The sequence below is a fragment of the Nipponia nippon genome, unplaced genomic scaffold, assembly GCF_047370975.1.
Source record: "Nipponia nippon isolate SJK-2023a ecotype South Korea unplaced genomic scaffold, ASM4737097v1 scaffold_11, whole genome shotgun sequence".
Taxonomy (NCBI): Eukaryota; Metazoa; Chordata; class Aves; order Pelecaniformes; family Threskiornithidae; genus Nipponia; species Nipponia nippon.
The window spans coordinates 22,250,353-22,312,421 of record NW_028262302.1 but is presented as its reverse complement, the minus strand read 5'-3'; the positions used below and the strand labels follow the sequence as shown (position 1 = coordinate 22,312,421).

At 47.1% G+C, this 62,069-nt stretch overlaps 1 protein-coding gene across 1 annotated transcript; it reads left to right on the top strand.

Annotated features, from left to right (window-relative positions):
- The first annotated feature begins 3,992 nt into the window (after nucleotides 1-3,992).
- AHNAK2 (AHNAK nucleoprotein 2) lies at nucleotides 3,993-59,440 on the top strand. Its single transcript, XM_009468627.2, has 7 exons — nucleotides 3,993-4,190; nucleotides 31,030-31,106; nucleotides 31,906-31,995; nucleotides 32,773-32,829; nucleotides 33,433-33,574; nucleotides 34,356-34,537; nucleotides 35,329-59,440. Exons 5-7 carry the CDS (start codon nucleotides 33,439-33,441, stop codon nucleotides 58,462-58,464), a joined length of 23,454 nt encoding a protein of 7,817 aa, XP_009466902.2. The 5' UTR covers nucleotides 3,993-4,190; nucleotides 31,030-31,106; nucleotides 31,906-31,995; nucleotides 32,773-32,829; nucleotides 33,433-33,438; the 3' UTR covers nucleotides 58,465-59,440.
- The last annotated feature ends 2,629 nt before the right edge of the window (nucleotides 59,441-62,069 follow it).

The following is a 62,069-nucleotide window of genomic DNA, read 5'->3' as shown; positions in this document are numbered from 1 at the left end:
AAAGAAACTGTCCAGAGTGAATTAGTTTCCTTTTTCTTCTCCTCCTGTTAGTGAAAGGATTGATCTTGGAAATGTCTCATTTTGTTTAATTTCTAAATAATGCTTTCTCTGTGGTTGGTGGGTTTTTTTATTTATGCTGGTTACAGATCAGCATTTTTAGCTTCCTTTTTCTTTTTTCCCCCCATCAGCAAGAATATTAACCACTAAAGTGAAAAAATATGTATTTAGGAATCCCGGAAGAGAATATTTGACTTTCTGAAAACACAAAACTCTTCCCTGGGTTTGTTTGGGCTATTTTCCTTTGAGTTTGGCTTTTTCTACTCCATCCTTGGATACTGTGGAGTTGACATTTGTTTATCTTCACAAGGGAGAAACCTATTACTACATGAAATACTAGCACTTGCAGCTTGCTGTCGGTGCAGCATGCAGGTAGTGTTGGTAGAACCTACTAAGAGCAGGTAGACACTGGAGCCTCTTTTGAGTAAATTCTCAGATGAAAAGATTATAAAGAACACAAGACTAATCTATTTGGAGGACAGATTTCAGAGGTTACAAGATACGTGAATGACACCCATTCACTTTTTTGGGGGGGTGAATTAATCTGAATTGACTAACTTCAAAATGAGGTCTTTGAGTCCAACACCAAGGCTTCTTAAAAGAGGCAGTGATGAAACCTCATTTCCATACCTGGCTCTCTCTCTGTTTATGAGGTTATATGCCTACCTGCAGCTGGAAGAGTTTTATGCAAAAAAATGTTGAAGAAAATCAATCAAATTAATGGCTTATGTATTGCAAAAGAGAAGAAATTCAGAGGAAGTTTGTGCGGCTGGCTGACATACCTTTTTAGTTCAAACTAAAATATTGTAAAATATATAAATATATACATTTCTGTGTCTTAACAATATGTGAGTCATGGAAGACAAAGCATAGGAGATGTCTGTAAATTGGTGATTAATGTTATATTTATCTTCCTCTGGGCCTGATCTGAGAGTTGGTGGCCAGATCCCTCCACAGCCTTCTATTCATTCCTCTCGTTGCTAGTCTGACATTCAGATCCATGTACTCCTCTACATCTTCTGTTCACACTGATCTTGGCTTTCCCTGCCTTTTTCTTTCTTCTGCGGTTCCTTCTCTTGGCAGCTCATTTCTCTTTAAGCTGGAGGTCCTCAGTTTTTTAACTCCTTTCTGAATTGTGCTGACAAGTTCGCTTTCGGTAGCTGGTTGTCTCTGCTACCCAGTCTTGACTACATGTGGAAGTTTGTGGCCTCATATTTTTCCCCCAAATGTCTAAAGATTCATAATTGCTAAAAAGGAAAAAGAATAGAAAGGATCACCCTTGCATCCTCCACAATAAACTACAGGAATTTCTGTTTCAGAGCATGCTTTACTATAAGCTCAGTGAACATTTTGTCTCATTCTCTTTGGACCAAAGAAAACACAAGAAAATTCCAATTTTTTTAATCTCATTTGTCAATTACTAGTAAAGCAGCACACCCTTGCCTGCAGGCCTGACATTAGTCCATTCACACACAGGTCAGGGTGGGAATAACACTAATAAAAAAAAGCTGGTGTCATTCAATTGTCTGTTCTCAGCCTTACCTGTGACCTGAAAAAAGAAAACAAAGTTGTAATATAAGGAGCTGGGAAACGGGGTTAGAGGTGGAATAGAAAGATGTGAAATACAATCGTACTACCTGGCAAGGCAACAGAGCAGAGAGGAACTTTCAATATTGCCTCAGTATAATTCAAAGAGTCTCTTTTAATATTTAGACGTCCATCAAGAAGAGTAACCAAGAAGGGCTTTTTGGAGTATGCCCACTGAATAAGTCATCTCTGTTGTGCTGGAATCATTTGCAGAATTGGAAATTATGAGCTTGGTAGCATTTTTTTTAATAGTTCAATAGACAAGCAGCTGATTTGATAAATATTTAAAAATAAACCAAATGAGTATTATGCATTCATGTCAGTCAAATAATGTTACAATAATTTGATAGTCACAGAACTCCACCATATTGGCTGGCAAGAGGGAAGATTTTAGGCTGGAAGCTAAGTGGGGATAAATCTCCGACACAGGAGTTGCTTTCGCTGGAGTTACAGCAGCAGGTCACTGCTCAGATGTTAGGGCTTACGCATTCAGTTCCGAGATGAAACTGGAAAAAAGCCAGCGACAATGAATGAAGATTTCCCAATACCTTGAAAAAGAATATAGTCATTTCTTCCAGGTTTATGGAAAAACAGTTGGCTTCTCCCAACTTAGCCAGGGTTTTGTCTCATGTGGGCTTTAAAAATTCTTAAAAGATCGAAACAACGCCCATCAATGTATTCAGCAAAGACAGTTGAAATAAAGCATTGAATGGGGATCGAGCACACAGTTGCTGTTACACCAGGGACTGTGCCCTGCTGAAGTGCTGCTGCTTGCACTGCTGGCTCTGGAGGTAGGAGCCAGATTTCTGCATCCAAATGAGCTGTCTCTGCATCAACCCACGGTGTCAGGTTGGGCTTCTTGTTTTGCATGTCTGTTTCTAAAAATATATGTTGTTTGTCAGGATGATGTTGAAAGATGGTTCAGAAAGGCTGGACCTTGGTATAGTCCCAAGGACTGAGCATAGAAATAGGGATGGCAGCAGAGAAGGCCAAAAACTAGCTATTAGAGAGGTCTTGCTCCCTTTCCCAGCCATCACAGTTTACTTTCTGCTGCTGACGACACCTCAGGAGGCCTTTATTTCTTCTGGTCGCCTCCATCCTTGAGGCAGCTGCGGCAGATCTCACTTGAAACGTGCCACCTTGAAGAGTCTCACATCCCCTGTGCTGATGCAGTCCCATCACCTCATCTCCCTCTTTTGCTGCCATACCTCCCTGCAGTGCTACAGCCAACATATTTTTTCTTTCTTGATGTGGATGCCACGTGGACTCACAAGGAGATAGAGGTTGTGTATGAACTGCATAGTGCTTCACATAATATTTATATTAATTATATCTGTTTATATATATAGTATCTAATCACACAGGACACTCCCAGGGCTGCTTATGCGTTGTTTGCATTTTGCACCCTCTCTCACCTCACACCTATTTCACAGAATGCAAACAAGCAGCCAAATACTTCTGTGAAACAAGGGAGCCTGGACTGAAATCTGATGCTGCGATTTTTTAAAGCTTCAGGGAGGAAGAATCAGAGGATCAGTGGAATTCCTCAGAGAGAAGGTTATCAGCTGTATTACAAGTTTCTTTCCTTTGCAGGGGGTGAAGAAATAGAAACAGGTGAGAGAAGGGGCTGGGAATTTTAATAAATCCATTTCTGCTGGTGCTAAGTGACTTTCTTCATGTCTTACTATCAGGACACGCTGCAAAGGCAGCAGTAAGCACACCAGCACTCCCACGCTGTGAGCCATGATAACGCTTCATTTGGTGTAAAGTTTGTCAGCTCAGCATTCAGTTTTTTTTTTGGAAAGAATTAAACAGCTGACTAAAAATGACAAGGAAAAATGAACTTAAAGAGGACACTAGAACAGCCTTGAAACCCGTTTGAACCACGCTGCTGTGACAGACTGTATCCTGTGTGTGTGCACGCTTGCATGAGAATTTACTAATACATATAATGTTAATTACCCACTTATGTCCTGAAGCAAGGCTGGGAATGAATTTCAGGAAGAGAGATGTTTGTTTTGCACGGGCGCCCACATCCCATATACTTTCAGTCCCGAGGAAATTGCCCCGTATCTCCACCCTGTGTATGCTCGTGCCTGTAGCTGTAGGCAGTAAGCGGGGAGAAGACACGGAGCTTACGGAAACCCATCTACCCCTGTTCCTCTGCGTCCCCCCGGCATGGAGATCCTGACCAGCAACAAGCCCAGGGTCTCTCTGCTGCTCCCGCCTCAGCTGAAGCCGTACAGCTGTTGCCTTGGTAGAGAAAGGGATTGGATTTCGCAGGCTGTGTAATCTGCGACAGCGCTCTTTGGCTTGGGGATAGCAACAAGCCTCACCCTGGCTTAGCCATCCCCTTTCTGCCCGTAGAGGAACGCCCCGGTCGACATAGAAGGGAAATTGTTTGCTGAATTTCTGCACAGCCCTCCTTCCAATTGCTGGAGAGAAAGGGGGGAGTGAGAAAGAAAGAGAGTTTAAGGCAGGCTCTGCACTGGTGTTCTGGGCTATTTCAACTTCAGGGCAACTTTAGAGAACTTCAGTTATTTTTGGTAAGTTTTTTTTTTTTTTTTAAACAAATCCCTCTCTCTCTCTCTTTCTTTCTTTTTAATCTCTGGTGCAGATTGCACAAGTTTGCAGTAGATGATGGGCTTTTAAAATTGCAAAGCGATGTGGGCGTGTGTATTTTGCGTCCTTTGATACAGAAACTGGATATTCTGATTATAAAGACATAATGTTCCCAGCTGCTGTACTTGATAAGCAAAACCTGAAGATGCTGTGTGCTAAGTAATACCGCTGGGGAAAAGTACGGCCAGAACTTCAGCCAAGGTGCATCCCACCTGGCATAAAGCTTTGTCTCTTTCTTGTGTATGGGTAGAAGTGAGATCAGGGATGAACGAAGGTGTTCAGCCTGCTAAAAAGTTTCTGATCCATATTTTTAACGCAGGGGTTTCAAGCTTGTGCACTAAGCCTCCCAAAGCTTTCAGAGGGATGTCGGTTCTCAGTCCTATACACACCCCTCCATTCAGTAATCTCTATTCCAGATCACGCACGTTGTTTTTCTTACTTCCTCTGTCTGTATGCTTAACCCATCGTACGATCTCAAAGATAGCAAAACTCTCTTTTGGAGTACAAAGAGCCAGTCCCAGTTGCAATGAATTGCAAGGTGCAAATTGCAATTTACTTACAGTAAGGTTGGTTTCTGATGAATATGAGTTTTCTGGTATTTGTTTTCCCCACAGATATGTTTGGATTTTTATAGTATCTGTGCTTCTACAAGAGGAATTCTATTTGTGTGGATATTATATCTCAATAGATACCATTTGCAGTGTATATATATCATAATATACTGACTTGGCACTAGGATCTCTGTCTGTTAGTGGTATTTGAGACTAAGATTAACCTTGAAGCATTTAAAAAACAGTTCCATAACCTCGTCAGTAGAAGTGGGATCCTGTATGTGTTCGCTGAGAGGCTGCTGAGGCTAGTTCACAGAGTGCTAGGAGATATGCTGGGTAAAATTATTCTGTCCACCTGTCTAGGTTCTTTGCCCCATCAGTGAACCTTCATATATTTCTGAACACATGAATACAGATGATCAGAAGTAGGATTTGTATCTGTAGCCACCTGTAGAGAGAATGAAAAGTACATGTTCTTAAAGCTTTGATAGAAAAGAGAAAAAACATTACACATGAGAGAAAACATCAAAAGTCTACCCCTCTACAACAAAAATAACCATTCTTCTTTATAATTTATGAAACAAGAAACACAGAAAGCTGGAAGGTGACTCTTAAGAGATATAGTACTTAGCTTATGATCACCTGTTGCGTGCACAAAGGAAAACAACTAAGTATTGCCTTGCTATATCTCTTACTATAACAAAGAAAAACTATACGGAATTTTGCAGATCCAAGCAAATTAAAGGAAAAGCAGCTTACGACAGCCAATTTACTTCCAAAATCTATCCTAACATAGGTCAAAAATCCAGCATGAAAAAGTTTCAGATGTTTAACAGCACAGGAAAACATATAACGTCTCAGAATTTATTGGGTTTTATTAGCTATGTTTAAAAATGATAAGTGTGACTGGAACTTTTAATTGCAGTAACTGTATAACAATGGAGTCAACAATAACTCTTCAGCAATAAACTGAAAACTACAAATCTGCGCCAGGCACTCTGCAGTGCTGACATGTTCTGTGATGGCTGTAGCTTTTCTGTGGAAGCATGTAGATTTGTTAGCTAAAATTGCATTTTACTATCTTTGGTGTGGCACTCATAAAGTAAACTCTACTATTAGATTACGAGGCTTGTGTAAATCTCCGACTGAAGTTGGTTTGACTCTAGTCAGTGCTCATAAGCAATCCATCGAGGATGGCTGCCTTCCAACCTCTTCTACAGCGGGTGTTAACATCTTTTCAGTCAGACGGGGCAGCGGTAACTTCTAGCACTGATTTGCCAGGGGTTTGGAGATGGCACGTATTTTCTGCTTTTAATTGTCTTGGACGCTCAATCTGTATTCACAACTATGAGGTCAACGTGCCTCTATTCACTTTTGGCTGTACTTGAAGCTCATCACTGAAACAAAATCCAACAGTCTGTAATACATGGTCAGGGGAATAGCTATGATCTGAGTTAACCTCCTCTTGACTTCAGTGGGTTCAGCACCCTGTGCTCGGAGGCACCCTTCTCCGGGAAGCCGCGCCAGGAACTTCACAGGCACTTTGCTTAACGTTGTCACTTTCAGTGGAGGGAGTAGGACGTACAGCATCAGGGTCTTGCTGAAGTGTCATGTCTTGTATGAAGCCACAGGAATGCATATTGCCTTGGCTTGAACCTCTAAAGATGCACAGAGCTTTGGGTTGTTTTTTTTTCCTCAAGTTTTCTACTAGGGCAAAGAAGTCAGTTCATCCAATGCAAGTGTAAAACACTGAGGGATTTAAGTAAGATTTTTTCCAGGATTCCTCACATCAGGACACCTAAATAATCAGACTATAAGGCAGTGTATTTGAAAGGGGTGAAAGTTACTGGCTTATATTCTGAGTAAATATTGGAGTAAATAGATTCAATCTATTTTTTACATCTAGCTATTTTTGCATTCCATAATGTCCCTCACATCAGGGAGCAGCAAAATATGCACTGGAAAAATCAGGGTTTCCACCTCTGGAAAAACATCTCTGTTTCTGGGTTCCATGTTGCAGGTTCAATCCAAACCAGTAAGGTTGCGAAAGGCCTCAACATTAGCCCTGCTCTGAGCAAGGAGGGGACCTGGCCCTCTGCACCGGCACAGGCAGACTGAGTGAGGGTGAGCTTTTGCTTTCAGGCAGTTTGCCACGTCCCTGAGCCCTAGTGCACTAAAAAACTCTTTTCCTGACAACATCATCTAACAACTACCTTTCCTGCTTCCCTTAGCTGTAACTTCCAACCTGCCTAGGAGGTTTTTCCCTCCAAATCCACATGGTGGAGCAGTGCCGAGAGATGTAGGGGATTCAGCTCCTGACGGCGCTAAGATTAAACCCTACCAAGACTAGGTTGCCAGCTCTCCACATGCGACAGAAATGGAGACAACACTCTTGTGGCAAGAAAGATCCTTTGGATGACCTGCAGCTGTGCCTAGCCCTGGTGCGGGAGGATTACGGCTGCACCTAGGGAAACTTGCTAAATCCACACATTTGCTCATTCCACCCCGGATTTTAAAGTAAAGGCTGGAATTCATTATTTTTTAATGGAAAACAAAACTTGAGGCTAGAAGAGGACCTTTCACATACTAAATACTTTCTACCAACATGTTTACTTCCTGAAAGGAGGCTATAGGTGGCCAAATATCTGGAAGTAACCGCTGACTTATTCCAGAGAATGGGTCTACATTTTTCTATCAGAGAAGGGGAACCCATGGATTCACCATCCAAATCTCACCAAACGTGTAGTCCAGAGTGGCTGGAACAAGTCAAAATATTTTAAGGTTATTATGGCATATAAGTAATAAATAAGGCAAGGTAACTGATAGGGGACCCATCTGCTCCCATGGCATAGGGACAGCAGCTCTGCAGGGTGCTAGTCCCAGGACACGGTAACAGCCCAAATCCCAGCAAAATTCCATGGAGCAGGAATGCGAGCGCCTGAAGAAGAGCAGGCACTGAGCCAACTTTATCTGCCCAATAAAGATAGCAGTGCCTTCAGAGGGCAAAGTTATCTGTTTTTCAAAAACACAAACAAGGAGATAAGGTTTATATGATTTCCAAGCCTGCTGATAAATGCTCGAAACTCCAAAGACATAGTAACTGTTCTTCACTGTTGGGCAAATGTTATTTCTTCTCTGTAGTTAAGAGAACAAGCATCACTTGATTTTGATAGCGGTGGGCTGTGCCTGACGTTTGCAGAGTCAGGGGAGCAGCTGTTATCCATGCAGCCATCTGATTTTAAATACCTCTCTACCTGCCCACTGACCTCTCAGCTCTCCCCCTTGAAGAGTGGTATGTTTGTGGCCTCAGTCAACCAGCACTGAAAAGCAAAGGCTTCAAGCTGTATGTATTTCTTCCCATTTCTACAAGTCCTAGCTAAATAATCTAATAAACTATTATAGATATAAAATCTTCCATCTTGCAGTGAGTCCTAAAAGGTCACACATTTTATTAGTCCAACCATCCCTATTTTTCCTAAGTATCCCATACTCTGTACCAGCCCTAGAAAGCTAATGTCATTCAGCTTTCCACAGGTCACCTCTTCATTTATTTGCTGTGTGGTTTGCCCCAGCACCCAGCCCTTTGACTGTCAGCCAGGCGCAATGCTCTACTTTTCCCTCAAAATAACAATATACAGGAACTTTTCTGTTTCTTGTGTCATGTCATTCTCATTTTAATCCAAAGATCCAGCCTTAGCAGAATTACTTGGTGGAGTGAATTCCAAAATGGAAACTTTAGAGTGAAGAAGAAACTCAATGGACATGCATGCAGGAGCAAAAATTAGAATTTGGTAGCGAATGGAATAATAAATTTTCTATACAGTAAGAACTGCTTTAACTGATGTTTGCATTATGTTCTGAAGCGGAAAAACGTCTAAGTGGGATTAGGCATTGTTATTTTGAAAAATAGAAATCAGCTTTTGGTGAACCTCAAAGAAATTAACAACTCTCCCTCAGATCAGATAAGCATTCAAAACGTTGCGTTGGTTTTTTTGTTTGAAATGTATGTGAGTTTATTGGAAGGTATATGAGCTGAAGATCTGCGAAACTATCACAAGAAAGCTAGTGGTTTCAATTGCTGATATTTTCTGGTGTGAGCTGAGCTTTCCCTATCCCTGCTTCTAAAATCAGACGAAAGCAAATAATTTGCAAGAAAACAAAAATGTCATTAAGCATTGCCCAAATATTTTCACATGTGTCAGAGTTGATCTGATTTATGTTTTAGTGAAAGGTTGCATTGATTTTTATACGAGTTGTGTCCTCACACTCCTTAAGGTTGACTTTTTCACATAATGGGCTTGATTATGAGAAAAAAAATATTTGCACAATGAATAGCTCAGACAACTCAGTGTCTGATTAAAGTAACCAGTTAGTCAGAGCCCATTCTGGAGGCAAACTGGGCATTTTCACATGAGAATGACTACATGCGGCATTTGTACTCATGGTGATGGATGGCTACAAAAGCAAATGATGCATGCAGTTGTGATGCTAACTTATTAATCAGGCTTCCTATGAACAGACAGTGCTGGAGTGGTTGTGAGAGGTAATACGTTCTTGGGCTCTGCTATCACTCTCTTGTTTTGGGGCATGTGTTGGACTAGAAAATTCTTGACTGTAAGTGGTGTAAAACATACTTTTGAAAGGTATTTCACACACAGGTATTTGTAAGGGGACATTTCAGTGATTTACAGAGCTGGAGGGAGGCAGGACCCCCACAGAACTGTTATGAAAGCAATACATTTAGTAATGGCACTGTGATCTTACATCTTTATTTGGATTATATGTCCACAGTGGATTTAACAACTCTTTCCGTCAGTCTAAGAGGAATCTGTGAATGAAATCGTTTGGATACAGATAGCAGGAGAAATCGTATTTTTCTTTTTAAAATTATCCATCCTCAGAGATTAAAAAGAAGCTTTAGGATAACTGTACTGGGTTATGCCAGGAAAGCTCATCACAGAGATTATGGTATTAATTACATAATTATAATGTATACATTGCATGCTTCACCAACCAAATATATAAACCTTATTTATTCTAGATAAACCTTAAAGCCCAGAGAATAAGCCTAGCACTTGCAGATAAGATCAAGAATTAATGTAATCTCTCCTAAATATACCAGCTTGTTTCTTAGAAAGAAAACAGGGTGCTTGGTGCATGTGACAACAAATCATCCCTGGGTCTCATGGTGAGGAGATCACAGCAGCCGTCAGGAGTCTCTGAGGAGCCCAGGCAAACTGTCCACAGCACATTTTCCTAGGAGTTCTGCCCCATGACTCCCTCTCCTTCTCTCCCTTTCTCCCTTTTTCTGCTTTGCTACTGTGGATAAACAGTCCCGGTCCTGCAGAACTGCTCACATCCCAACCACGTGGCCAAGCCCTAGTCCACGGGGCTTGTCCCGGAGACCTGGAGCATCATTCCTGTTCTGCTGCGGATGAGCACAGCAGGACTGGGAGCACGGGTGGGTACATGGACGCGTGGGGTATGTCTATTCAGAGGCCAGGCTGCTCAGAGAGTATTGGAAAATACAACGTCCCAGAATGGCAGGATCTCAGTGGCTGTAGGTAGGGGGAATCTGGTAGCACAAATGTTGTTTGGAGGGCAGCAGTGTTTCGTCACTTCAGGACCAGAACCCATAGCTACAGGTGTCAGCAGCATTTACTGTACATCCAGTCAGTGCCTGGCAAGATGACATCCCAGTCAACCTATGGGCTCTGGAGCACATTGCCATACATATGCAGAAATGCCTCTCTCTCGATGTAAAAATGGTGCAATCCCTCCCTTTCAGCATAGGACCGTGGCTTGCCCAGGAGACAACCACACAGCGCAGCAGTAGGGAAGGTTGTGGTGGGCAGATGGCAGAGCAGATGGGGTGTTTGCATGCAGGAAAATGGCTCTCAGCCTGGCAGCGGCGTTGAAGGCACTCGTCACGGGAGAGGCGCAAGGTGCTCTGAAACAGAGGGGTTGAAGTAGCTGAGTCAGATTAACTTGTTGGATGTGGACCATAGCTGATGGCAAGGCTTGGGTAGGAAAACCTGTGGAAAAAAACTGATTTCTTATTTTCAGTTTCTAGAGTTTTTTTCTAAAAAAAAGTTTAAATTCATACAGCACCCATGAAGGAAGCTTGTGACAGGCCCACCCTGAAGTCCTTTGCAGGCTGGTATCTCTAGGGTCAGTCTGCCCAGCAGAGGCAGCACTGAAAGAAGATACCCTGGCAAAAAGACAGGTTTGGGAGCAGAGGAGCCTGCAACACACCCCACTGCCAGCGCCTCAGCAAGACTGCCTAAAGGTGCGTGCAAACCCTCGTGATGCAGTGATGGAGTCAAAGTCAACACCAGAACAGCAACAGAAGCAAATGGCGGGGAAAGAAAACCAATGATTTTGGATTATTTCTCAAGGGCACTGAGAGAGCAGCCAGCAGGGCCACACACACACACATCCAGCCCCACAACAGTGAAAACCAGTGTAGGTGAGACACTCCCACACAGCAAGACCCCTTCCTCACCCCCGTGGGCAACCACTGCCTCTCCAGCCCAGGGGAAACACCTCGTAGATGTTGCATCAGACCTAGGCGCCACAGAGCTCTATTGGCATGTAAGCAGCGAGACACACAGCAGTCCTCGCAGCCAGCAGGGCATTTGGGGTGTTTCTCCTGATCACTGCCCCTGCCATTCTCAGCTGTGTTTTATTAATTTATTTGCACTCCTTTGTGTTTGGGGCTCATTGCTGGTTCATGATTAGTCTCTGCCTTGCCTTGAAAAATGGGGATTGGAGTCAGCAGATCTCCACCCTGCCGTGTGATAGGGAAGCAGAGCTGTTGCAACGCTCTCCCGAGTTGTGACATGCATCAAAAACCAGTCTTCTCACAGCAGCCCTCTGTGTGGGGAACTGCAGGTAAATTCAGGTGCTGCATGAACACCTCTCCACTATCACGCTGTTATTTCATGGCCTGGGCTGACAAAAGTCAGGCCCCTGGGCAGCACACACAGATCCAGCCCATGAGCTTGGGCCTGGGGCTTTCATTTGCACCAGAGCAAAGGGAGGGCAAAAGAGGTATAAAAAGCCTTGAAAATGAGCATTTTCTCCTTCCCACAAATCCTTCTCTTTTAAATGCCTGATAAAGGACAGAGAGGGAGGGAAAACCATCATCCACTAATCCAAAACAGGAGCAGGCTGTCACACCAGCACAAACAGACCACGCTAACTCCTCCACTAACTCTGTTCTTGTGAGGAGACAGAGATGGACTGCGATAAGGTTTTGGCAGTCAGACGCACTTGGAACTACGTGCGAGGCCAGCCAGAGCCTGCACACTCAGGGGAAGGGAGCTGGGACTTGCTAAGTTGGCACTGACAAATTGCAGCAAGGAGCAACATCCTTAACCTGGCTGCAATAGCTCTGAGGAGAAGGAGTGCGAGTTTCCTGCTTTGCAGAGACTTTTCAGAAGGCAATGTCTCTGGGACGAAGGCAGACTCAAATCTGTCAAACTTACTATTGTTGCACAAAAATGGCACAACCCAGCCATGTTTGTCGAGACTTATTCTTGTCATTTATTGCTGCTGCAGTCTGATGGCAGGTTAAGGTCCCCACTGTGTTGTGACATATAGCCACCTACCCGGACATGCTTTAGAGGACTTACAAGCTTTGTGTCAAGCAAGTCGAGCAAAACAGAGGTGGCAGGAATGAGGAAATAATGGAAACAGCTTTACAGAGAAAGAAGGAAGGCTTTTTTGTGCCGAGTTTTGGTTTGTTTCATTGTCTAGAAGATCTCCAAAATTCTCAGTCATAATAAATCCCTGCTGGCTGGAGCAAAGCTGTGGATGCAGTTATCCAGCATGAAGGTTCCTGCAAAGTGCTCGTGGTGGAGGCACGCAGTAGGACTGAGCATGAGCACTGTGATCTTGCTACATGTGGGATCTCCTGCTGCTGTCCTGCAGAGGGGCAGAGACCTCTGCTAGGAAACCCAAAGGCAAAGTCTTGTGTACGTTTGTTTTCTAGTCAAGAAAAATGAGGGAGTTCTGCAAAGAGGCGTTAAGTATGTTAGGCAACCTGCAGCTGCTAAAGTTTTTGTTCCCACTGTCATCCCCCTTGGGTGTTCGGGGGAGAGAAGGATAGAGTGTGCAATGCTGCGTTTCTTTTTAAGTTCTGTGCAGCTCCTCTAAGTACCCTTCGGTAGCCAGAGCAACATACTGGCAGTGGAGTTGTAGCAGCAGCAGCAGCAGCAGCACACCTACAACTCCCAGCTGGATTTTTATGATGACAGGCAGGAAAAATGGACTGGCATTTGCCTCGAGGGTGAAAAAAACTACAAGAGTGTGTTCAACCGCTCAAAGACCTGGACTCACCTTGGGCTGACAGCAGTAAGGATATTTTGCTGACAGGACATGACGTATTCCCATGGAAATGAGATTTACATCGCTTTTGGAAAATACATGGAATTGGCCCTCCACACAGACACCACAGATGGCTTAATGAGCAAATCTTAAATATTTGGACATTTTGCTCACAAAATAAATCAATGGAAAATTAATGCTAATTAGACATCAGTCTTTAAGCAAACCTGAGTAGGTTCAATGCAAGAACCATCCTGACAGACCTTCCTACCTTTCAACAGAGTAAAAAGGTATAGACGCTTGTTTTAAATCTATACTTACAAAAATCATGATGCAGTATTTAAATTTTTTAAATAGTAATAGATTGGTCTATTCACTGGCTGAGTTGCAACAATAGTATTTTTGTAATTAGTGGTTCTTTGCAAAGTCATGAAAAATATATATACAATGCCTATCTATATAAAAGTAATATGTGCTTAGATGAGTTTTGCACTGATAGGCTAGTTGGCAAAGAAATCACTTTTAGTTGTCCATTAGGGCTGGATTCAATAGAAATGTTGGCTGACTTCACTGCAAGCCTTGGAAACCACTGGAGTATTCAAGGCTTAGGCAGATGCCTGCTTTAATTTCTATTGACAAAGGAAAAGGAGGGATGAGTAAATGTAAAACATTTCCTTCCAGCATTGAGCTAAGAAAGGCAGCATGGTGCAGGGAGGAGGTGGAATCCAGGACATCTGGGTTGTATTTATTGCTGGCTCTGCTGCCAGCTTACTTTGTGACTTTGAGCAAGTCGTTTTTTTGCTTTGCTACCTTACTTTCTGTGAGGCAGGGAGAGCTCGCTTGCTTTCCCATGGTGCTCTAGGCAGGTGCAGGGACTTTCTTGGTGACCGTGACCAAATACTGCAGCTGCCAGGCTGGGATATTCATATGCGCCAGGCAATGCTGTCTAGGTGGTTGATACCCCAGAGGGTGCAAGAGGGGTAGCTATGCCCTTTGGGAGCCCAAAGAGAAAGAAGCTCATTAAGTAGCACTGCGCCTGCATACATATCCATAAGTACTAGTAACCAGTGCCTTCTGCTATGACAGATCGGAAAGTTATTCAGAGCAGGATTTGGACTGGCAACCTTTGTCACCTATACTTATGATCTCTTACCTCATTTTCTGCACCACTCACAGGGAAGAGCAGTTGCTTTTGGGGTAAGTCACAGGGAATGAGGTAGCTATTTTGAAATGGTCTCCATATGGTGCTTCCAGTACCCAAAGCTGTTTTCAGGTTCTCAATGTGGAGTAAAGAAGCCTGGCATCTTTTTTTTTATTTTATTTTCTTTAAGATGCATTTTCTGCCAAATGTGAAGAACTGAAAAAGCATGTGAAAGCAAAGAAAGAGTCACATATGGCCTTCTGCATGTCACCAGCAATTGCTCTGTAGTCCAGAAGTGATATTTAGGCTACAGCTGGAAAACTTCGGCCTATATCTTACTTGCCTTTGTTTTTCACTTTATACAACACTGATGTCTTAATGCTACTTGCTATATACATCAATTGAGTTCATGGCTAATCTACAAAAAGTTTACATTTTTTTCTAAAAGTATTTACTCTTACAAAGATGCAGGCATGATTACTGTGTGCAGTGCTGTGTGCTCTGCTGGATTTCACAGGATGGAATAAAAGCTGATCTCAGCCCATATCAGAGTCTGAATTACAAGATGAATGCGATGTAGCATGCCATATATCAGTTTCATTGAGGCCCACAGATGTCTTGCTTGAGTAGGCACAGAATGACATCTCAGTACCTCAAAATTTGATCCTGTGGCACTAAATGACTAGCAGGTATCATGAGTCCTACAGGCTTTTGTATGCTTCCATTTATGACACTGTCCTATTTATCCTCCTGTTGGATCAAGACGTCTTTCATGAACACCCCCTTGGAAATACCTAGAACACTACAGCTTGGTCAGACCTCCCTCTCCACGAAGCTGTATACAATCTCAAAACTCTGTGCTGAGTGTTGGGAGAGACGATGGAAGAACTTGCCATGAATTGTGATAATCATATGTCTTTATGCACCGTAAAAATCTGTGAATAAAGATGCAATATGCAGTCTAGAGCAGAGTAATTAGTATCAATAGAAAACATAGGTCTTTTTTCTGTCCATACACTATACAGCAATACTCCCCTTTATTTTTTTTTCACCTATGAAGGAAAGATGTTATTAAGAATAACAGGGCAACAGTAATATAAATTTTGCCCGACATAATGTAACTTTGTTGTAAGCTATCCTAGTTTAGGAATCACTTTAACTGTATTGATTTTCCCTCCTCTGCAGGGTACATAGTGTATTCTTCCCACAGAAGCATATTGGCAACCTGAATCAGACAAGTGAACTGGGGTGCAAGACACCTGGGTTCAACCTCTGATTTGGTAGGTGGTGCAGTCACATCACCTCTCTGCCTCTGCCTCCCACTGTCCCTCTGTCCATCCTCCGCTCCCTTGGGCTCTCCCCATTGACAGAAAGCTCTTTGGGGCCGGCATTGTCCTTCGCTGTGTATTTGTACAGTGCAATGAGGTGTCTTGGGACAGGCTCTTGGAAACTACCAAAGTATAAATTGTAATAGAAATTAATTAAGCGAATACCAGTGTCCTGGATGTCAAGGCAGAGTGTAAAAATGATCTCGAGTAAAGTGGTCTGAGTGTTTTAAAATGTGATCCAAAGCTTCTCCAGACTTCAGAGGCTTAAATCCATCCCTTAACAGGCAGCCAGGACTTCCTGCAACATACTCTAGTCCTGCACAGACAACTTTGTGATGTGAAATAAAAGCTGTAGTTGAATCCTTGTGGGTTAAAGCCGGTTATTCCCACAGTTCCCATTTCCTGATGTTTTCCACTCATGATGTTCTTCACTTTTAATGTTCCTAATAACTCATGCCAAAAAAGGTGTTTCCTATCATCTTCTCCTCACATTGTGTATTGTGGTTGGGTTTTTTTTTTTATTCCATATTTTCAATCCCCAGAGAGCTAAGGTTAGTCATAAACATGCTTTTGGCTATCAGATTCATGTGTGGTTTGCTATAGCAACAAACAAAAGCATTAGTCAGAAACTGGCATGAAGCTATAAACACATATTTTTTTGTGATATTGCCCAGAGTTAGCTTAATTTATGTAGTACACTGTTGCCACACAACTGCATCCTAGTTAGACTATTATGCTTGTTGAATAGGAACTTCATAGAAAACCCAAAGAATATATTGCAGAGAAATAAGCAAGTCTGTTAACTGATGTTGTCATCTGAAGATCACAAGCCAAATTCTGCTGTTGCACTGGTATAAATCCAGTTGAACTCCTTCAGAATACGCATTTAGATCAGAGAACAAAATCTGAATCTATATCTATTGAATAAGAGGAAAATTATAATCAAGCAGATAAACACTCGCTTTGCCTTTGCTGTTTTCACCTCCATAATTTTACTGCAGCAAAATGATTAGAGGTAAGCATTATCGGATTGCGGTAGATGGTTTAAGTTCACTGCCAACACACTTGGAGCACATTATCTGCAGCATGGCAGGGAGAGCGAGGCTTAGTTAAAGATAGTCTCTCTGCAGATGTGCCTATGCAGCACAGGGAAGGTGCAGTTCATGCAGAGCCAATGTCTATCCAGCCGGTCTGGGGACGGTGAGGAGTGGCTTCTGCAGCAAGCACCGACTTCCCTGGGGAGCTGGCTGGGTTTGTACGGCATTCACTGAAATCCCACAGCTAGACAGCTACTAGTCCCTGAGCCAGCTAGTTTAAAGGTTGCTCTGAAGGCTCTGCAGAAGTGGTGATTTTTGCCTAGGCAGAGTAGGCACATTCCTGTTAATGCTTTATTCCAACCATTTGTCTTCTCTTCCCTGCACCTTTTCAGGAACATGAGCCCTCCTTTTTTTTGACAGCTGCATTTAATAAAAAACACATGCATGAAAAATGTGTTTTCCAGTATCCCTGAGCTGGCACTGCTCAGCCAGGAGAGCTTAAACTTCCCTAGAAATTGTTCAGATACATTTTCAGAGTCCTCTCTTCAGACATATAGATGTGTTCGTGACCTTCCCTGCTGCAGAGGTGTGCAGAGTATATCCACATGTCTCTAAGCGATAGAGTAACAAAGCCCTCAGAGCCGCCTTGTACCTACCAGTCCAGACGTTGTTAACTGGGACAGTGGTTCCAGCTTCGGAGGATAATCCTGCAGCAACATGTAGTTTGCACATGGACTCTGAGAATCAGCCTTCAAAGTCCAGGGATCAAGAACGAGATCTAGCACCAAGCATTGGCCAAGCTGTGTTCCAAAAACAAAGATCTCTTTTTCTTAACTGAATCCATAAGCAGAAGAACATGCCCTACATTTTAGCCCTGGCCCTGTTCACTGCGCCTTGCTTAGTGTTGTCGGCTCTGGGTCCTACACGCTTGAGACCCTGGCCCTGGTGTCTTTTCAAAACCTTCCAAGATAATCTTACCATGGTAGATTTACCTGGTGTAGAAGTCTAAAAGGACCTGTTTTTCAGTTAGCAGCTCTTGCAGTAGAACTTACTCTGGGCTACACGGGGGTTGTCTTTGCCCTTTTCCTATCTGTGCCCAGTTGCATCAAGCCCTGCATTGAACAATGTCAGACACTTGATTTCTCCAAAAACAGGAGACCTCTGTCTGTTTGTCTTCTTCAAAGATCAGCCCAGCGCTTTTCTGTTTCCTTTACTCCCTTTTGGTCAAATGGGGACAGACCTTTCCCATAAGAGAGTTCAAACTGTGATTAAGCAGTGTTCAAAGTATTTGCAATGAAGAAAAAACAAATTCTGCTCTCAGTGTAGTTGCAGAATGCTGTCAAAACTGACCCCAACAGCACTATATAAAGCAAATATTTCAGTCATTGTTAAACTGTTATTGACATCTCAGTTCACGGAGGACTTTGGGACTTCAGTATTTTAAAATGTCGCAGTAAGATGGCGGTGGAGATTTTTGTTTGTTGATGGTAAAGTGAAAATTATTCCACCTTATAAACAGTAGACAGGAAAATTTCACAGTAGCCATTGTTCTCCTTTTCTGGCTTCGTTGACTGAAAACTGTGTGTGGTGGTGGGGCAAATGCATCTTCCTAAGGAGAGCAATAGTCTCTCTGCTGCACATGATGAACAGCAGCTCACAGACAGAAAGCAGAGTCCTCACTGGAGCCGTTGGATGAGTCAGGGTACAAGAGAGCATAAGTACTAAAACACCATTGGTTTTAAAATACTCTTTGCAAGGATCTGCAAAAAAACCTACAGATGGATTGAGGGGCATCTCCAGGTGCCTCCCATTCTAGTCTCTTGCACTCGACCTCCCCACAGCTCTGCAAATCAAGGTGGTCGTTGCCATTCTGCAAAGTGGGGACAAGCCACTGGATTGTCCTCCTGCTGCACAGATGGAAATGACTCTGCAGAAGCCACCTGAGAGAAGAATTAGATCCACCTACTTGCAGTAGGTCTCAGAGGCTGTAACTGAAGCCCTGGGGTCTTCCTTTTCCTGATACTAACTTCGTATTTGTACAAGGCTGTTGATTTCATTAGAGCTCTTAATCTAGCTAAAGGGCAAAATGTAATTTATGCTCCCTTATAGATTAGTCTGAATCTAGCACAGCTGTTCATTGAGAAAAACGTTACAATGTGCCTTCAAAAAGAATGCATCCTCTTTTAACTGAGTTAAAAAATATATAACCTGTGTGTGAATAGACCATTATGACAAAGAAACAGTTACTCATTTCCAGAAGATATCATTATTTTCTTATTACTGAGAGGCCCTGAATGTTTGGAACTGTTATGAATCAGCCTTAGGGTTGATAATCAAATCCAAGAAATAGTCCTCAGTGCTTTCAAACAACTCTACCCATCTCAATTCATTCACCAGTTACTACATGGACAAACTACAGTGTAGCTCCTTTCTCACTGTTTGAGCCTTTAATCAAAAAGAAATCCAAAACTGCAGTAATGAGTCTTGAAAAAAATGGTTTCTCCCTATCGTTTATACTAACCTCTGTGAAACATAAAACTGAAATCTATTTCCTTGACTAAATTGTGTTTTCTTCTAATCTATTAGGCAAGCATGCTGGTTTGTTATTTTTGGGTGCCTCAGTACTGGCTACACAGCACAGAGGGGGAAAATGAGCACCAAATCATTTAAAAACCACACGCAAAGACTCAAATAATTTTTGCAAAAATATAATGCAAAGGAAGTTTGTCATCTTCAGTTTTTCCTTCTATAACTTAACACGCACTTAAAATTCCAATGTTTTTCAGTCTGACATATCTGAGTATTTCTAATTTCAAACAATAAAGATTAAGTTCACAAATTTAATTTGTAAAAGAAGACAGTTATCAAACAGCAAGTTTAGAAAATGCTGGGGCAAGGTATACATCTGCTGGGGAAAGACTTTCAAAAAAGAGGTGAAAACCAATGAACTGAAATAAGAAGATGACATTTTTTTAAAGAATTTGGTAGGTCACCTGTTGAAATCTGACCTGTTTTGGACTGATAACCAAGTTTATCGTCCATTTATTCAGATTTTAATTGCATTGATGTGAACAGAACTATACTAATTAATTTATTAATTTGACTCAATGGATTAATTTATCTGTAAATGAGCTTTTATGCTGTTGTAAACCCACAGTCTGCATCCAGAAATTCTCTCTGATTTTTAAACGGACTCTCCTACTCCACATAAAAACAGGAGAAAGTGAGCTGTGCCAAATACTATTTTGCTACCATCACTGTTTATTGACAGAAAAGATTTTTATCTTAACAAAATGAGGGAACTGCTAGCTTTATCTTTGATGTAAAATATTTTCCCATAATAATTTTCTGTCACCTTTATCCCATATCTCTTGTATTACATATACATTAAGGAATTTAAAAGCTTAAAAGATATTTTCTTCTATGATGATTTACATCCAAACAAGTCGCCCAGGGAACTTTCTCTCAAACTGAAAACCTGTTTCCAAGGGCAGATATTTATATAAAAGCCCCCATAAAAGGTTGTGGAAAAGCTACAAGGTTTTTGCTGCATTCCTGTTTTGAGAGGGGCTATGCCCAGCATACCAGAGAGACGTGCGAAGTAACATCACTCCATTAATATTGCTACATCTGGGCACTTAATTCTGCACTGAATTTTATCAGTGGAGTAAAGAGAAATGAAAAATCTTCCTAGACCATAAGGACCTTTAATGTGAAAAAAAATTATATATATATATATGTATATGTTTATAGTTATATAAAAAACCAAAATTTTTTACTGTGCATTGATTCTGATAAGGATTTTTTTAAGCAGTGGTTTTGAAGAGCAGTTTAGGCTGAAAAATCTGTTTCTAATTTGGAGTGGTAAATGCCATTTATATAAAGCCCACTTTGGGCTTTTTGCATAATGTTAGTAGATTCTCTATTCTTATTCTTATCTTAAGACCTATTCTTAGGGGACAAATGTGCTCTCTACCAGAAGCAGCAAGAATTGGCATCCTCCTTTAATGTGTCAGAGAGAAAATAAAGAGTAGTCAACTTACTTACCCTACTACCTCCCCAGGTCAGTACTGGGCTACCTTAAGAAAGAGCTTGGTGTTACGGCCACTACTTCTCAAGCAGTACTTACTCTGCAGGCAGAGAAATTGAGTCTCCAGGGCTGCCAATCAAGCCTATATGGGCAGAACGATCATTTTTAATAAATGTATTCATTTGAATCATTTCTAAATCTGAGCAGGGCTGTGCTTTGGCAGTGGAACAGGCAATCTGCTCTGGGAGAAGCCTGGATTCTTGGGGGGGTGAATCATCAAGGAGAAGGAATGTGGGCAAGTTAATCTGCGTGAGCTTTATGGGCCTTATCTGCAATAGGCACCCACCTGCCTCAGCTTCTAGGCAAGTCATGATAAGAGCTGAGTTCACAGCTATCTAACAGGGAGAACAGTAGGAATCAACTGTCCCTTGCTCTGAGAGGAAGGCAGCTTTGCATTCACTTTCAAAGACTAGTTTATTGTCTAGGTGAAAGGGTTTCTTTTGAGTTAAAAAAGCTGCAACATGCCTAATCAATATATTGGTTAACCAAATAACTGCATAGTAGTTCCTAGTGGGGTTTCTGAAGCTGGTAATCAAGTGAGAGCACTTCATTTGCAACATGCCCCTGAAGACCTTCTTAAAATCCAGACCATCCAGATGGACAGTGACACCCTGGGAGATTTTAGCTGGGTACCCATGCAATTATTTACAGCACTGGTAGGTATTCAATTGCAAGTCAAAGCAGTATACCCCAAGAGATAAAATTGAGAGTCCCAGGAGACAAAACTGTCGAGGATCACAGTGGATTAGACCAGTCTTTATTGCTTTATTTGGCTGTGAATCTCTAACCCACTTTTGCCCTGTCCAAAAGGGTGGTAAGCAATTTTGGTTCAGTCCAAGAGCTAGGACATACATAACAACAATTGCTAAAAAGTTATTTCTTTCTCTTACTGACTTTGTGAGAATAGAGGCCCTGCAGTCCTGGAAAAAAGTCGTAATTGATAATTATCAGAGAGGGTCCTAATGTCACACCATCATCACAATAATTATACACCAGAACACCGTGGGAATTCATGCAGGAAGTAAATATACACATTGGAAACCCATTCTGTCACGTAAAACCTGAGAGAGGGGAAAATTCCTGCCTAAGACAAGCAAAACCAGGCACAGGACAGGACATTACACCTACCCTCCAGGCAATTGTTAGACTAAACTACAGAGAGGATGCAGAACTCGTACTTCTGAGACAGAATCATTGGGTAGGGGGAAACAGCACTGAACCTCTGGTCATCCGGCAGGTGCCATGAGCATTTCTCCAGCTGCCTTTTTCACTCTGCCACTTGCAGCTGTATTCTAGCTCGCAAGAGGAGGGATGGACCAGGAGAGATGAATTCAGGTATCGACCACTGCCGCCTGCTTTTGCTCTCTCTTTTAGACATCATTCTAATCATGTTCTCACAACAAACTTTGGTTGAGAGCTTATTTTCAAGCACTGTGTTACCTCTATGAAACATTATTCTTTTTTAGCAATAGGTAAAGTATCAGACTAATAAAATATTTTAATAAATATTTTATTCTGGTACAAGAAGAGTTATGTGGATCTGGCCAAATTACATTTCCTATATAGCCAAGTAACCAAAAAATGGTGATAGCTGGATGAAATTCATTAACCCAGGATCTGGGAAATTTCAATTTGACAATTGAAAAAAAAAAAGTCCCCTGTGCTTTTCATGTTTAAATGTGACTCAAGCTGAGAAAGGCTGTACAGAGCCCCACCAGACTGATTTATGCTCATGCTCTCAAATGTCCTATGGATTCTATTAAGTTTCTCTTTACCATCAGAGGAAAGATGGACCACTGCAAAAATAAAGAGCTCCTTTCTAATCCATCGCATTAAAAGTTTTGCTCCTGTTGTGAAGTGTAAGCAGGCATGCTTTTAATAGTTTTAAATATGTGGGCAGAGCTTATCAATGAACACACACTCATAGGAAAGCCATTCACTCTCCTTTTCATCTGGGGGCTGTTAGTTTCTCTTTTTATGGTAGTGTTTATATCTGTTCTCAGTTGCCAGTGCTCTTCCACATCTTCCCTGATATTCGTCAACCTGTAGAAAATGCTCTATAAAATCCTACAGAGCTCAGTATGGTCTGTACGAAACTTTGATTCTCTAGACATTTCTCTACGTGAATATACTTTGCAGAGCAGAGTACTGTTCCTTTTCATAAAAGTAGGAGCTAGCTTCACAAACAGGTCTCCGGCCGGTCAAGGAGACTGATGATTGTAATTTACACATATTTTCTGTTTTCAGAGGGTTTTGAGATGAGATGATTTGAAGGCTTTTCATGAAGTACTCTAACTGCCGACAAAGGCAGCTTAACATACCAAGGCATTGAATCAAAACATCTTGTTCATGCCTTGAATGGAAGGAAACTATTCACACGTTGGTTATTTGGGAGTAGCTGCTCCTTTAGCTCTGCTGTGCTACAAGCCCCTGCTTTCTGCTCCGAAGTCTGAACTACATTCATCACAGTACAAGTATGCAGCTCGGTGACAGAGTGCAGCCAGGGACCATTACCAAACCAAACGCAAAACAAAGGCGGGAGTATAGCTTAAACACAGGCCTAGCTGGTTCTGATAGCATCCTGCAGATAATAAGGCCTCTTAAACCCCTTTAAGCAGCAAAGTCTTTATCTTCATTCCACAGACTAGTCCTTTGTCTTCATTCCACAGAAACAGTTGGGGAGACCAGAATTTCAGGGCTTGGTGGGGAGGGTCCTACTCCCAGCACAGGGCAGAGGGGAAACGCTAAAGGGGAGGTGCTATTCCTCTCTTTATCACTTTTTCTGAGGCAGAAAGGCTGCTTTTTCTGCTGTGGTGATTGTTCATTTCAGAGCTGACAAGCTGGTTCGTCTAGGTGGAGCTACTGGGTGTCCCTGCTGTCTTGCTGGCAGTGGTTCAAGTGAAGTAACATTACATTCCTGCGATGGAGGGCTGGGAGAGGCAGCCTTCTCCGTGACATTGCGCCCGCACCTCCCCATTGCCACGTATCCTGCCCAGATAGAGTGACAGCCGCGGCATTCCTGCTGCAGTCCCGCCGTGCCCCAGAGCCCTGCCCAGCAGTTGTTGTAACTCAGTCCATGGGATCTTGCAGGACAATGGAATGAATTCAGGTCTCTGGAATGTGCTAGGAAATCTCTGCAGAAGATGAACCTCATGATTTTTTGCTGATGGTTTTCCCCAGCATAGTTGGAGCTGCTTACTGGGCATGCCATGGGCCTGCTAGAGCTCATGGTCAAGCCTACACAGACTGTGTAAGAGTCTGTGCCATGTGCTGTGCCTGCATAAGAGTTAATCTGCAGATACTTTCAGATTCGTCTCTTTGCCAACTGATGCTTGCAGGATCGTTTTCCTCCAGCATTGCTTGCTTGGAAGGACATGACTCCTCCACCGAACTGCCCAGGAGGGTTTGGGTGATGGGGATGATTGCTCTGAACTGCCCCAGCCAAGCCCCTCACACTGAGCAGCCCTGCTACACTCGTGTGTTCCTAGTTGGTTTTGTTCATGGTCTTTACACTTAACCTTGGCATTTACACTTAAGGAAATTCACAGCGGAACCCACCGTATGGTATTAGAGCAGATGCTCTTTGCCATGTAGCCTCCAGACAGCAGTTCTGGACAACAGCTCTGCCAGGGTTTGTTTCTGTTTAACAATAGACCTTGAAGCATTATAGTATTGCTAGGCTTTTAGTCCTCTAATGTAGCATTAGGTCACCACTTCCATTTGTAACTCGAGCTGAGGGAAAAAAAACTCTGGGGGAAACAAAGAGAAATAGTGAAACATTTCAGGCCACTGCTGGTACTGAGTAACTATTTTTGTGCTTGTACATATAATTTGCACAACATTTTTAGCGCAGGGATTGGCAAATTCTGTCTTGTCAAGCCAATTGATGCAGTTAGAAGAACACAAAGATCTGCTTGTGGATTCAGAGATGTTTAGCACAGCTGATTTTGGAAAGTAGTGAAAACAGTTCTTTTAAGTGCCAAAAATTCATGTTTGTATCCAGAAGATGATAGCTGAGATGGAAAAGGTGGCCCTTTTGCTGTCATTGTAACTTTGTTTGTGAGGGCTTTTAAAAAAATCTGATTTAGGCTGTTTTTCAGTCATGGAAGCTTTAAGAAAACCAAACCGAGAATGCAATAGTTTATGTGCCTGATGACACTGCCTAGCTGAAGTGGCATTTAATAATCTGGTTAATCTACATTTATTCATCAGTCTCCAGCCTTCTGGGATATCCTGGGAAATGCAAAGAACTCACTGCAAGGTGCATTCATTTAATAACTCATCAAAATATTAGAGACAGAGGATTGGGATGGGTATAAAAAAGAAGCAGACATGGGAACTGAAGCACTGAGGTTGCCAAAGAAAAAGTAAAATGTTTAAATTGCTGCCTTTTTGCCCATAACCCTGAAGTGAAAAATTTCTCTTAGTAAACTAAAATCAGGTGAACTTACCTATCTGAAAAAGGGCTCTTGAGAGGCCAATATGAATGCCAAGCATGTGCATAGTGTTCCTGTTCTCAAGTACTTTCCTGAACTGGGACCTACGATTTTAAATATTCTAACTATTCTAAATATTCCCTATTTCAAATATAAGAAGTGAATCAGAAGGGGCTGCGGGGCTTCACAGTAGCACTGCTCAGGCAGCTGTGAGAGCGTTGAGGGAAGAAAAGGAATCCCAGTAATTGCGATGATAGCTGCAAGAGAGGGAGAACAAACTGTGGGGAAAAATATCAGGCATTTTGAGAAAGGGACTTAATTTAAAAAATAGGAGGAATTCTGGAGCAGTGCATTAGCAGTGACTAGCCGTGCATGGATGAGAAGTAACAGGCCCATGACAGGATGCCTGAGGGCACAGGGACAGACAGAGCAGCAGGTACAGGGACCGATGGCTGCAGGAAGAGAGGTCTGATACAGGAGCCAGCTGAAGCTGTCCATGACAGCAGCGATGCACAACCTTATTTACAATGAGACATAAGCACATGAGGGAGCACTGTGAAAACTGCTGACCTACATGTATGAATTCTTTGCTGGGTCAAACACAGTGCCAGCAATGACAATGATATTAAATTATTATTGTTGTTGTTTGTCTTGCAATTACTCACTCCTCTTTCTCTGTATTAATAATACAAATCAGGTTATGTGCCCAGAGTGTGCTTCACATTGTCAGAAAAGACCTGAGCAAAAGATGTCCCAGCCTCGCCCACATGTTAAGGCATGAGTCTTCTAACTGGCAGCGGACTCAAAGCTATTCATTTCCGCAAGACTGCACAAACAGACTATTTGTTTCTTATCATAGCCAAGAAATGGTAACTAGCAAACACCAAAGTCCTAGTAAAGAAAAGGCACAGGTTGTGACCTTCATATGTTAACAACTAATGATTAATGAGTGAGCAAAGCATACAAGTTTTCACCTGTGGATAGATGTTTGCCACAGATCAGGTTTCTGTCAAGAGAAACTAGTTGTTGAAATGAAGTTAGATAATTCATGTCAGTCAGTACATGGCAAGAAGGAACCTCGTCTCCTAGTGAGGATATTACCTGAGAATGAGCAATATTTAATCTGCATCTTTGTAAAAAATATGTGCATTGCAACCATTGCTACTCTTGTCAGTTTTGACTGATCTACATTAAAATCCCAGGGGAAAAAACATGACAGTAGCATTTTAGTTCTCTCCAACAAAATTAAATAAAAGAAAACAAAACAAAGCCACTTTTAGCCAGAAAGATAACGACTAAGAAGGTGATGCAAGGAAAAGTTATATGTTATATGCTTAAAGATAAGAGCAGATTACTTAAATTTACTACATTCATATGCAAACATAGTTTTAGTATAAAATCTTAAAAGGCGGAAAGCCCAAATCTAAGGATTGAAGAGAAAGGGATATAATTCGTAAACAGGGAAACTAGGATGATCAGCAAAGGATGTTACAGTTTCTTTTTTTAACATCATCTCCAATATTCTCATTTGCTGCTTATTTGATTTTAAAGTATACAGATTATGGGAATTTTATATGCCAGTATCCCAATTAAAGCTAGGATTCTCTTTAATTTATACAATACATTAAAGCACAATTGACTTGAATTCAATGACACTGTCATGCTTTAAATTGGTTATAATGTCTCAAATATGGTTTTGGAGACCATTACTCACTGAATGCGAATACCAAAAAAATAACCTGGTTTTACGTTTTTGTGGTTTTACCCAAAACAGTCCAGCTGGGTTGCTAGATTAAAGATAAAATATTTTTTTTTTAAAATTGCATTTTAAAAAAGCAAATACAATTTTCAGTCTTATGATATGAAAATGTTCCAGCCTATATAACTCCTACTGCCTACTTTCAAAAACTTCCCTTGTTCTGAAGTCAGTTCAGCAGCCATTAGAAGTAGTCACTGATGTAAATTCCATCTTGTTTATGAAAACATTTTGAACAAAGCATTGATTGTCCAGAGTTTATAAAAAAAGTTCAAACCTATAAAATGTTGGCATCACTACTATTTGGAGCATGAGAATGACATGCATATAAATCATAGTTTATTGGCACAGTCTTTTATACACAGAAAGAAGGCTTCACTGAAAATGGAGTTCATTGATGTACTTCTCTTCTATAGATTTGTTTTTAATATATCCCGAATCTGGAAAAATCTGAAGCAAATTTTAGTCTACAGTAGGAATCAGGGGCACAAGAAGTCTTTTATAACATGGGTTAGCTATGGTAGAGGGGAGAATTAATATACAAGTAGTCAGAGTTTGGGGAATCAGGATGCAAAGGCCTCAGCATGAAGCTTTGGGAGAGGAGGTCATTTGCGTAGCTGATGTCCCACCATGCAATCTCAGCCACATCTGTATTAGCCCTGGGGACAGTAGTCTGTTGCTTCATTTTGTAGAAAAGAGTCCATCTATCACCATTTATGAGAGGTAGCAGTTTACTAAAGGCTTTCACAGGAGGACTCTTTCTCTTCCTGCCCATCATGAGGTGGGTGAAAGACGCCTTTTATGCAACATATTTGCATCTTAACAGAAGGGGATTTTTTTTTTCTGGTGATGTTTTGGCAAACCTTCATCCACAGCTCCTCAAGCAAGGATGAGAAGAGCAATCACTTACCAATACTTGGCCAAGCATGTGAAGCCACCCTTGTGCCTCATACACCAGTGCTTTGCTTGATCAACAACTGGTGGAAAATAAGAAACTTCTCTCTTGGTCCAGGCCCAGATGAGATGTCATTCAGGCCAGGTCTACCTCTCTACATCGACACTGAACAAGACTTGGCAGTGTCGTTTGTTGTTTTAAAATGATATCCCAACAGGAAATAAGTGTTTAGGTCTCACTGCGGGAAGTGATCTAATTCTCTTGGATTTTATGAGTAGCCTGTGCTTAGCAACAGGAAGATTTTGAAGGTGCTGGTCACCTAATGATTTTAAGTATCCTTTGTTTAAAACATCTAATTTTAAAAGTTCTACCTCTGTTAGAACTTGTAGGATAGTTGCAGTACCCTAGACCCAGAGTCGTGTTCTCTGGATGGTATAAATCCACTGCACAAACTATACAGGACCATTCAAGTCCTGAGAAGGGAGTGGCCCATACTTGCATTACTCCAGTTCTAGACAACTAAAATGTCACTGAAGTTACACCAGAGTAAAACAAGAGAAACAGCAGTGAACCAGCCCAAGAATTCTTCCAGATAATTCTTTCATTTTTCTTTTCTAGTAGCAAAATTATTGACAGCCACCAGGGATCAATGCTGTAATTAGCCTTGAAGTGCTGCACTGAAGAGCAAATGCTCTAGCAATCCAAGCAATATTCTGTTAAGTCATTCTACTGGACTGCAGGGCTTGTGGGTGGGATTCTCCCAAGTGAAAGATACGGCAATGCCACAAGACTAAGTCCTTACTATTTCTTGGAATTTTAGTAACAGCCATAAAATTTGCTGTTGGCACCTGAATTTTTAGAAGCCCTAAGCAAATTAAACAATCAAGTCTCAGTCCTGCAGCTCTTCTCCTCATATGATGCTTATTAAAATACATGTGGTGAAGAGCGTCATGAATGAATTCCAGAATTTTCAAGCAGAAATGCCTAAAACCAGGTTCATAAATCCACATCTAAATTTTTTAACTTTAATTTATTTTAACTTTAGTTTATGCTCATTTTCTAATTTTCTTGAGCTTATGAAAACTGCAAATGCTAGAGCTTTTGAAAAAAAAAATCAAGCCAATTTGTGCAGGTCTTTAATCTGAATTAGGGTCCGCATTAGGACCGTTTTCTAGAATTGTCTATCGTAAGCATTAGGACTAGTCCTGTGAAAGCTAAAGGAGGTATGGTCTGGCAGCCCTGACGTGTTCTGAGTTGATCCTAGTTCTCTGGAGCTAAAATAGCACAGGAGAGCTGATTAAGATGATGTACATATGACTAATGAGGATGCCTTCTATTCTATCAAGTTTGGAAACTTGGCCCACAGACTGACATGGGATATTCCCACTGAAAGCACACTATTACCATTCATCTTAACAAAGTGATCCATCACTGATCACATGGCATAACTCTTTCAAAACTCTGCCTGTACTAAATAATTTCATCTTCAAAAAAGTCAATGAAAAAATAAATGTGGGCGATGAGAAAACTATGAAGAAAGGCTAGCAAAATTACAGCCATTTTAACGAGAGCTTGGCAACTTGTGTAAGTTAGAGTGATTGCATACATGCATAAGTCGTGCCAGCTTGTCTGCACACACAGCATGTAATATCCCCATCCAGAAATGTTGTGTTCTAGCCCAAGGATTCTTCATTTAAAGCAGACAATGAATGAGTTGCACAGTTCTGCTTGTGGTTGTCTTCTCTAGCGTTCAAGCATATTTTTAAGCCAGAGGATCTGTTTAGGAGAGCCAAAAGTATGTATACTAATGGCAGTTGCAGAACTGTGTGTGAGAGAGCTAGACAGCCTGATGGCTTGAAAAAAATGGAGCATGGAGACAGGAAAGACATAGTTATCAGGACAAGGACTTGTGCATGTATTAGAATAGCCTGTGCATCAGGGAATGTGTAATTCAGCCACACTGTCCTCTACTGGCTAAGCCTGGACTGCTGAAAATGATGATATATTCATTCTGTTTTCATTCTTCAGTGCCCAGTTTAAGGCATTTCAACAGAATCATACTTTCAAACAGCCCATCTCCTTCACTTCATCTCTTTCTGCCCTCAATAATTCTAAAAAAACAAGAAAGCAGAGTCTTTATGACTATCAAAACTTCATGATGTTTACTCACCAGCTCTTGTCTTAAGCCCTCTGTCAAAGGCAAGGAAGAGTTTTGAGACAGGGAATTTCAATTGATTTAATTTATTGCCCATTAATGAACTTTTAATTACTGATGCTGATATTTAAAAAAAAAAATAAAACCACTTAGGGAAAAACATCTCAGCTCCCCTCCGTACACCTCTCCTCTGCTCTTTCTTGTCTCCCGTCCCTTTGCTGTGGGCTATGCTCAGTCCCTTTGGGGAGGGATGGTGCAGGAGACAGGGTTCCACAGATGGTGGCTGCTTTTCTTTTTCCACTCCTTTTTTCATACTCAGTTGCCCCAGGGTGTGTTCCTCCACCAGCTTCCAACCCTGTCAGAGTTGAACCTCCTCCTCTCTGCCCCTGCTCAGGCAACTTTTCTTCCTCCGGCCCCTCCTCGAGATTCTGTTTTGCTCCAGCGTTTCTTCTGCTCTGCCATCTCTCCTCTCTCCTCCTGCTCTGGTGTGGTCTTCTCTGTCTTTCTCCTCCTCCTCTACTGATGTTGTCTCTTTTTCTCAGTATTTACCACCCATTCTTAAACACATTTTCACAGAGGTGTCAGAAACTCCTCCAATCCCTTCAGTATTGCAGGAGGAGTTGGCTAAAACCACCTGCATCCAGCACAGGGCGGTCGGTGACCTCCTCCCACAGAGACCACCCCACAGCCACGCTACTGCCAAAACCCTGCCAATTCTGCCCAATATACACCTCAAGCCCCCGTTGGTAATAAAAAATTCTGGCCAACTTCTAGTTCTACATTTTCTCCAATTTTCCCCAATTTTCTACATTTTCCTCAATTTCTGGGGATTTTTTCCTTCACAAAAGCCTTTACATTTCTGGTATCTTTGGAAAGATCAGCCTGATGAGATCTGAGTTAAGGAATCTAACAGAAAGCAGGCCTTTCTACAGCCAGCCCATGCACAAACCCTGGGCATGCTGTTGCAGAGGGCTTCAGCTTGCAAGATGACTGCTCTGTGCTCTGCGTGGCTCAGACACCAACAACCTCTATGCTGCTTTCAGGTTCTGGACGACAGTTGAGACCGGCCGAGCCTCCAGGAGATGCTGATGCTGATGCAGATGCAGAGGACGAAGATTCTGTGAGTTTTTTTAGAGTTGGGTTTTTTTTGGGATGAGGGTTTAGCAGTTACTTTGTTAAAATGGGATCTTAAATATTTATTTTGTTTATAGCTAGGTCTTGCTGGTGATTTTTTTTGCCCACCAAAAATGTTGTGTTTCTGCTTGGGATTCTCCTGCCAGTTCAAAAGCCATAATGATGCTTCAATATAAAGTGATCTGCTCTTTGCCATGATTCCCCAGCATAAATTTAATACTAAGACTTAGCAAACTATTACATGGCTGTTGACTACAGTAACTTTTCTTTAAAGCTTTAGCCAGTTTAGGTTCCCTATCATTTGGCTCCAGAAGGAAGCATGCCAAGTGCTTGTCAGCAGAAATTCCTGCTGGGACTCTTCCATAGTTTGCTTGGTTATAGAGGGCAATAAAGTTTGAAGCCACAGGATGCAAATGTTAGGTGGGCAAATAAGCAGCAGAGGGCATTTTTATTGCCTTTTAAAATTATTACTAATTGACGTATCAGTATTTTCAGTCTGTTCAGCCCATAGATGCATAAAATTCATAAAGAAAACCAAAATCAGCATACCATTGTTTTTGTCTCTCAGGAGTCTGTCCCTTGTGTTCTTGAGTAACATTTTTAAATGAGAAATGTATTTGTTCTTGACCTAAGGAAAGAGTTATTGGTTATTCTACATGCACCATTACAAATGAAAGATTTGTACACAGAAGGAGACTATGCCTAAGTACAAAAAATCTTCTAAAAAAATGGGTCACTGTTTAATGGTGGATGTTCCTTTCCCACCACTCATTTCTTTTCCACAGGTTAATGAAGTGGCAGTAGAAGACATCCGTCCAAGGCCACAAGGATCCTCTCCAGTTTATGAATATTCCATAGAAGAAGAATATTTAAAGGCAAGACACTGAGTTTTCATGGAGTGCATGGCTTTACTAAGTTCATACAACAGGCTTTAGCTCCTACAACTAGCAGAGACTCATATGTCATGTAACAGGATGCTGTTGCAGCCATATTTCTTCCTGTCCCCACCAAAGCCAGGGCCATGTTCATTGATGGTTTTACATTGTACTGGACTTGTTGTTGGCCATGTTCTTGTTTCTTGGCAAAAAATACATTTGACTTTATTCTTTAAAGGACCTGGGGCAGAGAGTGTCAAGAAATCACAATGATTTTCCTATTAAAATATTTAACTGGCCTGACTCTAACTAATATGTTTTTCAAAATTACCTGTACTTCTTGGTTATTCAAAGGTAAAGATTTAATTAGTACAGTCATGTTAAGATAAGTAGGCAACAGTTTGAAATTCATGCTGAAGTCAAATAAATGAAAAAAATGTGTGTTCACAAAGGTGAAAGCTTAAGAAATGTGCTACATGAGTAACATACAGAAAAGCTCCCAATGTCTTAATACATTTGGTCTGCGGTGTTCATTTCATGCAAAATTTAGTACAATGCAGGGAGGCCTTGGCATCTAATTTGCTACTGGAAATAATATAGTTAAATCATTCACATTGTACATTGCACTTGTAGATCCCAATTTTGCTCTGTTACCATTAAAGTCAGCCTCACCTCAGTTCTTAGTCTAAACCAGGCATTTTAACTGATGTAGGACTTTTGTTGTACTTTACAACAGCACGACTTCTGAACACTAAATAATTGCAAATTATTTTCCAGCTTCAAGAAGAAAACAAAAAATATTCTACAGACAAATCAAAACAGAGTCATCCACAGGTCAGTCTAAAAACACTCAGTAGTTTTAGGCATGTTGTTTGCAAATTAGTAAAGTCCATTACAACACACAGAGGTGGATGGGTGAACAGAGGGAAGGACAAACAGGCAGAGTCACTTTAGACTTGTTTTGACCAGGAACTTCACAAAAATTGCCTAGCTGTGGCACAGGCATGAACACTTACTTGTCCAATTTGGGGTCCTTTCATAACTCTTTTAGCATTCTTTAGCCTTCTCCAGTTTGAGTACAGTACAGCATTAGCTCTTAGTCTGACTTTTCTGGCCCATTGACTGTAATTCAAGTGCTTAACATCTTCACAGAAAATATAGTCTTTCAGCCCTAAAAGATTCCATATGTTTCATGTTTTAAAATTACAACCTATTTTCCCTATAGCCCTGGTCCAGCGTAACCATAACATATGTGCTTAATTCTAATTTAGAACAGAATCAAACCCACACTGAACAAGTACATTCTCTATTTTAGGTAATCTTTCTTGAGCTACTGAAAATATACCTGAGGAGACTCCATTTTTTATTGTAGAATAATGTAGAACACTTTGATACAATGATTAAAAATTATAAATTCACACCTTTTTCTATATCTAGGAGACAATGGAAGTGACCCTGAAAACAGAAGTGGAAGCTGGTGCTAGTGGTTTTAGTGTGATGGGTGGAGGAAATGAAGGAATATTTATTAAAAAAGTACTTAAGGAATCTCCTGCTTCAAAAATATTTAGTCTGAGAGAAGGTAAAGTCTGATTTTCTGTTGTGTTTTTTTTTTTTTTTAAATATATCTTAAAATAATCAGGTATGTAGCTGTGTGTGCTTATAGATACCTACCTGATCTGTCATCCCTTTAGGTAACAGAAATAGTAGATCCCAAACCAACTAAGATTATGTGTGAGCTTAACCTTTCTATATTAATAATTTCAAAGATCAGTTTCTTAAACAGTAATGAAATGGGATTTTTTTTGTATACCATAAAAAAATTGTCTAATTTTCACTGAAACAGTGAAAAAGATACATAGAAAGTAGTGTATACACAACTAAAATGAATCCTGCCCTCAACCGATAACATTCACGAAGAACCTGCCTTTGATTCTTTCACAAAATAGTATGCCACAAAACTAAAATAAATAATGATTTAAACAAGAATAAAATTCCGGAGTCTAAATACTGAAAAATATAAGAAAAAACTTTGTTACTCTCAGGGTGGTCAGACACTGGAACAGGTTTTCCAGAGAGGTCATGGAGTCACCATCCTCGGAAACAGTCAAAACCTGACTGCACATAGACCTGAACAACTGGCTGTAGCTGACCTTTCTCTGAGCAGGGCAGTTGGACTAGATGATCTCCAGAGGTTCTTTCCAGCCTTAACTATTCTGTGATTCTATTACATGAACATCATTTTATTTTTTAAATAAATGGGATGTGATAATTATTTTTTAAAATGAGCATTAATTCAACAGAATTCGAAAAACTACAAGAAAACACAAACTAATTAAAATAATGTCTGATTCCACTTGCAGGTGATCAGCTTCTAAGTGCTACAATATTTTTCGATAATATCAAATATGAAGATGCACTCAAGATTCTCCAATATTCCGAGCCATACAGAGTCCAATTCAGCCTCAAAAGAAAAATTGCTGGGAAAGAAGAGCTAGAACACATTCACTCTGCAGCCCAGTACAAAAAGGAAAGATTAACCCAGGTAGTTATTTGATTAGTTTGCAAAGTTTGGATAGTACTGTAGTAATATGCTGTGTGGAAATAGACCAGAAAATACACACTTCTATCTTCTTAAGACTTAGGCATGAGTTTAAACTTACTAGCATGAATATTCATGAGAAGAAAAAAATCCCAAACAATATTTGCAACTTTATAAATATTGTGGGCAAGACTATAGATTTTGGATAAAGCCACAACCTTGCATTAGGGTAGAAAAACATTCTTCTTTAGTGAGTCAGCACTTGTTTTGTTGTTAAGTGTCCACTGATAGAACAGGCTCAGATAAGCTCTGTAATATTTATATTCAATATTTTCCAAACTGTAAAATATCAGTAAATATTTTTCTCAAAAGATCATCAATGAAATTTTCTCTTAAAAATGTGTTTAATCACTGATACCCCCATAGACATGATCTGCACATAGGTCTCCATCACATTCAAAAATATTTTTCTCTTCATATACCTACATATAGGTATTATATGTATATATTTGTACAGACATAGAGAGAAATACATTTAGAAACCTCTGTTTACTGCAACGTTTTGCAAAGAACATAAACCTTCAAAAATCCACACATTACAGTCATATAATCCATTTGTTTTATGTAATTTCTGCCTGAATTATATACAGATTTTTCAGGATTTTTTAATGTAACAAGTACATATTGTGAACAAAAAGCACCTTTTTCTACATACTTTATATTTTGTATTTTATTTCGTGTTGCATCTTTATTTAGTTTACTTTTAATCTTCTGACTACTATTTGTTCTTTCAGGAAAAAGAACTCAGTGAGAGCATTCCTGAAGAAACACTGCATGTTTCAGGAAAAGCCGTTTCAGAAGAAGACAGGGAAACATTAATTGTAAGCCAAAGAGTAGGAAGAAGCAAGAGACCTAAAAAAGATAGATTATCATGGCCAAAATTCCAGTCAATTAAAAATAAAAAGATACTGGGGCACAGAAGATCTCATAGTACATCAGATGCATATGAGCCTGCTATACAGGATATTTCCCCTACAAGCACAGACACAGAGTCTCAATTTCAACAAGAAGTCCATATCAAAGAAAAAAAAGGAAGCCAAAAGAAACTGAAGTTCCCTAGCATTGGATTCAAAATGCACAGATCCAAACCAGAAACACAAGACAAGCAAAAAAAAGAAATAAAAACTACACTGCTATCTGAAAGAGAAAAAATACATAAAGAAGATATCAGCCTGGAAAATCCCGAAATACTAACTGTTGAATATACCACGTCTCCTGCTTATGAAATTAAAACAGGGGAGGTACATGAAACTTCAATGAAAGACTTAAAAGATCTGAAAAATGGCATTCCATCTCAGGCAAAAAAATGCCCTGAAGTTGAAATAAGCATTAAAGAAGAAAAAGAAAAGGAATCAACATCAAAATTTACTGTACCTGAGGTACCAGCTATAACAACACAGATACCAAAGCCCAGTTTAGAAACACCTGATCTGAAAGAAAGCCCGACTAAACAAACACCACAAGCCTCATCAAAATCCCGAAAAAAGAAACAGAAAAGAACAGCAGATAAAACAGAAGGAGAAAGTGGAATTAACATAGATGTGATGGGTCCCACAGCACAAGGAACTATACAGGTAAAAGGTCTAGAAATAGGCACTGCTAAAGCAGAATTACACACAACATCTGACACACTGGAAAAAGGAGAAAAACAAGCAGAAGATGACACACACATACTAACAATTCAGAAAACAAAATTTGGAATTTCAGTGCCCAAAAGAAAAGAGCCAGAGACTGAAAGCAACAAACCGGAAAGTGATGTTTTACATTCAGTACCAGAAACAACAGCTGATACAAGTTCAGAGGACAGCAGGAATTTGGATGTAAAACCTCATAAGCCTGATGCAGAATCAGAAGCATCTACTTGGAAACTACAAATGCCATCATTCAAAATGGCCAAAACACCTAAAGCTGACATGAAATTACCAAGAGAAGAAAGCAGAGTTGAATCAGTAGATATCGTGAAAAAGGCACAGACAGAAGAAGATGGCACGCCCAAAAGTGATAAAACTTTGAAGATGGACATTGGCGTGAAGACAGGAGAAAAGGATATAGAGGGAAAAGAAAGTAAATTCAGACTGCCAAAGTTTAAATTACCTACATTTACTTGGGTAACTACAAAGGATGAGACAGGGCAAACTGAAAGTCAGGTAAGCGACAGAGAAGGAAAAGTGCCATCCGTAGAAGCAGGTGCAAAAACAAAGACGAGTGAATCACCAGAACAAATGAAGATTCCAAGTGCTGAAATTGAAATGGGACTCTCAAAAGGAAAAATAAATGACAAGGATATAAGACAATTGCCAGAATTCACACTGCCAAGTATGAAAGGTCTAACTGTAAAAACTTCCTCAACGGAAAATCATATAGAAGAAAAAGAAGGAGAAATACTGCATACCAAACCTGATACGGATATAATAAAGGGTGAACTGAGTCTCTCAAAAAAGAAAACAGAAGTCTCCCAAGTGCTGATGGCCACAGAAGAGGACGCCAAGCTGGGCCTCAAAGCCGACGTCCCCGGCGCCAAAACCGAAGGGGCTGGCTGGAAGGTGGAGAAGCCCTCCCTCAAAATGCCCAAAGCTGACATCAAAGCTCCCAAGGTGGACATCAGCCTCCCGTCCGTCGACGTCACCCTTCCAAAGGCCGGCGTCGACCTGCAGGCGCCCGAGGTGGGCCTCACCCTCGAAGGGGAAGCAAAAGCCCCAGAGAAGGAGGCCGCGAAGACCAAGGACGGCAAGTTCAAGATGCCCAAGTTCGGCATGCCTTCCTTTGGCTGGTCCAGCGGCAGCAGAGAGGCCAAGGGCACCGCGGCCGCTGATGTGGACGTCAGCCTCAAGGAGCCCCAAGTGGCGGTGCCCTCGGGAACCGCCGAAGTCGACGTGACCCTGCCCGCGGCCGAGATCCAAGCGCCCGGCGTGGAGGTGACCGTCGAGACGGCTGCCGGAGCAGAGGGCGAGAAAGGTCGATTCAAGATGCCCGACGTCAAGATGCCCAGCGTCAAGCTGCCCAAAGTCAAAGCTCCCCACGTGCAGGTCAGCCTGCCCAAGGCCGAGGTGTCGCTGCCCAAAGCCCAGGCCGAGGTCCAGGAGGGCGAACTCGCCCTGCAGGGCCCCGACGCCGAAGGCGGCCTGGAGGCGGCTGCCGGCAAAGTCGAGGGCGGCGGCATGAAAATACACATGCCGAAAGTCAAGGTGCCCAGCGTGGTCTTCTCCAAGCCGACCGTCAAGGCTCCCAAACTGGACGCAGACGTCAGCCTGCCCAAAGCCGACGCCAGCCTGCCAGAGGCAGACCTCAAGGCCGGCGCCGGCACCGTCAGCATCGCGGCCCCCGACATCAAGCTGCCCTCCGTCGAAGGCTCCCTCGAGCTCCAGGCGCCCGAGATAGACCTCAAAGTGCCCTCTGCCGAAGGCTCGCTTGACGGAGCCGAGCTGGAAGCCGCGGGCCTGAAAGGGAAGTTTAAGATGCCCAAGTTCGACAGGCCCAAATTCGGAGTGTCGCCTCCCAAGGCGGAAGGGCTGGAAGGCGAGGTCAGCCTGCCCACCGCAGAGGTCGACCTCCCCTCCGCCACCGTGACGGCCGCAGGGGAGGGCCCCGCGCTGGGCCTCAAAGCCGACGTCCCCGGCGCCAAAACCGAAGGGGCCGGCTGGAAGGTGGAGAAGCCCTCCCTCAAAATGCCCAAAGCTGACATCAAAGCTCCCAAGGTGGACATCAGCCTCCCGTCCGTCAACGTCACCCTTCCAAAGGCCGGCGTCGACCTGCAGGCACCCGAGGTGGGCCTCACCCTCGAAGGGGAAGCAAAAGCCCCAGAGAAGGAGGCCGCGAAGACCAAGGACGGCAAGTTCAAGATGCCCAAGTTCGGCATGCCTTCCTTTGGCTGGTCCAGCGGCAGCAGAGAGGCCAAGGGCACCGCGGCCGCTGATGTGGACGTCAGCCTCAAGGAGCCCCAAGTGGCGGTGCCCTCGGGAACCGCCGAAGTCGACGTGACCCTGCCCGCGGCCGAGATCCAAGCGCCCGGCGTGGAGGTGACCGTCGAGACGGCTGCCGGAGCAGAGGGCGAGAAAGGTCGATTCAAGATGCCCGACGTCAAGATGCCCAGCGTCAAGCTGCCCAAAGTCAAAGCTCCCCACGTGCAGGTCAGCCTGCCCAAGGCCGAGGTGTCGCTGCCCAAAGCCCAGGCCGAGGTCCAGGAGGGCGAACTCGCCCTGCAGGGCCCCGACGCCGAAGGCGGCCTGGAGGCGGCTGCCGGCAAAGTCGAGGGCGGCGGCATGAAAATACACATGCCGAAAGTCAAGGTGCCCAGCGTGGTCTTCTCCAAGCCGACCGTCAAGGCTCCCAAACTGGACGCAGACATCAGCCTGCCCAAAGCCGACGCCAGCCTGCCAGAGGCAGACCTCAAGGCCGGCGCCGGCACCGTCAGCATCGCGGCCCCCGACATCAAGCTGCCCTCCGTCGAAGGCTCCCTCGAGCTCCAGGCGCCCGAGATAGACCTCAAAGTGCCCTCTGCCGAAGGCTCGCTTGACGGAGCCGAGCTGGAAGCCGCGGGCCTGAAAGGGAAGTTTAAGATGCCCAAGTTCGACAGGCCCAAATTCGGAGTGTCGCCTCCCAAGGCGGAAGGGCTGGAAGGCGAGGTCAGCCTGCCCACCGCAGAGGTCGACCTCCCCTCCGCCACCGTGACGGCCGCAGGGGAGGGCCCCGCGCTGGGCCTCAAAGCCGACGTCCCCGGCGCCAAAACCGAAGGGGCCGGCTGGAAGGTGGAGAAGCCCTCCCTCAAAATGCCCAAAGCTGACATCAAAGCTCCCAAGGTGGACATCAGCCTCCCGTCCGTCGACGTCACCCTTCCAAAGGCCGGCGTCGACCTGCAGGCGCCCGAGGTGGGCCTCACCCTCGAAGGGGAAGCAAAAGCCCCAGAGAAGGAGGCCGCGAAGACCAAGGACGGCAAGTTCAAGATGCCCAAGTTCGGCATGCCTTCCTTTGGCTGGTCCAGCGGCAGCAGAGAGGCCAAGGGCACCGCGGCCGCTGATGTGGACGTCAGCCTCAAGGAGCCCCAAGTGGCGGTGCCCTCGGGAACCGCCGAAGTCGACGTGACCCTGCCCGCGGCCGAGATCCAAGCGCCCGGCGTGGAGGTGACCGTCGAGACGGCTGCCGGAGCAGAGGGCGAGAAAGGTCGATTCAAGATGCCCGACGTCAAGATGCCCAGCGTCAAGCTGCCCAAAGTCAAAGCTCCCCACGTGCAGGTCAGCCTGCCCAAGGCCGAGGTGTCGCTGCCCAAAGCCCAGGCCGAGGTCCAGGAGGGCGAACTCGCCCTGCAGGGCCCCGACGCCGAAGGCGGCCTGGAGGCGGCTGCCGGCAAAGTCGAGGGCGGCGGCATGAAAATACACATGCCGAAAGTCAAGGTGCCCAGCGTGGTCTTCTCCAAGCCGACCGTCAAGGCTCCCAAACTGGACGCAGACGTCAGCCTGCCCAAAGCCGACGCCAGCCTGCCAGAGGCAGACCTCAAGGCCGGCGCCGGCACCGTCAGCATCGCGGCCCCCGACATCAAGCTGCCCTCCGTCGAAGGCTCCCTCGAGCTCCAGGCGCCCGAGATAGACCTCAAAGTGCCCTCTGCCGAAGGCTCGCTTGACGGAGCCGAGCTGGAAGCCGCGGGCCTGAAAGGGAAGTTTAAGATGCCCAAGTTCGACAGGCCCAAATTCGGAGTGTCGCCTCCCAAGGCGGAAGGGCTGGAAGGCGAGGTCAGCCTGCCCACCGCAGAGGTCGACCTCCCCTCCGCCACCGTGACGGCCGCAGGGGAGGGCCCCGCGCTGGGCCTCAAAGCCGACGTCCCCGGCGCCAAAACCGAAGGGGCCGGCTGGAAGGTGGAGAAGCCCTCCCTCAAAATGCCCAAAGCTGACATCAAAGCTCCCAAGGTGGACATCAGCCTCCCGTCCGTCGACGTCACCCTTCCAAAGGCCGGCGTCGACCTGCAGGCGCCCGAGGTGGGCCTCACCCTCGAAGGGGAAGCAAAAGCCCCAGAGAAGGAGGCCGCGAAGACCAAGGACGGCAAGTTCAAGATGCCCAAGTTCGGCATGCCTTCCTTTGGCTGGTCCAGCGGCAGCAGAGAGGCCAAGGGCACCGCGGCCGCTGATGTGGACGTCAGCCTCAAGGAGCCCCAAGTGGCGGTGCCCTCGGGAACCGCCGAAGTCGACGTGACCCTGCCCGCGGCCGAGATCCAAGCGCCCGGCGTGGAGGTGACCGTCGAGACGGCTGCCGGAGCAGAGGGCGAGAAAGGTCGATTCAAGATGCCCGACGTCAAGATGCCCAGCGTCAAGCTGCCCAAAGTCAAAGCTCCCCACGTGCAGGTCAGCCTGCCCAAGGCCGAGGTGTCGCTGCCCAAAGCCCAGGCCGAGGTCCAGGAGGGCGAACTCGCCCTGCAGGGCCCCGACGCCGAAGGCGGCCTGGAGGCGGCTGCCGGCAAAGTCGAGGGCGGCGGCATGAAAATACACATGCCGAAAGTCAAGGTGCCCAGCGTGGTCTTCTCCAAGCCGACCGTCAAGGCTCCCAAACTGGACGCAGACGTCAGCCTGCCCAAAGCCGACGCCAGCCTGCCAGAGGCAGACCTCAAGGCCGGCGCCGGCACCGTCAGCATCGCGGCCCCCGACATCAAGCTGCCCTCCGTCGAAGGCTCCCTCGAGCTCCAGGCGCCCGAGATAGACCTCAAAGTGCCCTCTGCCGAAGGCTCGCTTGACGGAGCCGAGCTGGAAGCCGCGGGCCTGAAAGGGAAGTTTAAGATGCCCAAGTTCGACAGGCCCAAATTCGGAGTGTCGCCTCCCAAGGCGGAAGGGCTGGAAGGCGAGGTCAGCCTGCCCACCGCAGAGGTCGACCTCCCCTCCGCCACCGTGACGGCCGCAGGGGAGGGCCCCGCGCTGGGCCTCAAAGCCGACGTCCCCGGCGCCAAAACCGAAGGGGCCGGCTGGAAGGTGGAGAAGCCCTCCCTCAAAATGCCCAAAGCTGACATCAAAGCTCCCAAGGTGGACATCAGCCTCCCGTCCGTCGACGTCACCCTTCCAAAGGCCGGCGTCGACCTGCAGGCGCCCGAGGTGGGCCTCACCCTCGAAGGGGAAGCAAAAGCCCCAGAGAAGGAGGCCGCGAAGACCAAGGACGGCAAGTTCAAGATGCCCAAGTTCGGCATGCCTTCCTTTGGCTGGTCCAGCGGCAGCAGAGAGGCCAAGGGCACCGCGGCCGCTGATGTGGACGTCAGCCTCAAGGAGCCCCAAGTGGCGGTGCCCTCGGGAACCGCCGAAGTCGACGTGACCCTGCCCGCGGCCGAGATCCAAGCGCCCGGCGTGGAGGTGACCGTCGAGACGGCTGCCGGAGCAGAGGGCGAGAAAGGTCGATTCAAGATGCCCGACGTCAAGATGCCCAGCGTCAAGCTGCCCAAAGTCAAAGCTCCCCACGTGCAGGTCAGCCTGCCCAAGGCCGAGGTGTCGCTGCCCAAAGCCCAGGCCGAGGTCCAGGAGGGCGAACTCGCCCTGCAGGGCCCCGACGCCGAAGGCGGCCTGGAGGCGGCTGCCGGCAAAGTCGAGGGCGGCGGCATGAAAATACACATGCCGAAAGTCAAGGTGCCCAGCGTGGTCTTCTCCAAGCCGACCGTCAAGGCTCCCAAACTGGACGCAGACGTCAGCCTGCCCAAAGCCGACGCCAGCCTGCCAGAGGCAGACCTCAAGGCCGGCGCCGGCACCGTCAGCATCGCGGCCCCCGACATCAAGCTGCCCTCCGTCGAAGGCTCCCTCGAGCTCCAGGCGCCCGAGATAGACCTCAAAGTGCCCTCTGCCGAAGGCTCGCTTGACGGAGCCGAGCTGGAAGCCGCGGGCCTGAAAGGGAAGTTTAAGATGCCCAAGTTCGACAGGCCCAAATTCGGAGTGTCGCCTCCCAAGGCGGAAGGGCTGGAAGGCGAGGTCAGCCTGCCCACCGCAGAGGTCGACCTCCCCTCCGCCACCGTGACGGCCGCAGGGGAGGGCCCCGCGCTGGGCCTCAAAGCCGACGTCCCCGGCGCCAAAACCGAAGGGGCCGGCTGGAAGGTGGAGAAGCCCTCCCTCAAAATGCCCAAAGCTGACATCAAAGCTCCCAAGGTGGACATCAGCCTCCCGTCCGTCGACGTCACCCTTCCAAAGGCCGGCGTCGACCTGCAGGCGCCCGAGGTGGGCCTCACCCTCGAAGGGGAAGCAAAAGCCCCAGAGAAGGAGGCCGCGAAGACCAAGGACGGCAAGTTCAAGATGCCCAAGTTCGGCATGCCTTCCTTTGGCTGGTCCAGCGGCAGCAGAGAGGCCAAGGGCACCGCGGCCGCTGATGTGGACGTCAGCCTCAAGGAGCCCCAAGTGGCGGTGCCCTCGGGAACCGCCGAAGTCGACGTGACCCTGCCCGCGGCCGAGATCCAAGCGCCCGGCGTGGAGGTGACCGTCGAGACGGCTGCCGGAGCAGAGGGCGAGAAAGGTCGATTCAAGATGCCCGACGTCAAGATGCCCAGCGTCAAGCTGCCCAAAGTCAAAGCTCCCCACGTGCAGGTCAGCCTGCCCAAGGCCGAGGTGTCGCTGCCCAAAGCCCAGGCCGAGGTCCAGGAGGGCGAACTCGCCCTGCAGGGCCCCGACGCCGAAGGCGGCCTGGAGGCGGCTGCCGGCAAAGTCGAGGGCGGCGGCATGAAAATACACATGCCGAAAGTCAAGGTGCCCAGCGTGGTCTTCTCCAAGCCGACCGTCAAGGCTCCCAAACTGGACGCAGACGTCAGCCTGCCCAAAGCCGACGCCAGCCTGCCAGAGGCAGACCTCAAGGCCGGCGCCGGCACCGTCAGCATCGCGGCCCCCGACATCAAGCTGCCCTCCGTCGAAGGCTCCCTCGAGCTCCAGGCGCCCGAGATAGACCTCAAAGTGCCCTCTGCCGAAGGCTCGCTTGACGGAGCCGAGCTGGAAGCCGCGGGCCTGAAAGGGAAGTTTAAGATGCCCAAGTTCGACAGGCCCAAATTCGGAGTGTCGCCTCCCAAGGCGGAAGGGCTGGAAGGCGAGGTCAGCCTGCCCACCGCAGAGGTCGACCTCCCCTCCGCCACCGTGACGGCCGCAGGGGAGGGCCCCGCGCTGGGCCTCAAAGCCGACGTCCCCGGCGCCAAAACCGAAGGGGCCGGCTGGAAGGTGGAGAAGCCCTCCCTCAAAATGCCCAAAGCTGACATCAAAGCTCCCAAGGTGGACATCAGCCTCCCGTCCGTCGACGTCACCCTTCCAAAGGCCGGCGTCGACCTGCAGGCGCCCGAGGTGGGCCTCACCCTCGAAGGGGAAGCAAAAGCCCCAGAGAAGGAGGCCGCGAAGACCAAGGACGGCAAGTTCAAGATGCCCAAGTTCGGCATGCCTTCCTTTGGCTGGTCCAGCGGCAGCAGAGAGGCCAAGGGCACCGCGGCCGCTGATGTGGACGTCAGCCTCAAGGAGCCCCAAGTGGCGGTGCCCTCGGGAACCGCCGAAGTCGACGTGACCCTGCCCGCGGCCGAGATCCAAGCGCCCGGCGTGGAGGTGACCGTCGAGACGGCTGCCGGAGCAGAGGGCGAGAAAGGTCGATTCAAGATGCCCGACGTCAAGATGCCCAGCGTCAAGCTGCCCAAAGTCAAAGCTCCCCACGTGCAGGTCAGCCTGCCCAAGGCCGAGGTGTCGCTGCCCAAAGCCCAGGCCGAGGTCCAGGAGGGCGAACTCGCCCTGCAGGGCCCCGACGCCGAAGGCGGCCTGGAGGCGGCTGCCGGCAAAGTCGAGGGCGGCGGCATGAAAATACACATGCCGAAAGTCAAGGTGCCCAGCGTGGTCTTCTCCAAGCCGACCGTCAAGGCTCCCAAACTGGACGCAGACGTCAGCCTGCCCAAAGCCGACGCCAGCCTGCCAGAGGCAGACCTCAAGGCCGGCGCCGGCACCGTCAGCATCGCGGCCCCCGACATCAAGCTGCCCTCCGTCGAAGGCTCCCTCGAGCTCCAGGCGCCCGAGATAGACCTCAAAGTGCCCTCTGCCGAAGGCTCGCTTGACGGAGCCGAGCTGGAAGCCGCGGGCCTGAAAGGGAAGTTTAAGATGCCCAAGTTCGACAGGCCCAAATTCGGAGTGTCGCCTCCCAAGGCGGAAGGGCTGGAAGGCGAGGTCAGCCTGCCCACCGCAGAGGTCGACCTCCCCTCCGCCACCGTGACGGCCGCAGGGGAGGGCCCCGCGCTGGGCCTCAAAGCCGACGTCCCCGGCGCCAAAACCGAAGGGGCCGGCTGGAAGGTGGAGAAGCCCTCCCTCAAAATGCCCAAAGCTGACATCAAAGCTCCCAAGGTGGACATCAGCCTCCCGTCCGTCGACGTCACCCTTCCAAAGGCCGGCGTCGACCTGCAGGCGCCCGAGGTGGGCCTCACCCTCGAAGGGGAAGCAAAAGCCCCAGAGAAGGAGGCCGCGAAGACCAAGGACGGCAAGTTCAAGATGCCCAAGTTCGGCATGCCTTCCTTTGGCTGGTCCAGCGGCAGCAGAGAGGCCAAGGGCACCGCGGCCGCTGATGTGGACGTCAGCCTCAAGGAGCCCCAAGTGGCGGTGCCCTCGGGAACCGCCGAAGTCGACGTGACCCTGCCCGCGGCCGAGATCCAAGCGCCCGGCGTGGAGGTGACCGTCGAGACGGCTGCCGGAGCAGAGGGCGAGAAAGGTCGATTCAAGATGCCCGACGTCAAGATGCCCAGCGTCAAGCTGCCCAAAGTCAAAGCTCCCCACGTGCAGGTCAGCCTGCCCAAGGCCGAGGTGTCGCTGCCCAAAGCCCAGGCCGAGGTCCAGGAGGGCGAACTCGCCCTGCAGGGCCCCGACGCCGAAGGCGGCCTGGAGGCGGCTGCCGGCAAAGTCGAGGGCGGCGGCATGAAAATACACATGCCGAAAGTCAAGGTGCCCAGCGTGGTCTTCTCCAAGCCGACCGTCAAGGCTCCCAAACTGGACGCAGACGTCAGCCTGCCCAAAGCCGACGCCAGCCTGCCAGAGGCAGACCTCAAGGCCGGCGCCGGCACCGTCAGCATCGCGGCCCCCGACATCAAGCTGCCCTCCGTCGAAGGCTCCCTCGAGCTCCAGGCGCCCGAGATAGACCTCAAAGTGCCCTCTGCCGAAGGCTCGCTTGACGGAGCCGAGCTGGAAGCCGCGGGCCTGAAAGGGAAGTTTAAGATGCCCAAGTTCGACAGGCCCAAATTCGGAGTGTCGCCTCCCAAGGCGGAAGGGCTGGAAGGCGAGGTCAGCCTGCCCACCGCAGAGGTCGACCTCCCCTCCGCCACCGTGACGGCCGCAGGGGAGGGCCCCGCGCTGGGCCTCAAAGCCGACGTCCCCGGCGCCAAAACCGAAGGGGCCGGCTGGAAGGTGGAGAAGCCCTCCCTCAAAATGCCCAAAGCTGACATCAAAGCTCCCAAGGTGGACATCAGCCTCCCGTCCGTCGACGTCACCCTTCCAAAGGCCGGCGTCGACCTGCAGGCGCCCGAGGTGGGCCTCACCCTCGAAGGGGAAGCAAAAGCCCCAGAGAAGGAGGCCGCGAAGACCAAGGACGGCAAGTTCAAGATGCCCAAGTTCGGCATGCCTTCCTTTGGCTGGTCCAGCGGCAGCAGAGAGGCCAAGGGCACCGCGGCCGCTGATGTGGACGTCAGCCTCAAGGAGCCCCAAGTGGCGGTGCCCTCGGGAACCGCCGAAGTCGACGTGACCCTGCCCGCGGCCGAGATCCAAGCGCCCGGCGTGGAGGTGACCGTCGAGACGGCTGCCGGAGCAGAGGGCGAGAAAGGTCGATTCAAGATGCCCGACGTCAAGATGCCCAGCGTCAAGCTGCCCAAAGTCAAAGCTCCCCACGTGCAGGTCAGCCTGCCCAAGGCCGAGGTGTCGCTGCCCAAAGCCCAGGCCGAGGTCCAGGAGGGCGAACTCGCCCTGCAGGGCCCCGACGCCGAAGGCGGCCTGGAGGCGGCTGCCGGCAAAGTCGAGGGCGGCGGCATGAAAATACACATGCCGAAAGTCAAGGTGCCCAGCGTGGTCTTCTCCAAGCCGACCGTCAAGGCTCCCAAACTGGACGCAGACGTCAGCCTGCCCAAAGCCGACGCCAGCCTGCCAGAGGCAGACCTCAAGGCCGGCGCCGGCACCGTCAGCATCGCGGCCCCCGACATCAAGCTGCCCTCCGTCGAAGGCTCCCTCGAGCTCCAGGCGCCCGAGATAGACCTCAAAGTGCCCTCTGCCGAAGGCTCGCTTGACGGAGCCGAGCTGGAAGCCGCGGGCCTGAAAGGGAAGTTTAAGATGCCCAAGTTCGACAGGCCCAAATTCGGAGTGTCGCCTCCCAAGGCGGAAGGGCTGGAAGGCGAGGTCAGCCTGCCCACCGCAGAGGTCGACCTCCCCTCCGCCACCGTGACGGCCGCAGGGGAGGGCCCCGCGCTGGGCCTCAAAGCCGACGTCCCCGGCGCCAAAACCGAAGGGGCCGGCTGGAAGGTGGAGAAGCCCTCCCTCAAAATGCCCAAAGCTGACATCAAAGCTCCCAAGGTGGACATCAGCCTCCCGTCCGTCGACGTCACCCTTCCAAAGGCCGGCGTCGACCTGCAGGCGCCCGAGGTGGGCCTCACCCTCGAAGGGGAAGCAAAAGCCCCAGAGAAGGAGGCCGCGAAGACCAAGGACGGCAAGTTCAAGATGCCCAAGTTCGGCATGCCTTCCTTTGGCTGGTCCAGCGGCAGCAGAGAGGCCAAGGGCACCGCGGCCGCTGATGTGGACGTCAGCCTCAAGGAGCCCCAAGTGGCGGTGCCCTCGGGAACCGCCGAAGTCGACGTGACCCTGCCCGCGGCCGAGATCCAAGCGCCCGGCGTGGAGGTGACCGTCGAGACGGCTGCCGGAGCAGAGGGCGAGAAAGGTCGATTCAAGATGCCCGACGTCAAGATGCCCAGCGTCAAGCTGCCCAAAGTCAAAGCTCCCCACGTGCAGGTCAGCCTGCCCAAGGCCGAGGTGTCGCTGCCCAAAGCCCAGGCCGAGGTCCAGGAGGGCGAACTCGCCCTGCAGGGCCCCGACGCCGAAGGCGGCCTGGAGGCGGCTGCCGGCAAAGTCGAGGGCGGCGGCATGAAAATACACATGCCGAAAGTCAAGGTGCCCAGCGTGGTCTTCTCCAAGCCGACCGTCAAGGCTCCCAAACTGGACGCAGACGTCAGCCTGCCCAAAGCCGACGCCAGCCTGCCAGAGGCAGACCTCAAGGCCGGCGCCGGCACCGTCAGCATCGCGGCCCCCGACATCAAGCTGCCCTCCGTCGAAGGCTCCCTCGAGCTCCAGGCGCCCGAGATAGACCTCAAAGTGCCCTCTGCCGAAGGCTCGCTTGACGGAGCCGAGCTGGAAGCCGCGGGCCTGAAAGGGAAGTTTAAGATGCCCAAGTTCGACAGGCCCAAATTCGGAGTGTCGCCTCCCAAGGCGGAAGGGCTGGAAGGCGAGGTCAGCCTGCCCACCGCAGAGGTCGACCTCCCCTCCGCCACCGTGACGGCCGCAGGGGAGGGCCCCGCGCTGGGCCTCAAAGCCGACGTCCCCGGCGCCAAAACCGAAGGGGCCGGCTGGAAGGTGGAGAAGCCCTCCCTCAAAATGCCCAAAGCTGACATCAAAGCTCCCAAGGTGGACATCAGCCTCCCGTCCGTCGACGTCACCCTTCCAAAGGCCGGCGTCGACCTGCAGGCGCCCGAGGTGGGCCTCACCCTCGAAGGGGAAGCAAAAGCCCCAGAGAAGGAGGCCGCGAAGACCAAGGACGGCAAGTTCAAGATGCCCAAGTTCGGCATGCCTTCCTTTGGCTGGTCCAGCGGCAGCAGAGAGGCCAAGGGCACCGCGGCCGCTGATGTGGACGTCAGCCTCAAGGAGCCCCAAGTGGCGGTGCCCTCGGGAACCGCCGAAGTCGACGTGACCCTGCCCGCGGCCGAGATCCAAGCGCCCGGCGTGGAGGTGACCGTCGAGACGGCTGCCGGAGCAGAGGGCGAGAAAGGTCGATTCAAGATGCCCGACGTCAAGATGCCCAGCGTCAAGCTGCCCAAAGTCAAAGCTCCCCACGTGCAGGTCAGCCTGCCCAAGGCCGAGGTGTCGCTGCCCAAAGCCCAGGCCGAGGTCCAGGAGGGCGAACTCGCCCTGCAGGGCCCCGACGCCGAAGGCGGCCTGGAGGCGGCTGCCGGCAAAGTCGAGGGCGGCGGCATGAAAATACACATGCCGAAAGTCAAGGTGCCCAGCGTGGTCTTCTCCAAGCCGACCGTCAAGGCTCCCAAACTGGACGCAGACGTCAGCCTGCCCAAAGCCGACGCCAGCCTGCCAGAGGCAGACCTCAAGGCCGGCGCCGGCACCGTCAGCATCGCGGCCCCCGACATCAAGCTGCCCTCCGTCGAAGGCTCCCTCGAGCTCCAGGCGCCCGAGATAGACCTCAAAGTGCCCTCTGCCGAAGGCTCGCTTGACGGAGCCGAGCTGGAAGCCGCGGGCCTGAAAGGGAAGTTTAAGATGCCCAAGTTCGACAGGCCCAAATTCGGAGTGTCGCCTCCCAAGGCGGAAGGGCTGGAAGGCGAGGTCAGCCTGCCCACCGCAGAGGTCGACCTCCCCTCCGCCACCGTGACGGCCGCAGGGGAGGGCCCCGCGCTGGGCCTCAAAGCCGACGTCCCCGGCGCCAAAACCGAAGGGGCCGGCTGGAAGGTGGAGAAGCCCTCCCTCAAAATGCCCAAAGCTGACATCAAAGCTCCCAAGGTGGACATCAGCCTCCCGTCCGTCGACGTCACCCTTCCAAAGGCCGGCGTCGACCTGCAGGCGCCCGAGGTGGGCCTCACCCTCGAAGGGGAAGCAAAAGCCCCAGAGAAGGAGGCCGCGAAGACCAAGGACGGCAAGTTCAAGATGCCCAAGTTCGGCATGCCTTCCTTTGGCTGGTCCAGCGGCAGCAGAGAGGCCAAGGGCACCGCGGCCGCTGATGTGGACGTCAGCCTCAAGGAGCCCCAAGTGGCGGTGCCCTCGGGAACCGCCGAAGTCGACGTGACCCTGCCCGCGGCCGAGATCCAAGCGCCCGGCGTGGAGGTGACCGTCGAGACGGCTGCCGGAGCAGAGGGCGAGAAAGGTCGATTCAAGATGCCCGACGTCAAGATGCCCAGCGTCAAGCTGCCCAAAGTCAAAGCTCCCCACGTGCAGGTCAGCCTGCCCAAGGCCGAGGTGTCGCTGCCCAAAGCCCAGGCCGAGGTCCAGGAGGGCGAACTCGCCCTGCAGGGCCCCGACGCCGAAGGCGGCCTGGAGGCGGCTGCCGGCAAAGTCGAGGGCGGCGGCATGAAAATACACATGCCGAAAGTCAAGGTGCCCAGCGTGGTCTTCTCCAAGCCGACCGTCAAGGCTCCCAAACTGGACGCAGACGTCAGCCTGCCCAAAGCCGACGCCAGCCTGCCAGAGGCAGACCTCAAGGCCGGCGCCGGCACCGTCAGCATCGCGGCCCCCGACATCAAGCTGCCCTCCGTCGAAGGCTCCCTCGAGCTCCAGGCGCCCGAGATAGACCTCAAAGTGCCCTCTGCCGAAGGCTCGCTTGACGGAGCCGAGCTGGAAGCCGCGGGCCTGAAAGGGAAGTTTAAGATGCCCAAGTTCGACAGGCCCAAATTCGGAGTGTCGCCTCCCAAGGCGGAAGGGCTGGAAGGCGAGGTCAGCCTGCCCACCGCAGAGGTCGACCTCCCCTCCGCCACCGTGACGGCCGCAGGGGAGGGCCCCGCGCTGGGCCTCAAAGCCGACGTCCCCGGCGCCAAAACCGAAGGGGCCGGCTGGAAGGTGGAGAAGCCCTCCCTCAAAATGCCCAAAGCTGACATCAAAGCTCCCAAGGTGGACATCAGCCTCCCGTCCGTCGACGTCACCCTTCCAAAGGCCGGCGTCGACCTGCAGGCGCCCGAGGTGGGCCTCACCCTCGAAGGGGAAGCAAAAGCCCCAGAGAAGGAGGCCGCGAAGACCAAGGACGGCAAGTTCAAGATGCCCAAGTTCGGCATGCCTTCCTTTGGCTGGTCCAGCGGCAGCAGAGAGGCCAAGGGCACCGCGGCCGCTGATGTGGACGTCAGCCTCAAGGAGCCCCAAGTGGCGGTGCCCTCGGGAACCGCCGAAGTCGACGTGACCCTGCCCGCGGCCGAGATCCAAGCGCCCGGCGTGGAGGTGACCGTCGAGACGGCTGCCGGAGCAGAGGGCGAGAAAGGTCGATTCAAGATGCCCGACGTCAAGATGCCCAGCGTCAAGCTGCCCAAAGTCAAAGCTCCCCACGTGCAGGTCAGCCTGCCCAAGGCCGAGGTGTCGCTGCCCAAAGCCCAGGCCGAGGTCCAGGAGGGCGAACTCGCCCTGCAGGGCCCCGACGCCGAAGGCGGCCTGGAGGCGGCTGCCGGCAAAGTCGAGGGCGGCGGCATGAAAATACACATGCCGAAAGTCAAGGTGCCCAGCGTGGTCTTCTCCAAGCCGACCGTCAAGGCTCCCAAACTGGACGCAGACGTCAGCCTGCCCAAAGCCGACGCCAGCCTGCCAGAGGCAGACCTCAAGGCCGGCGCCGGCACCGTCAGCATCGCGGCCCCCGACATCAAGCTGCCCTCCGTCGAAGGCTCCCTCGAGCTCCAGGCGCCCGAGATAGACCTCAAAGTGCCCTCTGCCGAAGGCTCGCTTGACGGAGCCGAGCTGGAAGCCGCGGGCCTGAAAGGGAAGTTTAAGATGCCCAAGTTCGACAGGCCCAAATTCGGAGTGTCGCCTCCCAAGGCGGAAGGGCTGGAAGGCGAGGTCAGCCTGCCCACCGCAGAGGTCGACCTCCCCTCCGCCACCGTGACGGCCGCAGGGGAGGGCCCCGCGCTGGGCCTCAAAGCCGACGTCCCCGGCGCCAAAACCGAAGGGGCCGGCTGGAAGGTGGAGAAGCCCTCCCTCAAAATGCCCAAAGCTGACATCAAAGCTCCCAAGGTGGACATCAGCCTCCCGTCCGTCGACGTCACCCTTCCAAAGGCCGGCGTCGACCTGCAGGCGCCCGAGGTGGGCCTCACCCTCGAAGGGGAAGCAAAAGCCCCAGAGAAGGAGGCCGCGAAGACCAAGGACGGCAAGTTCAAGATGCCCAAGTTCGGCATGCCTTCCTTTGGCTGGTCCAGCGGCAGCAGAGAGGCCAAGGGCACCGCGGCCGCTGATGTGGACGTCAGCCTCAAGGAGCCCCAAGTGGCGGTGCCCTCGGGAACCGCCGAAGTCGACGTGACCCTGCCCGCGGCCGAGATCCAAGCGCCCGGCGTGGAGGTGACCGTCGAGACGGCTGCCGGAGCAGAGGGCGAGAAAGGTCGATTCAAGATGCCCGACGTCAAGATGCCCAGCGTCAAGCTGCCCAAAGTCAAAGCTCCCCACGTGCAGGTCAGCCTGCCCAAGGCCGAGGTGTCGCTGCCCAAAGCCCAGGCCGAGGTCCAGGAGGGCGAACTCGCCCTGCAGGGCCCCGACGCCGAAGGCGGCCTGGAGGCGGCTGCCGGCAAAGTCGAGGGCGGCGGCATGAAAATACACATGCCGAAAGTCAAGGTGCCCAGCGTGGTCTTCTCCAAGCCGACCGTCAAGGCTCCCAAACTGGACGCAGACGTCAGCCTGCCCAAAGCCGACGCCAGCCTGCCAGAGGCAGACCTCAAGGCCGGCGCCGGCACCGTCAGCATCGCGGCCCCCGACATCAAGCTGCCCTCCGTCGAAGGCTCCCTCGAGCTCCAGGCGCCCGAGATAGACCTCAAAGTGCCCTCTGCCGAAGGCTCGCTTGACGGAGCCGAGCTGGAAGCCGCGGGCCTGAAAGGGAAGTTTAAGATGCCCAAGTTCGACAGGCCCAAATTCGGAGTGTCGCCTCCCAAGGCGGAAGGGCTGGAAGGCGAGGTCAGCCTGCCCACCGCAGAGGTCGACCTCCCCTCCGCCACCGTGACGGCCGCAGGGGAGGGCCCCGCGCTGGGCCTCAAAGCCGACGTCCCCGGCGCCAAAACCGAAGGGGCCGGCTGGAAGGTGGAGAAGCCCTCCCTCAAAATGCCCAAAGCTGACATCAAAGCTCCCAAGGTGGACATCAGCCTCCCGTCCGTCGACGTCACCCTTCCAAAGGCCGGCGTCGACCTGCAGGCGCCCGAGGTGGGCCTCACCCTCGAAGGGGAAGCAAAAGCCCCAGAGAAGGAGGCCGCGAAGACCAAGGACGGCAAGTTCAAGATGCCCAAGTTCGGCATGCCTTCCTTTGGCTGGTCCAGCGGCAGCAGAGAGGCCAAGGGCACCGCGGCCGCTGATGTGGACGTCAGCCTCAAGGAGCCCCAAGTGGCGGTGCCCTCGGGAACCGCCGAAGTCGACGTGACCCTGCCCGCGGCCGAGATCCAAGTACCCACTTTCGAATGTGTTATAGATTCGTCCTCTGGGAAAGAGGATGGGATGTCTAAATCTAGAAGTTCTCTATTTAGAATGCCTAAGGTTTCCCTTCCTAAAGGGAAGAGCAAGTCTGGAGTTGAAGTTTCTGTGTCAGAAGCTCTTTGTTATTCTGTAACAGAAGAAACTCCTGCTGTTCTTTCAGGCAGTGTTGGATCTAAACTTCCTCCTGACAGTAAGGGAGATACTGGCTTTAAAAATACTAAATTCAGAATTCCTAGCTTGGGTTTCTCCAAAGTTGATATTGGTTCTTCTAAAATCGAACAGGATTCCCCATTACCAAAGGGGGATGTTACTCTTACTAAATATCAAATGAATCTAGCAGAATCTGAATCAAAAATATCGTCTCTTGCTGATGAGGATCTTCCATCAATAGATACTGATATTTTAAATGAAGATGGTTCTTTGGAGGAAGGAAGTCTGAAGCCAGGAGGGAAAACATCATCTGCTGAAATATCTGTGTGTGATACAGAGTTTACAGTTAAAATTCCTAAATTCCGAAAACCAAAATTTGGAATTTCTTGGTCTAAGGGAAAACCATCAGAAAGTGACATTGGTTCCAAAGTGGAAACTGACATTTCAAGGGAAAGGATAACATCTGATATGACTGCTACTGGTACTGAAAAAACAACTCAGGTCTCTGATGCCGGATTAGATGTAAAGCTGCACAAGCCTTCACCTGAAGTTGTTCTGGATGTACCAATGATGTCAGATGTCATTCTCCCATCAATGGAAGCTACCATGCCAAAATTAGAAGTGGAAATCCGTGGCCCAGATTTAGAGTGCAAGGCAGAACAGGAAGTAGTTTCAGGAGAGAAGGATGCTGAGGAGAAAGAAAACAAATTTAAAACATCAAAATTCAAGCTGCCTTCATTTAGTTGGTCTCCAAAGAAAGAAGCTATTGCTCCTCCTGAAGTTGAGGCACATCTGGAAGTACCCACTTTGTCTACTTTATCTGGAGACACAGAATCTGAATTAACATTTCCTACCCCTGAGAATCAATACCTTCATGTGGAATTTGATACATCAACAGAAAAAGATGATGAAAAGGACAGAAACAAGAAGTCCCAATTTATCATGCCAAAGATCTCATTCCCTAAAATTAAGGGTCAAAAAGTCCAGGTCTCTCTGCCCATAATGGAAACTGATGTTTGTGGTCCCAAACAAGAAAAAGAAGGTGTTTCAGTACAGAAATCTGAGAAAGGGAGTAGTGGAGAAGGGGCAGGAATGGGCATAAAGATGCCAAAAGTTACAGTCCCAACTTCAGAATTTTCCAAACCAGAAGTCAAATCTCTCAAAATAGAAGTGGATACTAGCATGCCTACAAGTGAGGTCATACTTCCTACATGTGAAGAAGATGACCTGACATTGAAATCAGCTGCTGCTAATGCCAGCCTCTCCACCTCAGGTATTAAGATGATAACTGAAGACTCCCTTGAGGTGAAGAGTCCTGACACAAGTGTTGAAACAACATCAAGTGAAATTGCTGTAGGTGATTTAGAAATAAAAATTGAAGGTCCTGAAGGGAAAACAAAAATGTCTAAATTCCAAATGCCAAAGTTTGGAATTACACATTCCAAAGGGAAAGGGTCAGAAAAGGAGGTCAGCCAATCCAAATCAGAAGTCAAGGTTCCCCAACTAAAAGCAATGGTAGAAATAACTGACGTTGCTGTTGAAGCACCAAATTTGGAGGTGGAATGTGGTACAGGAACAGAAACTTACAGCCCTAAAGTCAAAATGACCAAAGCTGACAATAAGACATCAGAGGCTGATATTCACCTCCCATCAGCTGATACTTCTATTCCAAAAACAGACAATGTTATTCAGGATTCAGATGCAGCATTAAAAATCAAAGGGGAAATAAAGCAAGATGGAGATGGAGAAGAGAAAGAAGGACATTTCAAAATGCCAAAATTCAAACTTCCATCCCTCAGTTGGTCACCAAAGAAGGAAGCAAGTGTTAAACCAGATTCTGGAGAAAATTTGGAAGATCATAAACTTGCTGTAATGTCAAGCAGAACAGACACAGAAGTGAGAGGAACTGCAATTGATGATCAAGGTATTGGGACAGCCCTTGATCTGGAAATATCTGCAGGAAAAGTTGAACAAAAAAGTCCAATTAAAAAGCCTCAATTTGTCATGCCTAAAATTTCACTCTCCAAGATCAAGGTTCCCAAATCTCAGACTCATTCACCAAAAGTTGAAGCTGATGCTACTATTCCTAAAACAGAAGGAGAGGGTGATGATTCAATACAGATACCTGATATAGAAAGAAGTCATTCCGAAAGGACAGAAGAAGGGGCACAAATAAGCATAAAAGTGGCTGATGTTAAGATGCCCACTCTGGAGTTTTCCAAAATAGAAACTGGAGCCTCCCAAACTGAAATGGGAGTCAGCTCAGCAAAGACTGATGCTGCTCTGCCTCCCTCAGAGGGGAGTTTTCAACAGGTTGTCCTAAAATCGAGTTCTACAAATGAAGATACCATTCAAAAAACAGATATTAAGTTCCCCAAAGGAGAAGCTTCGGTTGAACTGAGGAGCCCTGAAATAGTAACAGAAAGATCATCAGATGTAGATGGAAGAAAGATGAAATTGGAAGGTCCTGAAGGGAAGATTAAAATGCCTAAATTCCAGAAGCCGAAGTTTGGAATCTCCCTAACAAAAGGGAAAGGCCCAGAGACAGAGATCAGTTCTCCAAAAATAAAAGCTGAGCTACCTCAGCTAAAAACGACAAATGAAATTGCTGACATTGCTGTGGCAGTTCCAGCATCAGAACTTACATCTGATATGTCAGATCCTGGAGTAGGTGTTTATAAGATAAAAACACCCCAAGTTCCTACAGCTGGCATTGAAGCTCCAAAGGTAGATGTAAGCCCCCAGTCAGTGTCTAAACCAATGACAGAGGGAACTATTGAGAGCCTTGAGGAGAAAGAAATAAAATTAAAAGAAGAATATGAAATAAAAGCTGAAGAAGTTCAGACTGAAGAACATCAGGGATGGTTTAAAATGCCAAAATTCAGAATACCTGCATTTGGCAGGGCATCCTTAAAGGAAAAAAAAGGTGATGCTGATATTGAAAGAAGTATGGGAAAAGCTCAGGCAGGCATTCCCTCTGCCAAAGTACAAACTGAAACAAGTATTCCTGAAAATACCTTCTCATTACCACACCCAGTCACTGAAATTACTGTTGGAAAAGAAGGGATTCCAAAATTAGGAGATTCTGTGAAGAGTTCTGATGTTAGCATGTCAAAGATGGAAGGAGATATTTCATTATCCACAGAAAGAACAGATAGTAGAGTGAATATTCCAAAAACTGAAACTTATGCAGACATAGTTAAGCGTGGTGCTGAAGGACAAAAAATGGATACTTCAGAATTCACAGTGTCTTCAGCAGAATTGTCTAAATCATACCTAAGTGCTTCAGAAATTGGCAAAGACAACAGTTTAACAAATAGGTTTCCTACATGTACTCTGACCCTTCAAGAGCATAAAGTCAAATCACAGGATATAGAAGTCCCAAAGGTAGAAAGTTCCACTAAGTTAGAGACTTCAGGAGTAGGATGTAAACTATCATCGGCTGAAATTACTCTGGATGCAACGCAGGAGAAAATAGATGTTAGTCTTCCAAAGGAAGAGCTAGATATTCAAAATCAAGAGGCAGTAATTAAAAAAGGAAAGATAAAGGGTGAGATGACAATTATAGGAAAAGACAGTGAAGAAAGCCAATTAAAAAGGCCTACGTGTGAATGGTTTACAACAAAGGGATTAAAAGATGGTGCTTATGTTACAGCTAGGCTGGAAGATCTAGAGGTAGAAGTTCCAGGAGTGAAGATGGATGTTAAAATTGCTAGAGTAGATCCTGAAATGAAATTTCAAGTGAAAAGTGTTGAAAGGGACTTGTCTGCAGGGGTGGAAGTGCAAGTAGAAGATAGAGCAGAAACAAGTAAAATTAAAACATACAAGTTTAAGATTCCAAAGTTTGGAGTGTTGCATTCAGAAGTGAAGGGTTTTGAAGATGATATCAATTTGTCAAAGTCAGAAGCTGACTCAGTATCTAAAACTGAAATAGGCACAGCAGAAATGCAGTTTCAAAAATCAGAAGGATCTATTGGCCTGAAAAGCCCAGCTCTAGATCATATGGAAGCGTCTGCCAGAATAACAGCGGAAACAGTGGACAAATCACAAGGTGGCCCAGAAGTTAATATAAAAATTCCCAAACTAAAAATACCAAGATTCACTTTCAAAGCTCTCCCAACTGAAGCTGATGTTTCAGTGTCAAAAATGGTAACAGATCCAAAGGGATCTAGTACTGACATTGAAGTAGTGCAACTGCAAGCAAGCTCTGCTATCCCTGAAGAAACACCAGAGGCTCTAGAGCGTGGTATTCAAAAAGCAAAAAGCAAAATTGTAACACTGACTGAACCTGACATTAAAACAGCACAGATGACTGCTACCATAGAGTCCTCCCTTTCAAATGCAGGGCAAGACATTCATTGGTCATATGTAGAGGGCCAAGAAGTGAGTGAGAAAGTAGAACCTGAACATGTGGCTATTGAAAGGTGTGAGATTTACACTACTGAAATACTGAAAGAATCAGAGATTCTCTCATCAGAAGTCAAAACTGCTACTTTGGGATTCTCATTGCTCAAAGTGAAGTTGCCTGAATCACATAGCAACTTAGAAGTGCTAGTCCAGCAGCCATCTTCAACAGAAGGTGTATCAGTGAGCAAATCTAAATGTGCTGATGAAAGCTTCGGAGTAGCAGCACAGAGGACTGGCAGTGCTGAGCTTAAACTATCTGACAAATCACACAATGAGACTGAAGAATCTAGTGGAGAAGTAAGTTTGCCAAAGTTAAAAACATTTGTTGAAGTAAAGTCTTCCAGTAAACTTGAAGAGAGTCTTCCTGATAAGTCACCAGAGGGAATAACTGCAGGTCCTCTCTCTAAAGATGAGGATGCAGCTGAAGCACTAGAAGACAAAGAAAAAGACATAACCTGTGAAAAAGAAAAGGCTGAGAGTAAAAGATCTCCTGGAAGATTCAAATTTTGGCTTCCAAGTATTGGCTTTTCATCTTCTGGTGATGAAACAAGCACAGATGCAAAAACAGAAGTAAAAAAATCAGTTCCAGAAGATGTGAAACCTGCTGACACATCAGATAATGATTCTTCTAAGCAAACTGAAAAAACTGGATGGTTTAGATTTCCCAAGCTTGGTTTCACATCTCCTTCCAAAAAGGCTAAGACTGTTGACAAAGAAGAGATGGGTCGTAAAGAGGGAAGAATCTCAGATGAAGATAGCCCATCAGATAAACCTGATGTATTTTTTGATGCACAAGAAAGCTTATCACCTAAAGAAACAACAGAGGGTGAAAAAGTTGAAATTGATGGAGCCTCATCTGATGTTCCAGTTTCTCGAACTATCGTGACATCTTCAGCAAGAACTGAACTAATCTTGTTGGAGGAAGATAAAGATAGTCAATCTAATATTCCTGGAGATACAACCAAATGAAGATTGTCTTTTCTCAACCCTCAATGAAAATAAAATAAGCTACATGTACAGAAAAGAATGTGTTCTTAATTTTCTAGTAACAGAAAATTAAACAAAACCCAGAGCTGATATTCATGGAAACAGTTGAACAGAATTTACCACATTTAAATTTTCAAGTACATGGATGTGCTACACTGTGCACTAATAAAAATAGTGATTTCTTCAAATCTGCCCCAAAGGCAACAATTATTACAGGTATGAGGAGCCCGTAGTTTTAGCAAAGTCTGAAAAGATACCTGAACCATGAAAGTAAACCATTGAAAGGCTCGATGACAGCAGAAAGACTTGTTAAATACGCTTCTCAAAAACACAACAATTATGGTTAGATTATAGACTATTTCCAAAATGTAGTATAAACTAGTACTATGAGAACTATACTTACCTGTTTAGTTTTTGGACTTTCTGACCTACTTTTGCTTTCTTATTAAAATATTTTTCTTTATTTCAGCTAAGGTAATATGTATATTCCACAAACATTTTAAAATGCAAATTAAAAACAAAATACTAGCATAGAGACACTAACACTTTACCTTTTCCTCTCTTCTCATTCTTTTATTATTGTGGTGGGCCGTATTTAGCCTTAAAAGAATTAAAAAAACCCAACAGAATAAATTCAAGACCAAAAACCATATAAATAATTCACATTTTTAAGATACCAAAAGAAAACATGCTGACAAAGAATAATTATTAAAATATTGATAAATAAATTTTACTGTATATATTTACTGGATAGTTAAATGCAGAGAATGATCTGCCACACTGCTTCAAAGATTTTCTGGGAAAGGAGATGTATATAATTATTTGCTTTTTTGTTTATATTAATGCTTCTCTCAAGTGCACAACGAAAACCAGAGTGCATATGTGACAGCCTTCACATGTATCATTAAAGCACTGTCTGTATTCTTAATTCACAATAAACTCACCATATGAATAATAATTCGAGTAGCATGAGTTACTGATAGTCCTGTTCCCGTGTTCTGATTCTGAAAATCCCATCTTGAATTTGCAAAAGGTTTGAGTATACCCCGCTGTCTGCTGAAGTGGCTGCTTAATGACAGCACAGTTTCTAGATACGGTGGTAATGGAGACTTTTCACTCATTACAACCCTGAGTTTTATACATTTGCATGTGCAGACATGCTTCGTTAGAGTAGTTTTCTCATCCTGTATTTTCTCTCTCCATATTCTACTTAGTACAGGGAAAGCAGACACAGCAAAACATTTAGAAACTGGGTTGTAAAGGAAGTGTACTTGGTTGTCTAACCATCTGCAGCTTGAGATGTTCTTCATTTCTCTGTCTTTGTGGCAGGCTTAAATATTCTAAAAAGAACTGCTGGCAGTTACTCTAAAGAGAATTCTAATTATCTCTGAAGAGACTGTTCACATAAGTGTTAGGCATGTATCATTTATTTGGATCATGCAGCATTTCTCTGAAGTTTCCCTAACTATAAAAGTCATTGTTCAATAGACCCAAAGTTACCACATCAGACAGCAACGGCATATACCAGGACTGAGGAAAACGTTGCAATCAAGACAGAAAAACTGAGTCCAGAAAAAGGTAATGTATGTAATAAAGGACATCCCATACTAACAGCATCTCACACCTGCCTGCAAAGTAGCCTTCACATAAAATGTTTCTCCAGTAATGTCCATTTACTTAGGCCCACAAATAGGAATCCACCTAGACAGCACTGAGTGTAGGAGTCTGTTGCAAAGGTGACAGAATCAAGTCAATTAAAATTGAGCTGTGAGACAGTAATGACCACAGAGCAATAATCACTATGATGTTTTTAAGAGATGAATGAAATAGTTAAGGGAAGATCAGTAGAGAAAAGAAGCAGCAATAAAATTTTCCTCCAAATAGGCTACTGCCAGCTTTGGGAAAGGTGAAGGTTAGCGAAAAAGCAACCAGGTTAACAAGGTATTACCCAAGGGTCTGAGCACAGGAATAGCTAAGAACAGACCTCAAAAGGGTGCAAGGATCACAAACACAAACCTACAGAACATAGACATTTTGTCAACAGGCTGATTCTGACCCCACCTGCATACTTAGTTTGAGATGCTCAGGTTGTTCTTTTACCTCTGGTAGGTTTCCTTGATTACTGCTACTTATTTTTTAACATCTGAAAAAGTGGGCTGTTCAGCTGAACATCTACAAACAGTCTCCAGCCAAACAAACCTACAACTGTGATTTGACAAGCAAAAGAAGGTATAAATGCATTAAAAAGAAAGACACTCCCACCCTGGTAATTTCTTGCATTGTTAAGACATGAATACATCTCTATTGGTTGGCTATATTGTTGTTATATTTGAAGCAGTACCTCTCATATATCCCAAAGGCAAGACAGCCAAAATTAATCCTGAATGAGATAATACATATGAAGAAGAATAGAATAAAATAGAATAGAACAGAATAGAATAGAATAGAATAGAATAGAATAGAATAGAATAGAATAGAATAGAGTAGAATAGAATAGAATTGAATTGAATTGAATTGAATTGAATTGAATTGAATTGAATTGAATTGAATTGAATTGAATTGAATTTCAGTTGGAAGGGACCTACAACCATCATCAAATCCAACTGCCTGACAACTTCAGGGCTGACCAAAAGTTAAAGCATTTTATTAAGGGCATTGTCCAAATGCCTCTTGAACACTGACAAGCTTGAGGCATCGACCACCTCTCAAGGAAGCCTGTTCCAGTGTTTGACCACCCTCTCGGTAAAGAAATGTTTCCTGACGTCAAGCCTGAACCTCCCCTGATGCAGCTTTGAACCATTCCCACGCATCCTATCACTGGATACCAAGGAGAAGAGATCAGCACCTCCCTCTCCACTTCCCCTCCTCAGGAAGCTGCAGAGAGCGGTGAGGTCCTCAGTCAGTGCCCATGACAGAAGAGCTGTCTTCCAGGGATTATGGAGATTTTTATGACTGTCAAAAAATTAAGTGTACATTGATATAGCATAAATAGTAGATGGAAAGTTTTCTCAGTACCTGGATGAAAGCAACAAAGGTATGATTTATCTGGAACAACTGGGAAAGGAAGATCCTGGGTAATGGGGGAAAAAAATGAAAACAGATAATACTAAAGCTTTTGGAACAAGCTGGTGTCTAACAAGCTGCCCAGGGAAGTCGTTGAGTCCCCATCCCTGGAGATGTTTAAAAGACAGGTAGATGTGGTGCTTGGGGACATGGTTTAGTGGTGGACTTGGCAGTGCTGGGTTAACGGTTGGACTTGATGATCTTAAAGGTCTTTTCCAACCTAAACGATTCAATGATTCTATGATTCTAATGTGTGAACCCAGGTGACTGCAGTCCTGTCAGAGCTCATGGACCTATGGAGCCAGCTAGATTCTGTCTTGCTGTCATCTTCATCGCTGTCAGCAGTGCTGTAGCCACAAGGCACTGCACCAAACCAAGCGTGCTCAGAAATGAGACTGCTGGGAGAGCAGTGCAGCAGCTCTGCCTGAAATCGCTCAGGTAAAGCAGGACTGATTCACTTAAGTTGTACTCCATCGTAACACAGGTACATGAGATGAGCTGATCAGAGGAGACTATCCATGCTC

Excerpts from the sequence above, each read along its gene's own strand:
- AHNAK2 (XM_009468627.2), top strand. The coding sequence starts at position 33,439 with ATGGAAGTGACCCTGAAAACAGAAGTGGAAGCTGGTGCTAGTGGTTTT. Across the intron at positions 33,575-34,355 it reads AATATTTAGTCTGAGAGAAG|GTGATCAGCTTCTAAGTGCT; the intron begins GTAAAGTCTGAT and ends TTCCACTTGCAG. Across the intron at positions 34,538-35,328 it reads AAAAGGAAAGATTAACCCAG|GAAAAAGAACTCAGTGAGAG; the intron begins GTAGTTATTTGA and ends TTGTTCTTTCAG.